Source organism: Canis aureus, chromosome 17 (assembly GCF_053574225.1).
Source record: "Canis aureus isolate CA01 chromosome 17, VMU_Caureus_v.1.0, whole genome shotgun sequence".
NCBI lineage: Eukaryota > Metazoa > Chordata > Mammalia > Carnivora > Canidae > Canis > Canis aureus.
Window position 1 is genome coordinate 8939074 of NC_135627.1, and position 57874 is coordinate 8996947.

General features: G+C 38.4%; 1 long non-coding RNA gene across 1 annotated transcript; it reads right to left on the reverse strand.

The window, feature by feature from the left end:
• Positions 1-19734: 19734 nt before the first annotated feature.
• On the reverse strand, positions 19735-56385 carry LOC144287752 (uncharacterized). Its single transcript, XR_013355515.1, has 3 exons — positions 53114-56385; positions 39843-40021; positions 19735-20051 (listed from the first exon to the last, which is right to left on the reverse strand). It is a non-coding gene; the product is annotated as an uncharacterized LOC144287752 (long non-coding RNA).
• Positions 56386-57874: the final 1489 nt, after the last annotated feature.

Genomic DNA, 57874 nt, shown 5'->3' on the forward strand with positions numbered 1-57874 from the left:
ATAGTATCTATATGGATGGGGTACAGCTAACATGTTATTTTGTGTCAAACAGGTCAGCAGTTAAAAGGCATTACCAAAACAGAGATTTATTGAATGCCCATTTTATGTGCTGGTTTTGGCCATTTTTTTATGGTAGGGGATGGTGAACAATAAATACAAATGTGGGAGGCCTCAAAGAGTGCCCTGCAACATCAAGAGACTAATAGGCTTTGCTGTTTGAAACCTGGGCACACAGTCTAGGGGTGTGGAAGCAACTTTAAGGTATATATATGTACTGTGGCTGACGGACACTGCAAATGAAGTGTGCCTTCTGAGTAGGTGTCACCTTCTGCCAGAAAAACAAACCATGTTGGGGGGGGGGGTATGAATTTTGGTCCACAAAATCAACTGTGCAAGAAATGGCACATATCTTTATTTTCTATCAATCAATTCAATTGCAATTATGAGCCCTACCTTCTTCCATGCTTAGAGGAAACTTCAGTCACTCCTGGGGACCCCCTGGCAGGTCTAGGGCTGTGCATGGGTCAGTGCCTCACTCAGGAATCCAGCTGAGAAGTGCCCTTCATTTCTACATGGTTCCCCAACAGACTTCAATAGCTTCTGTGCCTGCCTGGGGCAGCGGTAGAGAGGAAGCTATTTATGAGTTCTCTCTGCCAAGACACAGCAGGCAGATCTTCCTTTTAGGAGATATCCTCTAAGTGCTACTCAGGGGATCATGAAAGTTCCTGCTGCCCTTCTCACCCACCTACTTCAGAAACTTCTTGTAGTCTGGGGAAAATTCTTCTCTGGTCATATTTCTCCCAAGCCCCTCTGCTGATTTCTGTATGGCATTCCATCCCCCTAGGGACTTTGGCACTTAGAAACAAACAAACAAAATTCCCAAGAGTTTTGCAGACAGCTGCTTTCTACTCTGCTGAGGAATTTTTCTGGGACAAGAAACACAAAGGTAGACAAACCCTGTGCTAGGGTGTTAGAACCACAGAGGGACAGCAAATAAACTAATATTTAGCTACACATAGAAGAGAGATAGACCAGAGAAAAAGTCCAGATTAACAATATTCCAGAGGTACATAGGAAATCAGATTTCCTCATTACAGGCCCTTATCCCCGACACAAGTATCCAAGGTGGTATACAATGCAACATCCCCAATTTGCCTTCATATAGAGCCAAGGGAACTCCCCATGACCGTGAATATCTGATGGCCTTGAGTGTATACGTGGCCACATTAATTGGCAAGGTTATAATTACCCACCTTGTAGACAGGTCTTGCCAGGATTATGCCCCTCTCCAGTGGCTAGCTATGTGAACCTGGAGCTGATTGTGCCAACCACATGAATTGGCTTTTGTTCCCTATAGTTGAACTGAATAACCATACTTTTCCAGATAAGCATCTGCTGAGGGAAGCTGCATTAATTTCCTAGGCTGTCACAAGCTGAGTGGCTTTCAATGACAGAAATTTATTCTTCACAGTTCTGGAGGCCAAAAGTCTGAAATCAAGCTGTGAGCATCTCCCTCTGAAGGCTCTAGAAAAGAATTTTCCCCTGCTTCTTCCAGCTTCTTATGATTCTTGGCAATAATTGGTGTTTGTTGGTTTGTAGGTGCATCATTTCCAATCTCTGCCTCCATCGTACATGGTGTTCTCCCTGTGTGTCTAAATTTCCCTCTTCTTATAAGGGCATCAGTCATTTTGGATTTAGTGCCAACCCTAAGATCCATTTCCAAATAGAGTTACATTCACAAGATCCAGGTAGACATGAGTTTTGGGAGAACATTATTCAATCCAGTACAGGGGTTGGAAACTCAATGCAATAGGAAAGGTTGCCCTCCTTTGTTCTGAACTGTGTTGTCTAGCTTGCTCCCTGGGGCTGCAAGAGTCTAGGCGTGTTGTCACTGATTGTCAGCTGGCCCCAGACTAGCCTCTATTTCTCAAAAGCAGCCTTGAAGGTAAGCAATTCTCTACTGTTTCTTTTGGGAGAAACAGGGTTTAGGATTCTCAGACTGGGCTCTACCAGCCACTAAGACTCCTTCCAAGCCTTGCCTGATGTAGGGGAAAATTAGAAGCCCCCAAGAAGTGTGTATTACCAGCCACAACTCTGTCCCCTCCAGTGGCTGGGGGAAGGGATAAGGCTTGGATTCAGAAGCTCAAACTTTCAGTTATAAGTTCTAGGGATCTAGTGTATTATGTATCAGTTATAGTTGATAATACCATATTATATACTTGAAATTTGCTAAAAGAGTAAATCTGGTGTTCTCACCACACACATACAAACAAAGTAACTACATGAGATGATGGTCAGGTTAATTAACTTGATTGTAGTGATCCTTTTACAATGTATACATATATCAAATCATCATGCTGTGTACCTTTAAAAAATGCTTTACAACCTAAATATATACAATTCTTATTTAACAATCATCCCCCAATAAAGCTGGAAAAGAAAATAAATAAAAATTTTTAAAACTCAGAAAGAAGCTCATATCCATTCATGTCACAGAATGGGAGTCAAGGCTACAGGGCACCAGACCAGAGAAACAGCGGCTGCCTGAGGTTGCCTTCTTTAAGGCCCCAGGTCAGCCATAAAGCTTTGAGAAAACCCTGCCTTCCTTCTCTGTTACCTTGGACAGTGAGACTCAAACAACATGGATGGTCTGAGCTGACAGTGGGCAGGATGACCTTGAGACTGCAAAGGAAAACCAAAGACTAAATCCCAGTTTGGGTGGCCTCTGGAGGAAAGAACTCATTCAAAAGCTAGGAAGAATGGAAGGACAAAATTCATGATGCAAGGCACTTAAAGGAATTCACACTGTTGGAAGAGAAACCTGAATAAGAGCAGATGCCCCTTCTCCCTGTAGCATTGGCCTAGGAAGGATTGCTGAAAGGCAGCTAGTAGGAGGCCGAGGACCAGGCATGTATAGAGAAGCTGAGGGCGAGACACAGTACCCATAAGAACTTCTCTCAGTTTTATGTGGAGTCATTTCTCAAACTTAGAGGTTATTATGATCAACTAATTGGTAGTAGGGAAAATAATTTATTGATTTTGCCACATATATATTTTATCAAAATATGTGTGTCAGCTTACTCTACTGACACACTTTCCTAAGATGTGGCAAGAAGTAGTGACTCTGGTTTCTCTAGAACTGTCAGTCCTTCATATTTAACTAATATACTGAAGTAAGGAAAAACAACAGTGATGTGATTGTTTTTCATTGCAAAATACATTTTTCCCTTCTCTACTTCCAGATTCCTGGGGATTGATTCCTTCCTGTCCCGTGCTCTCCCCCAGTAAATCATAAATCTGTTAAGATTTGAATCTTCTGTCCAACTTTAGGATTTCTCTCCTCTCTGGGAGTCAGTCTTCTGGGACTCCAAATGTAATATTGACTGGTTCAACAATCCCTCGGTCATGTACAAAAAAATGGATAGAAATCTATTCACTAGATATGAAATCATGTCACAGTTTAATCCCTCCCTATTTCTGTGCCAGGTGCTTCACATGGTAAAGCTGGACCCAAGAGCCTCAACACAAATGAGATGTGATTTTTTGGTAAACCAGGCAAATCAAAAGATATGATAAAGAGTTCTCTCTCAACTCAACCAAGAATATTGATAAGGCAGCAGTTTTCTGCTAATGCTGCCCCAAAAGCATAACTTTGTTTAGATTCTCTATATGGGTCCAAAAGGAAATGCTGATGCAAATGAATATAATGTGTTTCTGTTAAAATCTGTAGTATAACTTCACAGGAAATGTAAGCTTCGTAACGTAATCAAGTAAAATTTATCGATATATCAACAAATATTTTATCATGCATTTCTGTGCCCTAAGCACTCTACTAGACCTGTTTATGGAACAAACCTAGAAAAATTATATCCCACCGTGTCCAAACCCTCAAGGAGTAAATTTTTTTAAGTTGCATGAAAAGATAACTAGCATAAAAGCAATGGAAGAAATCACAAAGGAAAAGATAGACTGAATTAACTGCATGAACATGCAAACCTTCTATTTCTCAAAATATAAGCTTATCAGATGATATAAAACAAAGTGAAATATTTATATAACTATGTTGCACCAAGGATAAGCTCCTTGATATACAATGAAGTTACATAATAAAATATACTAAGATCTAGTAGATAAATGGTCCATGATCGTGAGATTCGCAAATGAGAACATAGAGTGGCTCATACATATTTGAAAATATTCACCTTGGTAATTAATCAAAGAAATGAAAATTAAAACAGTGACCAAAAAAACAATTTATGAATTTAGCTGAGACATTTTTAACAATAATTGAGAAAATACAATCATCCTTGCCTGAATCTTTGAAGTTAGGAAAAGAAACAAATGACCTCTTCTATCCCCATGTATAGTTAAAAAACAGGAGGGAAAATCTGCATTAATAAGTAATGGAAGAGAAAATATCTGAGAAAAAAAAACTATTTTGTTAACTGAATAGAATTGGAGAATTGACAGTTTTTGGATGACATCAGATTGCAAGCTGAAAACCTGGTCCATCTATTGATGGAAATTAGGGAAAACTTTTGTCAGTGGGGAGCTGGGAAGAACACAGGGACAAGGAAAAAGCTTTGTGTCATAGGGTCATATTGAGCAAGATACTCAACTACATCCTTACTGTTGAAGTAAGTAAGTTTCACATGGCTCTCTTTTATGTTGGGCATAATGATAGGTTAAGAGATCATACCAAAATATAGTAAAGCAATTCTGCAGAGGGCCGGTACTAGGAGGTCTGGGCACCTGGTTCCCAGCTGATGTCACTTAACCTGGTAGATTTCAGGATATAGAAAGGAACAAATGGGCTGCATAGTCTTCAAAATCCCCCCCGATTGACTTCCTAAAAAATACCAAGGCATTCCATCTGTGGTGTTCCTTAGGTACAAACCCATATGCCTTCCCATCATCCTGGGGGTAAAGCTAACATTCCTTCTGAAAACTGTGGAGCATAACAAGGATCCATGTTTGACAAGAAAACCATTGCTTCTCTCTGAGGAGATAAGCTGAGGCATTACTGCAGGCAGGACCAAGAGTCTCCTTAAAGGATTATTATGAATCATAAAAATAAATGAGCATCCCAGAACCCAAAGTTCTACTCCCTTCTCCTGCTCACAACATTTCAGGCTAGAAAGCTTTCAGAGTGGGTATAAACATAATTCACCATGCTCAAAGAAAAATGTCAACAATGCACCCATATAACACCTTACTTAGAGCAATAAGAAGCATCCTCCTAAACAAGCTATGAAGTGAACACTCTAGTGTATGAAATTCTTGTTGGATTATTTTTTGCAGGTCAATTAAATGTTGGAAAGCGAGTACTCAAAATAGTAACTTTGGTTTTAGAATATGGATCTGTGGCCTTTCTTTCTAGTGATAATTAGTTTTAGGGTCATTATATCTTTCCGGGGCACTCTTAGTTCAAGATAAAAGCCTAATGCTATGCAAGGCTTTCTGTCTTCTAAAGGAGAAGAGAAGTTATCCAACCCACTCAAAAGGAGTATATGCTCTTTAAGAAACTAATTGAAAAGACACCAGAAAGCATTCTTTTTTAACACACATAAAATTTTTTTTTTACATTTCCATCTGGCAGGATTCCTTAGCCTATTTGAATACAACTACAGATTTATATTCATGCAGTTCATGCTGTTTAGTCCAAAACCTACAAAATCAAAGCCTGAGGAAAAGTCAATAAACACCACATATATCCATCATTGATTCCAGATTATTGTTTTCCAAGGGACTGAAGAGGATAAAGGGAGATTAAGATAGAATCAGCATATCTCAAATCCATATATTCCTCACGAAAAGTACTGACTCTCAAAAATCAGACTTGTAGTTTTTTTTAAACAAGCAGCTAGCATACCTTTAAACTGAAATGTCCAATAAACAAATGAGTCTGTAATCTGACAGGATAAAAACTATACTAACTTTTTAAATAGGATAAACTGCATTTCAGATAAACAATTTATTGAGAATGGAATCCCACCACTGAGTAATTCCTCAAAGACTCTACGACAAAACATTAGCTCCTCCTGAGTACATTAATAAATGACTTTTTTCATGAACAGTATCTCAGAGTTAGCACATTCAAAACAGAACTCCTTACCTCTTCATTTCTGCCTCCCAATATGCTTCTCCTTCATCTTTCAGATCGCAGGAAATAGTGCTATCACCCCCACAGTTGCTCAGGCCAAAAACCTGCTACCTTACCCCTTGCACTTTACATCCAACCCCTCAGCAAATCCTGTTGTCTCTACCCTCAAGAACCAAAAGCCAACTTTTTCTTATCATTTCTACCATCCTAGTCCAAGATACCAGCTCCTCCCACCTGGACCATGAAATAGTCTCATAGATTTTTCTGCCTCTACTTTTGTCCACCTTCAGACATAATGACCCAGAGTACCCAGAGCAACTCGTAAAAGCTCAAAAATTATATCACTCTTGAGCCCACCAAATTTTCTGTGGCTTTCTATTACTCACAGTAGAAAAACCAAACTCTTGACCACAGCCAACAACAACATCCATGACCCATTCACTGCCCATCTCTGTAACCTCATATCCAACCACTGGCATAATGTACTTGAACTACAATATTCTACTCCCAGCTATTCACATCCAGCTCACATCCTCACTTCATCCAAAGCTCCATTCAAATGCTCCTTAAAAAGACCTTTCCTGGCAACCCTCTCTAAAATATCCACCTGCAATCTCTACTCTGTTACTCTCTCTGCCATACCCTCCTTGCTTTGGATATCCTCATAGCCCTTATCACTATAACACATATTTGTTACCATCATTGTCTTAAGTGCAGGATCCTGTTTGTATTCATAGCTGTATTCCCAACCTTCCAAGATGTGCCCAAAACACAGTGTCTATTCAACAAATATTCATTGAAAATTCATGCCATTTAATGAGAACAATTATAAAAAGCGAGATAATTGCAAGCTTTACTGTTATCAGCTAAAATCCACATATAAGATGTACCTTGATCTAGAAAACATATAAAAATAAGCACCAAAAGACTAAAATGTTTATTTATCAATCTCATTACATTATGGTCACATATTACAATTTGTGTATAATGTAATTAATATAAACAATATCAATTGCATTATATTTTCAATATCCATAGTTATCTCTTTACTTTTTATAATATATTGTGCATGTGCTGGCTCATTTGAGCCAGAAAAATAAATGTTTGTTTTCACATTCACATAATGAAATATTTATCCTCCTTAGATTTGGTGTTTCAAATTCTGGGAATTTGTCTTAAGGCAACTATTCAAAACTTGAGCAAAAATGTAAGCATAATGAAAAAAATGTATAAATGATTTTAAAGAAAATCCAACAATATCTCAGAGGTTTTAATCTCCATCCTCAACCAGCTAAGATGTCCCAACAGGCTATCAGTTGTTTTAACTGGTCAGGGCAGTCCCCAAATTGCTAGATCAATCCCTAGTCATTCCACTGAACTCAAATCAAAATATCTATGTCTTTCTCCTTTCAAAATGTACATATGCAAGCACTTAACAGGAAACAAGAAAATGTTATACACTGAGTGCATGATGGAGGAGAATGCTAAAGGGCTTTTTTCTTTTTTTTTTCTTTTTTTTGCTATTAAAGGAAGAATACAAAAAGATATCAATGCCTATTCAAGATAGAAAGTGTCACAAATTTTGGAAACAGTTACTAATTGGTTATTACCCAGCTCTGACTGAAGACTAACACAAAAATATATCCAGAGCAAAGATATGCAAGTAGTTCAATGGAACAGAAGTGAGAATCCAGAAATAAACCTTTACATTTATGGTCAATTTATTCTTGACAAAGATTTCAACCCAACTTGTTGGGGGAAAGAATAGTCTTTTTAATGAATAATACTGGAACAATTATGTATCCACATGACACGAAATAAATTTAGGGCCTTAATTCATACCAACACATATATGATTTACACATTTACCATCTACTGATCTTCAACAAGGGTAACAAAACCTATACTGGTGAAAGAGCAGTCTCTTCAATAATGGGACTGGATAGCCACAGGCAGAAGAATGAAATTGGCCCCTCATCTTACACCATTTACAAAAATTAACTAAAGGTGGGTTAAAGACTTAAATATAATACCCAATACTGTAAAACTAGTTTAAAAATAGAGAAAAAACTTCCTGGCATTGGTCTGGGCAATGATCTTTTTGGATATGATCCCAAAAGCACAAGCAACAAATGCAAACATAGACAAGTGAGATTTCATCAAACTAAAAACGTTCTGCACAGCAAAGGAAACAACAGACAACCTACCTTATAGAATGGGAGAAAATATTTGCAAACCATACATCTGATAAAGAGTTAATATCCAAAATAAAAAAGAAACTCAAACAACGATAAGGAAAAAATTCCATTAAAAAAATGGGCAAAAGACCTGAATAGGCAGTTGTCAAAAGAAGACATACAAATGGACAACAGGTACATGAAAGGTGCTCAACATCACTAATCATCAGAAAAATACAAATCAAAATCACATTGAGATATCAACGTACACCTGTTAAATGTCTATTATCTAAAAGACAAAAGATAAGTGTTGGCAAGGACACAAAGAAAACTGTACTATTGTTGGTGGGAGTATATGGAAAAATACTAGTATTATGGAATAATAGTATTATGGAAAACAGTATAGAAATTCCTCACAAAAGTAGAAATAGAACTACCACATGATCCAGCAACCCAACTTCAGGTATATATTCAAAAGAAATAAAATCAGTAGAGATATATTCACTCCCATTTCATTGGAGTACTATTCACAATGGCCAAGGTATGGAAACAACCTAAGTATTTGTCAACAAATGAATTAATAAAAGACACAATTTTTAATCCAGTCTTAAAACTAAGGAAATTCTGCCATTTGGGTTAGCAAGGCTGAAGCTGGAGAATATTATGCTAAGTGAAATAAGCCAGACACAGAAAGACAAATAGTGCATGATTTCACTTATATGTGGAATCCAAAAAGTCAAACTCATAATATCAGAGATAGAACAGTCCTGGCCAGAGGCTGAGGAGAAAGGGAATTAGGGTAATATTGGTCAAAAAGCACAAAGTTTCAGTTATGCAGCATGAATAAGTTTGGACGCTATAATGTCCAGCATTGTGACAATTGTTAATAGTGTATGGTATACCAGAAATTTACTTAGAGAATAGATCTCAACACACACACACACACACACACACACACATACACACACACATATAAAAGTAACTCTGTGAGGTGACTTGAGTGGTAATTAGCTTGATTGTGGTGACCATTTCACAACGTGTATATGTATCAAATCATCACATGTACATCTTAAACATATGCACTTTTAAAGACTTTGTTTAGGGATCCCTGGGTGGCGCAGCGGTTTGGCGCCTGCCTTTGGCCCAGGGCGCGATCCTGGAGACCCGGGATCGAATCCCGCGTCGGGCTCCCAGTGCATGGAGCCTGCTTCTCCCTCTGCCTGTGTCTCTGCCTCTCTCTCTCTCTCTCTGTGACTATCATAAATAAATAAAAATTTAAAAAAAATTATTAAAAAAAATAATAATAAAATAAAAAAAATAAATAAATAAAGACTTTGTTTATTCATGAGAGACACAGAGAGAGAGGCAGACATAGGCAGAGGGAGAAGCAGGCTCCCTGATGAGAGACTTGATCCCAGGACCCCAGGATCATGACTGAGCCAAAGGCAGACCCTCAACCACTGAGCTACCCAGGTGCCCCAAATATATATGCATTTTTATTTGTCAGTTATACCTCAACAAAGCTGGGTAAATAAAAAATGATCACCAAAAAGGAAAAAGGAAAAAAAAAGATAACAAAAATGTTTTCTTTATGCCAGCTGCCGTAGTGCCTCATCTGACTCTTCAAACTCAACTTGGATGTTCCTATGATGTATTTAGTGAAGTAGGGTATAAACTAACCATCTGTTTGGTGCTAAGGACTAGGGCCATATCCAACAGAACCTCCTCCAGAGGACTTTGCCATATAGCTGCTGGCTGGCAGGATGAGGGTCGGAGTAACCTAGCCCTTGAAGACCCAAAGTGATGGAATATATGACAAGGAACCACTCTAATTGTTATGATAATTGTTAGTATGTCTCAGATATACTTTAGAGAACAGGATGTTGAGGGAGTATTCTAGACTGCATATCAGAGGAACCAACCCAGCTCAAGACTGAATGACTAAGTGATATGTGACATCCTAGTATTCAAGTCAGCACTAGCAAGAATATGAGTTCTGAATCAAAACAAACTGTATAGTCTCCATAAAATAGAGCAAGAGTAGGGACTGCTCCTAGAAACTTTCATGCCCTAAAGACAGTTAAGAGAATCTTTTTTTAATTGCTCTATCACTTTTTATCTAGAGACAAAGCAGAATGCTCTGATATGGACAACTTGACACCAGCATTTCAGTGCTTCTGTATTTGTGCAGTTATATAAAAATGAATATGACAAAATGTTAAAAGTACTATTTTTTTTACTCAATAATGTAAATAACAGGAACTGAACTCCACGCCATCCCTGACCCTATCCTTGATTCCCCAGCCCAAGGGACAGATTCAGTAATAGGATAAGGATCAGGGAAAGAGTAGTGATATCTGTTTTGCACATTACTTAGAATAATTTTTTAAGTGGAATATGTCATGAATTCTTTTAAGGAGGCTGAAAACATCTGCAAACGGCCATACCACAGTGTTACACAACCAACCATAGGACACGATCCACAGCGACTCTATCAGAGACTGAATCTCATAATTTCAGGACGTGATATCAAATCAATAATCACCTCATAACCTTTTTCCAGCTTCCTTCCTGAGCAAGGAATGAGATACTTGAATTTGGTGGAATGAATCAGCCCTGAAGACAACATCACCAGAGATGGATGCTTTGTGATTGGGTTAAACAATATCACCTGCCATAAGCTAAAAAGGCTTATCTGATAAAGCACAGGATTCTGATATTGAAAGATGATTAAGGAAATCAGCAGCACGTTAAATATTAAGCATTTCTTGGAACGTGATCACTGTGCTAGAGATTACCACTTCATAGGAAATGAATCTTAAAAGGACCTCAAGGTCTTTGGCTCCAAGACTCTGTTAAAGCATAAAAATGTATCTAAATGGGTTCCAGAGCTGATGCTAGAAGGAAACACAAATGCCTGAGGGTGCTTTACTTCTCAGACACCAAGTATTTTCTATCCTGCCTCCAATGCTTTTGCCCCCAAGACCATCAGATCTTAGGGAAATATGGTTAAATGCATCATCTTGGCAACCTTCAAATTAAGATACTCTTTTGACTTTGGTTATTGTTCCTATTTGAAAATTTTGCTCTCCCTCCTCCATAACATTATCAGACTCTTTGGCCTTCCATGATGCTACAACAGATGCTCTATTTATTCTTTAAATACTTATTGAATATCTACTACATGCCAAGTTCTGTTTTAGGCATTAGAGAGGCAAATTAGCAATTAGGAGGCCCTGTCACCACCTGTGAAATTATTAGAGCCATGACTTCACCAGTATTCTATTTTTCCTGCTTTAAGTCCATCTGTGTCTCCTCCATAACACTGGGGACCATCTTGTTGCCTGCCACTAGTACTCTATAACCCATATTCCTCTAGCCTGCAAGGATCTCACAGCCATAGCAACTGACTGCTTCTCCTCCTCAAACAATAATGGTCAAACTTGTCAGTTTCCATTTCAAAAATTTCCATTCTCAACTACCAACCAGTGAAGCCAGCCCCAGTCCTCCATGTGCAACTCCAACTTGCTGCCCACCTTCTCAGATGTGCTGAGTTCAACTTTTCTCCACTATGACCTCCACATAATCCATGATAGAATAATATTAGTTTAATGTACAATTAAAGCACATAAATTACATTATTTATAATTGACTCTAACAACACTAATGATATGACCATCCACTTGTGGTTCAATTAATAGAAAAATGCTTGCCTGTCGCTTTTACAATCATTCAAGCACTCTCTTTCTTCTTCTTCCTTCTCTTCTCCTCCTCCTTTTTCTCCTTTCCTCTTCTTCTCTTCCTCCTCTTCTTCTTTTTCCTCCTCCTCCTTCTTAGAGAAAATCCTGAAAGCCCATATTTTCTATAACAGTTTTTACACTACCTCTAGAATTTTTTTTGAAAACCAGTATTATTATGGCATAACACTCTCCAAAATACTTACATTTTGAAAATATATTTTATGTGTTCATATACCTGAAAGAAATTTCCATGTTTCTGATACTAATTTAAGTGCTTATTTTATTACTCCACTCTATACTATTGTAGACAGTTTCTTGTAACACTACCTAGTAAATGGTAATTGATATTTACTATTTCAAGCATGAAAGGTAAGACAAAGACATAAAGGTAGAAGAGGAGAGCTCTCTGCCTCTTCTACCACTTCTGTGGAAAATGATGACTTGGAAGATAGAAGAGACTCTCCAGAAGAAAAAGAAGATAAACTAGACAGTGAAGATTTCTCATCTTGATTTCAGTTGGCGTTGGATTGCTGGGTTTAGGGAGAAGGAAGTTAGGAGGAATTTTTTTTGACAAGTGAGAGGTTCTTTTATTTCCTTTTATTGGATTGAACACATGACCCAGAAAAGTTGAGTTAAGTCACAGATGACCTGCTAGAATGTGGCACCCTTGAGAAACCACTCCATAGCTCTACAACTCAACTGCTTTCACATGTGAAGTAAAGGAGTTGTGCTAGGAGGCTCTCTGATCTCCTCGAAATAGGACTGTTACTCATGGTTTCCTGCAAACCATACTACTTACCTGTATAATGACATAGTCAAAAAGGTCTGCCTATGTCATAATCCCCTCATCCCCAATTAACATCTACTGATATTCCAGGGGTTGGAAGATGTTCTGAGAGTTTCAGAATACTCTACCAGTGATAAGTAGTAACAAAAAGCAGTATGAAAAAACAAATTTGTTTCATTGCTAAACCTTGACACATATCTTATGAATCACCTAAGATATTATTGGGAGCTCTACTTAATGGGCAATAAATTACATTGCATTACCTCCTAGGTAACATCAACAATTAACAATTCAGAAAAACAACCAAATATTCAGAATCACAGATATCTGCAGAACAGCACATTATCATCATTTAGATTAATCCACATGCAAGTGGACACTGAGGACATTAAAGGTTACTTCAAGTTTTAATCTGATTATTACGTAGAGTCAAAAAGGCATCCAAGATAAAGAAGAGGGTGAGCAAGTGCTATAAATTGTAACCCTTACCTTAAAGTGCAAATTAGAGATACAAAGGGAGAGAATAAAATATTTATGTGGAGGATGTATGTGTTGAAGAGTTAAAGAAAATGGAACCAGTCTCATTCATGTAAGTATTCTTCAATTGAGAATTTAGTGAACACTCACCAAGTACAGACACAAACCCTCCACTCCCATTAGAAGAATGCCTGAAATATAGGTCTATACCTTTTGTGAGTTTATAGTCCAGTTGATGAGAAAATGAACTAGTTCTCAACCCACAATTAGGAAAATTACTAAATGCTAAACTCTTAGAGACTCATAAATTCATATAAATCGAGAGAGAGAGAGAGAGAGAGAAAGAGAGAGAGAAAGAGAGAGAGAAGTTGTCCATAGTCTGGAATTACTAGATTCCCTAAAGAACAATGGGGTAAGCCAAAGCATCAGTATTAGAATTCTGACTCCAATTGTGCCCTTGCCTCTTTAGTGTCCTGGGTTGCTTCTGTGACAGGAATGGACATCTTCAAGAAGCCTGGGCAATTTATATGTTGCAAATGAAATATATGAATATACGAGTACATGAACACTTTAAGTGCTTATGGAAGAATAATATAATTTTTGGTAATAGACATGTTGGTAACCAAAGGAGAAAAGGGTAGCAATTTTGCCATGAAGAATTCCAATTTAGGATGATTTTAGTCTAGCAATAACATCAGGCTCTTCCTACAGTTAAGAGACAGACTCAATTAGGAATGTGCCCTGTGGGCATTAGGTGCAATTGCCATCCTAAGGACAAACTGCATTCAATCAGCACAGAAAGAACTGCTGCTGTGCATCAAGCTTACAGCTCAATTCACTAACCCAGTAAAAGCTCCATAAGGAGCATCATCTAAAACACAGGCAGATTCCATTAACAGTTGGATCAGACACATAAAAAGTATTAAACTTTATAGCTATTTGTACTATGCAGAGTCTAAAAGAAGGAGAGTAGCATTTGCTTTAGAACCATCTTCCAACGATCCCCATCTAGGTCCATTCCCCTGAATAACCAAAGTGACCTCCTAACTGGCCCCCTCTTTCCCACTCTACATGCCCCCAAATCTTCACTCTTGTTGCTGCTAGACTAGTCTCTCCCAAGCAGCTGTAATTTTGCCTTACTCTGTCAAAAGCCTCCCATGATGCCCAGCCTATCCTATGGTGTCTAAATTCCTTCCCTCTGCATTTCCTGACTTGTTTTCCAAAGAATTTTAGTTTGAAGCTCATATTCTCTGCACAGATCTCCAAATTTTGATCTTTGTCATGGCCTGCTCTCTTTCTCAAGTTGGATGCTCTCCTCATCTTCCTCAATCCCTTTTGTGAAGATTTTAGAAATCTATGATTTCTTTCATGTTCCTCCCTTTGAGAGGTAGGACCCAATTTCTTTCCTCTTATATTTAGAATAGACTTAGTGGCTCACTTCTAACAAACAGAATGAAGTAGAGTGATGATATATCCTGGCACACCTGGATAGAAATGTACCTAAAATCAAGGAAGCTTGGATCTGTATCTGTCCTGTAGAATTTCATATCTCTATTATAGTGATACATATAACTTGTACAATTCTTTCCCTTATTAAGGGAAAAGGCTCCTTGAGGAACTGGCGCCAAATTTTTCCTCTTGTCACAGAAGGTAGGTGCATAAAAAAAGACAGGGTAAATATTTGTTGAGAGAATGAGTGGCAGGATTCTAATTTAAAGTTTCTTTCTTTACCTGAAAACCTGTCCATTTGTGCTTTTTGTTGTGATTTTAGTTATATGCAACCAAAGAAGCAATATATATAATTTTTGGTAATAGAGATGTTGGTAACGAAAGGATAAATATAAGAAATACTTAATTCTTTCACAACTTTTACAAAAGGAGAAAACTGCTTGGAGAGAAATAATTAGCATATTCAAATTTACCAAGCAGATTAGGTAAATAGAATTAAAATATCACCATTTGGATGTTAGTCCTTGTCCAAAGCCAGGTATGATCTTAGAGGCATGGAAATCAGGAGATGACCACATTCCTGACAAATAACAAAGTGCTCACCAATTTTTCTTCCAACTAGAAGCAGAAACTTTTCTCTTTCACATTGTTTGTGTGCTGATATCATCCCCTAGACCACTTCCACTCTCCTCACTGTGGCCTCCGATTTGCTTTGTACAATATTAACTAAGAATCACCAGTAACATATGAAAAGTGAATAACCATTTTTGATTGTTTGTATCTAAAATCCAGGCTTCCTGTCTCCTCTGAGTAATGGAAAATGTGAAAACTGATTATGAACTGAGCATAAAATGGTCAGAGCATTTGGCTTTTAAAAATGAAAGCACAAAAATCATTATGCTTTGTTGGAGCTCTCCAGACATAAGTGTATAAAGGGAAGGATTCTTCCTGCCAGCCCTCGTCTTTGCCACTGGTAGGAGGACATGCTGTCAGAGCCCATCTCTTTGCTTCTTTTGACATATTTCTAAAGTGTATTATCAACCAATGTTCAGCCATCAGGGAAGCTCAGATTCAGGCAGTAATAGCCTAAGTAGGCAAATCGTACCTATCTCTTATGCAACTAGATTTGATCCTTGATCTGACGCAACCACAATAAACCTATTGAGACATTTTGTACGGGGATAATTGTTTTTATAGTAAATCAGTACCCATTTACAGATTATTATATACTGTAAAACAAGGAATATGTAATTTATGTGTGGACTATTATGCATTCCTGACATGTAAGACATCCGTTCAGCTGCCTCCCCTTTCCCAAGCAACAGTGACAACAAAAAAAACAGTGAGTTCCTGAGTTTCAGTTGTTCCAAGCTTGCTTTCAAATGTTAAAATAACATTTTCTCAGTTCAAAAGTCTAACAAGATTTTTTTTTTAAAGTGTCATTTTCTTAGTTTCCAAACTTCATCCTAAAGTTTTTGACTACTACTATTCCTACTCCCTGCTCCAAAGTAGGGAGAGAATTTTAAGTGATTGGAAACCTTTTGAGGAGCATACTTCCCACTGCCAAGCATCAGACTATAGAGCACCTCTGCATTATTTTCTATACTAGATAAATGAAATAAAGATTTAGACAATAATTCAGAAAATTTAATCAATGTTAGTCATCCATATGGGTGATTCAAGACATTATAATTTTAGTCCTTGGTAGTAAGTTTTCAGCCTGGATTTTCAGATAAATAACTCTATATTTCTTTTTGTCAGTATGGACAAAGCTTTAAGGTGAAACTCTGCCTTTTGTTTTTTTAGTAAACACACCTGCCATTCAAATTGCCACTCTTAAAGCAGCATATTCTATCCAAACCAAACTAATGGACTCTATCTAATGCGCTGTTATTATTAATTTTCCTTATGGGTAGCAAAAATAGGCTCTCCCACATCCAGCTTCTTGGATATTTTAATCAATCTCACCTCAAGCCCTATCGAATTTTAACTAGTCAAAGAAAGTCAGTAACAGCACAGCCATAGATTAAAGCAATGCTCATAATACAACTTCCTGAAATGGAAATGTGAAGAGTTAGAACAGCAGAGAAATAATCACACAATGATTCAGATGGAAGTCCAGAGGAAGAGGAAAGTCACAGAGGAAAGACAAAGAAACTCAGTGTGCTAATACAACATGCCACACAGTGTTGTGTGGAAACACTGTAGGAAAGCAACTATGCAACTATGTGTACCTAATATATAGACTAACAGATATTGACCAGATGTGGTTCTCACAGGTTGGTTTTTTTTTTTTTTTTTAATCAAGCCTTTTTTTTTGGAAACAGTAAACCTAAAACATTTTCAGGATAAGAAAAACTCCAGCATCACATTGATCTGTAGATTGCCACACACACAGATCAGTCACTGTCAGAAGGGGACTATATATTTTGGGTTGCCTGGGATCATAACCTGCTGTCCTGAAAAATAAGGGTCATCTTTCATCCTCAGAAATTATCTGTTTAGAAAATAAATTATTTGATTACCTTAATTTATAGTAGGTTAATATTTAGAGGGAAAGAACAATAACATAATAAATACATGTATTTTCTTAAAACCATCTCATCTACCACCCCCATTCTGACATTCTTCAGGCTTGGTGAAAATAACCAGTAAATATACTATTTCTCAGAAGCCTTCATCTTGTCCCTTCTAATCCAGCTAAGACACACACACACACACACACACACACACACACACATTTTTTTGGTGCTACCTTTTTGGAGATGTACAAAGTATTCCTCAAACAAGATTTGGCTCATGTCTACCAATCAGTGTATCACTCTATCCAACACCAAAATCAGGACTCACTGGCTCATTTTGTTTTACTCATCCACTTCATTCTACCTCAGTAGAGGTAGATCCAATAAGGAAAAGTACATTATTTAGTTTTTATTCCATCAATCTGCTCAGAAATAGTTGAATATAGATAACAGTGACAAAATACATTGCCCACAGCCTGGTGTGCTTGGGAAGACTCTGGCTGTTGGCCAGCAGCTCCAGTACACTTGGGTTGCAGAAGCTTGGAGAATACCTCCATCCCAGGGGCTCACAATATCCTCACCCCCCACACACACAACACTTGAAAGGGACAAGATACTATCAAGTTACAAAGAAAATTTCTTGGCCTCATTTTTCTTATCTATTTTTAATTTCTTTTCTTTTTCTATAAACTCCCGTAAGCCTTCTTAAATTCTTCTGCCACAACGTCGGAAACACACAAACAACCAAAAATGGTTCTTGCCTGTATAGATCTCAAAATTTAGAAGAACAGAGCAAACAGAAACCATAGAGCCACAGCGCAGAACATGATTTAGTAACTGCCGTGAAATAGAGACAAGTGCTATTACAATTCAAAAGAAGGAAGAAATCAGGGGTAGCAATGCGGATGATAAAGGAAGAACTGGCATTGGATTATGCAAAGCACTGAAACTGTGTTTTGGGAGGTTGTATCATGAGATAAGTTAATGGCAGAGATATTGAGGAACAGGGACAGGCCGTTGGGTGGGAACAGCATAAATAAAGGTCTAGGGGTTGAAAAATGGAAAGTAGGATTGGTATAAAACTATAACTCAAACCAGCAGAGTGGCTAAGGGTTAGACTTCTCCCATCTAAAAAGCGTAGACTTCTGATAGGCCCTCAGACTAAGAAAGGGTAATGCATGCATCCATAGTCCTGGGGGTGGGGAAGGGTACCTACCTACCATTTTATTGAAAATATACATGATTACTAAATACTCATACAGAATGCAGGCATTGAATAGCCTACATTCATTCACACAATGGCTGCTTTCTGCTCAGAGAAAATCAGCCAGGAGCTCCAAAGAAACCCCTTTCCATCACAGATGCAAACTGTGAATGAGAATCAGAAGACGAGCAGCCCTGGATCCAGGCTCCTGTAGAATTCTGTGCTCATGCAGGCAACAGTGATCTAGGATCATACATCCCAGCTCAGGTCAGGGGCATCCGTGGATCTGATGCTTAGGAGAGTAGCAGAAGACGGATCATAGTATAGGGTCTTCCCAGCCTCAATGACAGCCCCATTTTCCCCACTCTAGGTTTCCATCTGTTTGACTGACACACAGAACTGTTCCTCTCTCTCCTCCCCAGGGAAGGAAAGGAGGAGAGAATGTAACATTGTAGAGTGAAAAGTGGTTTTATACACATTATTTTAATTTTCAGTGATGGAGAAAGAAGAAAAAGAACAGGAATTCTAAGTAGCAGAGAAAGGTTCAAGGTTAATTTGATTGGCAATATATGAAATGCCACTTAGCTCAGGCCATTTCAAATTGCCCCTCATTCTCTCCACAGTGAGTGAAATGATTCTTTCCAAAGACAGGGGCATCAACTGATAATGGCTGCTATTACATATTCATATACCACTTTACATTCTGTAGCTTACTTGGCAGGAATTCTTACAAGTCCCTCCTCACAGATGCCATGTCAGAGGTGAGGTGGGAACTGAGCGTGCTCTCGTGGGCTCTTTCAACAAACAGAGGAAGAGAAAGACAGGACGGCACATGGGGAAGGGAACCACACCTGGCATGCAGGTGCCCTGTGCCTCTCCTGCCTGCCCTCCCACCCCCACATATATTGGGAGATGCACTATCTAGAGACCTGGTGCTTCAGACATTATTGAGGACCATTTGCAGAACATACGGTTTTAACAACAAGGAGGATGTCTCAGTACTGGGAGGAAAACAAGAAATACATTTTGTGCCTTGAAGAATTCTCTTTCTACATTGGGGATAATTTTTTTTAAATAAATTTATTTTTTATTGGTGTTCAATTTGCCAACATACAGAATAACACCCAGTGCTCATCCCGTCAAGTGCCCCCTCAGTGCCCGTCACCCATTCACCCCCACCCCCTCGCCCTCCTCCCCTTCCACCACCCCTAGTTCGTTTCCCAGAGTTAGGAGTCTTTATGTTCTGTCTCCCTTTCTGATATTTCCCACACATTTCTTCTCCCTTCCCTTCTATTCCCTTTCACTATTATTTATATTCCCCAAATGAATGAGAACATATAATGTTTGTCCTTCTCCGACTGACTTACTTCACTCAGCATAATACCCTCCAGTTCCATCCACGTTGAAGCAAATGGTGGGTATTTGTCGTTTCTAATGGCTGAGTAATATTCCACTGTATACATAGACCACATCTTCTTTATCCATTCATCTTTCGATGGACACCGAGGCTCCTTCCACAGTTTGGCTATTGTGGACATTGCTGCTAGAAACGTCGGGGTGCAGGTGTCAATTGGGGATAATTTTATTATCCTCTAGGAAATAAGAAAAAAAATTCAGGGTTTTTTAATGATTAAAAAAAAGGGAAGTCATATCATGAGTTTCTACATACAGTTGAGATTCCCAGTTGCAATGGAAGCAACATACACTTCTCTGGAACCTGAGACCAGTGAAAGAGAGCTAAGTCAATTCCACAATTCCTGCCATCTGGGGGCAGGAGGCACAACATTGGCAACTTATCCCCAGACAGGCCCAGTTACCCCACACAGATACAACCCCAGACAGAGTTCCTAAATAAGCCCATAGAAAGCAGAAGCGTAAATATGGGTGGATCAGCGCACACCCATCCCACGTTGGAAAGAAACAAAGCATAGGGATTCTTTACACAGAATCTTTAGCTTCACATTTTTAAATCATATTATTTGTCTCTGTCTCTGTCTCAGTCTCTCTCTCTTTCCACCCCCTCCTCCTCAGTTATTTACTGACATGGCCAATTGCTGAATTGCTTTTCGTGATTAACTCTCTTCTTTCAAGGTCAGCGATTGCCCTTAGCGTGATGACAGTGCTGAAGGTTAACACACAATTCAGATAAACCCTGAAATGTTGACCCATCATAAGTTCAGTGTAATTAAAAGGTGTGCCTATGCCTGAGCCAACTGCTTGAAACATGTTTTCTAGAAACCTAATGTCTCCGAACTTACCCAGAACATCTGTTCGTGAATTTCTTTCACAGGCCTATTGTTCAGAGCAATTTTCATAAAGCACTAAAAATCTGCATGTAATTAATGACAGCAAATAAGCTTGAGCTTATTTTTTTAACTAACTTTAAATAATAATTCCTGACTTAAAATTAGGAGGAAAGGACTTTCTATTTACATATGGCCCAAGGATATAAGGTAGATTTCTAATACTTTAGGAGTAAATGACTGCCCTGTTGGTAGACTCTGTGTTTTGACACGCATTGGCATTTCTTAAAGGATTGCTCCTTACAGTTATTCTGACCACAACTGTTTTCCATGCAATTGATTTTTTCATTAGTAATGGGATTAGTGCTCCCAGATATATAACATAGAGAGAGAAAATAAGAGAAAAAGAGATAGTCCCACTGAAACTATTCTAGAAAAGCCTTCCCTCCCTGCCTCTAGGCATCATTCCAGGATGCCAGGATGCATTTTGGCCATGTTTGGGTCAGGAGGCACTCAGGGGCATTGCTTAAGGAACATGAGGCAAAATTCTTGATCCATCCAAGTTCAGCAGTAAATCAGTGTGAAATGGCTGAAAGTAAACAAGGAAACATGCTAAGAATGAGGAATGTGTCTGGATAAACTAAATTTATTTTGAAAAATACCTATCTAGGGGTTTGTAATTTCAAATATAGAAATACTTAAAATAACCATGTCATCCAGAATGGTAAGGCCAGAAATTAGTGACCAAATGGACCGAAATTTTGAGAGAAGAGCTCGCCCAGGTAGTGACTATGGCAACCCATCCTTCATCTATCAGATCCAGGGGCAAGGAAGGAAGCAAAATGACAGTTACCAAATCCATTCTGGAACCTCCCATACATGAGCTCAATTGCAAAAATAATGTTATCTTTCTGGCTATTCTCCACATTTTAAAATACTGTTACTCATCTATAAAACAAAGACCATCATACCTACCTATTGTGGTTGCTGTGAGAATTACATGAATAGAAAGAAAGCTTAGCACCATGCTGGACATACAGTGAGCTGTCAACAAATAAATATTGTTGCCATTTCACATGTTTCACTTTTCAGCATTTGACCAGGAATGGATTTTATTGGAAAAGATGTATGTTTGATCATAGTCCTCTTTTCCCATTCACCCTTTGTGCTGCATTCCTTCTCTGCTCCAGGCACTGGGCAGAGCAGAGGAACTGAAGTCCCAGGTGATCAGGATCTTGCCGATACATGATTCACCATGGCGATTGGGGTTCTGAGACTGCAGCCCAGTCAGGCAGTGCCAATTTACAACTCAGGACGCCTTGCCGGCCCAACCTTTGGACAAAAGTGAGTTATTCTGGCAAAAACTAAATAGACAAAACTTTTGTTTTAGTGACCTAAGTAAGGTCTTTCTCAAAAGGATCCAGGTGTACTCCAAGGGAGTATGATCCAAACAGGAATGTAATCAGTCCATTTGGAAGAACCTATAAGCATCTGAAAGTCAGGAAAATGAAAAATATAGACTCACATAATGGAAAGAGAGCCTCAGGCAAGACTAAGCCATTAGGACTGATGGTTATTCTGGTGCCAAAGACTCAGAGGATAAAAACCTCATCTCCCAGCCCTGTTCTGGGTTTAATCACATTGGTCCACACCCACATCCCTGTTCACACTGGTTCTACTCCCAGGCCACCCTGCAATACACATTTTGCTCAAATATTGATCCCTGCTGCCTCGCCAAGGCCTTCAAGCACTGTGCAAGTTCTAAAAGATGAGCAAGTGTTACCTTAGCCTTAGCTAATACTTTAAGTCTAAAAGAAAAAAAAATGCATGACTGTTTTGTGGTCTTTAATACTGATGATTTTTTTTCTGCCTTTAAAACATTCTTTTTGATATAATTCCCTAAAAGAGACCAATTTTATTCACAATAAAAATTTGCTATGTGCAATACCATTGTCTCCTTATAATTATTTACAACAGTTTGGAATAATTTTTGTTGCTTTTATCACAATGTTAGTCTTCTAAACTATCATTCTTACATTTTGAATATTACAAATTATTATTAGTACAAATTTTAAGTCCATTGAACCACTCATGGCTGACCACTGCATTGTATTAAAAATCTTGCACCTTCCCTTTACATTTACAATTATTTGCTTTGTCTTTTGAATGTATCCCATACCTTTGTAAATTTCATCCTTCATCTGCATTAGTACTAACTTTTCCACCTAGATTCTCCTTTTGTAACTACTCAAAAAAAGAAATCTGTAGTAATACCAAAGCAGGAGCTCTTAATGAAATGGAATATTACCAATAATGTGGATGAAAAAATGGAATTTAATAGTGAATTGTAGGACTTTTCTAAGTACCAGATAAAAAGGGAAGCACTTTACACATATTATCTCATTTAATCTTTAAGGCAATCTTATAAGGTGCTAGTGTCATTACACCCATTTTTACAGATGAGAAACTGAGGCTGAGAGACACTAAGCCCTTTGACAAATGTCACAAAACTAAGAAGAGACAAAACTGAGAGTCTCATCTGTCTAGCTACAGGACCTAGCTTTTTAAGCATTATACCACATGTGTAGGAAATTTTATGTGCACTTTTATGCATGTGCTTTCATGCAAAATAATTTTCATTGTTGAGGCAGCTAAAGGAAATCCCCACACAATGGAATAAAGGCTTTGGCACTTATCAGCCTCTTTAAACTTTCATTTTTTTCCTTCTAATGTACCCCTTGCTATTGCTTGGTTTCCATTCAATCACAGCTAGAATGTCATAAAAGAGGTAATAATACAAATGATACTGAAGGAACACATGCAGCCCTAGCCAAACTCCAAGGGGAAAACAGAACGACAGGAAAGCACAGTCAAAAGGCCCTCACCTTGTGGTGGCTGCTGCCTGCCCAGCACCCTGGCTTTGCAGCCATCAGCTGCACACAGCATAATGAAAATTTCCATCTCGAAGATGTTATTATGGGCCTCATAGAACAATCTGTGTAAGGTCATATTTGCATAAGTCAAGTGTTCCACAGTCTGTACAGCGTCTTTACCTAATGCAGGATTAAATCACTGGCATGGACCATAATTAACCCTCCAGATTGCCTTAAATGCCAGCCAGCTTTCACTTAGAGAAGTGGCCAGAACATAGAAGGAGTGAGGTATAGAACTGTAGTCAACACACACAAGCAGTCAGGGCTGAGAAGCCATTTAAGAAATACCCTTCTATGCACCAGTGTCCTTTCATTTAACAAGTTAGTACAAACAAGAGAAAAGTTAGTGTGTGTGAGTTGGCAACAGTGAGGACTTCAGAGGACCATGTGTGATATTGCCAGATTGTCATCAATGCAACACAGACATCCTTTAGGGCAGTGGCTTCCAAACTGAATTTCCAGAAGCCCTGGCTTGCTGCCTCACAGATGCTTTAGGAATGAGAGTAAAAGGCCCATTGACGGGGGTGACAGGTCTTCAATGCTTCCCTCAACCAGTGTGACTTCACTTCTATCTGTTAGGCATGCTGAGGTTTCGCACATGACTTGACTGGAAAGAGTATCTGATGCTAACACTGAAGTTGGAACACTAATTCAGGGCAACTTCTACCTTTCAACTACATGCAGATGGTACTGGTGAAAGATTAAGTATCCTGCCCAGTGAGTGAAGGCTGGATCGTGGAAAACCTAGGCCAGACACTAGGTATTTGTATTCCTGCTCCAGTGTTCAACTCACTACACCCTGTATCTTCATTCATGGCTTCTGTTCTTTCTACTCCTGCCCTGGGACAGACTTCCATGCTTAATCTTTTCCAATTTGGGTAACACACATACATGTGAGAGAAATACAAGTGGTTCCTTCATCAACCCTTTCAAAAAGTGGGCAGACCTATGAATCACATAAAGCACATGTTCTTTGGAACAGGCATACCTTTGGTGAACTATGTGTGCTTCCAAATCCCATGTTATACATCTGAGCACATGCATATTAATCTGTCTGGCCCTTATTCCTTCAGCAATTACATTGTGTGGTGCGCTAAGCTTTAACAAGCACCTGCACATATTTTGTCTCTATGGAGAAATTGGCCCTTTTGCAGAGAAGTGAGGAATTATTTATCCTACTGGGAATGTTGAAATGTACAATTAGATAGGGCTTTACAGATGATCTGATCCAACTCTTTCGGTCTACAAGTGAAAAAACTGAAATCCAGAGATATTAAACATTAAATCAAATGGTGGGTGTCGTTAGGCCAACACTGAAGACTAGATCACCTGATTCCTAGCACTCTTCACGCTATATATTTCAGGTGTGTGCAGTCATGCCTAGCGATTTCAATGGGCCTTAGTGTTCCTTAATATGTTGTGATCCCACTCATAGCTGAACATATTACCTGCCATACAGATATTTGATCGCTCAAAGCAAAGTTATTTGCTTCATTGTATGAGTACCTGTAAGGACCTGTAGGGTTCTTTCCTATAAATTACTATAAATCCTCATGCTTTCCTTCATAGTATCTACCATGATTTTGAGATACTCATTCACTCATTATTTAAATGCATTTATTTCTTTAATGCATTTCTTTCTTTTTCTTTCATGCCTTTCTCCCATATGAAAATATAAGTTCCATGAGAGCAATTGCTAGTTCTGTCTTGTTTTAACATTTTTTTCCAGACCCTAGCATAATGTCTAGAATACTGCAGAAGTTGAATGGGTGAATGAATGAATTTCACAATACCCTAAGAATATTTCTATTGCTATACTTATAATATAGTATTCAAGCTATGCATGCATGGTTTTAATAAACTAGGAACTTCTTGAGGGTAATGTTTATGTTTTGTTGTGTTGACAATACCTAACATGTCTTATCAGAACAAAGAAGGCTGTCAATAAATATTTGTCAGATAAAGAAATTTATTCATTTATCAATAAAATCTAACAATCTTGGGTGTATAATAGATACACAAACACACTTACTGATTGCTAAACTGGATGGTTGATTGGCTGATTGATTGATTGATAAAGCTCCATAAAAATCATATGTTTTCAGGGGGTGGCAACTTTAGGAGCCATCTTACTATCACAAAAAAACCTAGTGTTTTCATGAGAACCAACACATGTTTATTTGAAATATGATTCCCCTGAATTTTATTCTTCTATCTCACCTTTCTTCTCTACTAAAGTTAAAACAGAAATATATCCATTTTGTGTAATAAGTTTTTACTCCTATTCAGGACACTGTACAAAGGTAAATCATTCAAGAGCAGGTTAGAGCAGGCTTCCCCTATATACGTCACTTCAAGTTCATTGAATCATTACTTTGAAAACCAAAAAGGGGCCAAAGTTCAAGGTAACCACTTATGACTGTGAGCATCATGGCATGTAATAAAATAGTCATAGAGCTACTGTTTATTGGATTTGAGAAGGTCATTCTGAGTAGAGCTCAAGGCTAAGTGTCTAAGTATATCATGGGTAATGCCTTGGATTTGTCAGTACCTTTTAAGAACATCTTTGCAAAGCAGATGACAGCCATGGAAATCTGAACACACACATACACACATTCACATAGATCTTTTCCACTAACATTTTGGCTTTTCTTTTGAAATTTTACAACATCTATTCTACAAAATGCAAACATAACAGAGACCGTTTCTGAGCAGCTATTGAGGAATGAAGAAGCAACAGGAGTTGGTCTTTGATCTTTCCACCATATTCCAGGTGGAATTAAAAGAATATGCTCTATTTGGCAACTGGTTTGTATGTGGACACATAAGTGTGTGTGTGTGTGTGTGTATATATATATATATATACACACACAATATATACATATATATTGCATATATATGTACAATATATACATATATATAGCCATATATGTATATATATATATATTGCATCTGCTGTTAGCCCTGCACTCAGGGGAAACCAAGAATCGATTGGTAATTGAGATCTGCCAATGATTTCAAACATCTCATTTCATGTAATCATTTTACCCTCTTTTCTTCATTATAAACCTTGTTAAAATGTTATTTAAGCTGCTTTCTCTCTCTGTTTCTCCCCATCTATTGGTAAAGGAGTTTTAAAAGCATGAACTCATCAAGGGCAGGCACCAAGACATAATATAATAAAGGTTAAATAAAGGTCTACATACTACACAAACTGTCCTTCAAAGCCTGCATCATCAAAGGCTACCCATATTGTGGCTATGTGACCTACTAGATGGCTCCTACATGAAAAGTAAAATATCCAGCATGCTCAATACTCCATATATTTTGGGTTCAAGCAGGAATGTGCCATACGTGTATGGGCACATTCAGTGAACTGGTTTGGTGAGCCCATCAGAAGCTTATTTGGAAGAGACATTAAGGAGCCACCTCTTAGAGACCTCTTAGAGGAGGCAGGCAGAATGAGCATGATCCAAAGGAAAGCCTCAGCATCAGAGTATTCCCGGACTGAGTCCTGCAGAAAGAGGCACTGCTGGGAGAAAAAGAGGAATGAAAAAAGCTGTTTCACTAATCACACTGCTTAGGAAAATATTCCTCTTCCTCCTCACAGAAATGATGATGATGATGATGATGATGATGATGATGATGATGATGACAACGACAAAGGTGAAGGAGGAGTGAGCCAGAAGCCAGAGACAGCTATCATTCTCTACTTCACAATAAGATGTAATGTAGCTCCCATTACCTCAGGACTCCAATCTGTAAATATAGCAGACCCCAAAGTCTACCTTGTTAAAATGGAGAGGTCGCATTAGCATCTGGCAGCAATTGGCATGTTTATAAGCACATCTAGGGAATTTCTGAAATATTCAAAGTCCTATGTGAGCATCTCCAGACAAGTGAAGTTTGGGTCATGTTCATGTTAAAGTGCTCCCATTTGTACCTGGAACACAGGGAGGCCTGAGAAGTCTCAGGACATATATAACTCCCTTTGTAATACCTTAGAAACTTAAATGGCCATTAGATAATATATGAGTTGGGATCTATAATCCATATGATTAAGTGCAGACTACATTTTCACAAAATTTATTAGCTGTCTATTACATATGAGGACACTGTGCTAAGTGCTCTATGGAATTTAAAAGATTTTTAAAATATGGCACTTTTTGATACTGAACATGATATATTATTGATTGTATATTTGCATACAGTCGTATATAAGAACCCCACCTCCTCAACTTCTACTTTGATGTCTGGCAACTCTAGACCTTCAAGTCACTGCCATGAACCAAATAAGTCAGCTACAAAAGAAACTGTCAAAAAGCCCTTGTACTTTACTCTCAAGAGAAAGAAATGATGTTACCCTGAAGTGAAAACTGCAGGCTTAATACAGTGTAAAAATTTAGAGTCATTGATTTCAAGTTCAGCTTGAAATGGTAACCAATAGCGTAAGAAGGGACAACTGACAGCAGGGAGAACAACGTTGAAAAACTAAACACTACAGCAGTCCCATATTCTTGATTGAGGTTATGGGCTGAGGTACCTCCAGGACTCCAAGGGCACATGTGTGTCAAAACATGTCAACACAATGCGATGCAATGAGCACTGGATATTATATAAGACTGATGAATCACTAAACTCTACCTCTGAAATTAATAATACATTGTTAATCAATTGAATTTAAACTTAAAACAATTAATTAATTAAAAAACATATTGGAACAATGTTCCACATTCAACTAACACCCCCAAGTCATCACAAGTAGGTGAGTTGTATTCTAACTCTTTTGGTGACCTGGGTGACATATAGATACCCCACCTTTAAGATTCTCGTAATGTCTCTAACAATGTGTTCAATTAACTAGTTACAGGCTAAAACCCAGGATATCTCTCATGCAACTACAGAGACAGAGAAATGAAGACCTAGGACACCTGGCCTGACTTAAATGCCAAGTTAGAGATAAAACCAAATGAGAATCTGGGTTCTGACACCTGAGTGAGATATGAATGGCAGGAACAGAGCTTAGAACCTGAACAAAATTTTCATCTCCAGTCTCACATTCTGCAAGTGAAATAATTGAGATCTAGAAAGAGAAGTGACTTGTTCAAGGTCACAATTCAGTGAGCAAAATTGGGACAAGCACTCAGGTCTCAGGAATTCTAAAATTACATTCTTTTCATCAAAATATGCTGCATCTTTTCTAAGACAGTTTAATAGAACTTCCACCCCACAGGCTAGAAACTGTCATCCAGGCTCCCCCTCGCAATTGGCATACCATTTGAAGTAGCTGCTGTTCCTGCTTGCCTTCATCTAAGTAAAACCAGAGTAAGGAAGTTGGTTGGATTAACTCACTATAAGCAAATGTACAGCTTTCAATACCTGAAGTAGATTTTTTTTTCTGAAGTAGATATTTTAAGCAATTGCTGCCACATGTGTCTCAATTTGAGAGATTTAATGAGGAAAAATTACATTCTACCCACAACCTCTGGAAATAAGAGTCTTAAAGGAAATGGGGGACGAGATATACACATCTTCCTTTTCCAGCATTCAAATGTTTATTAAGAACCTACTATGTATCTGGGCTCTGCCTACAGTTCAAGTCTGCTAAGATCTTAAATGGAAATAGCTCAGAGTCTCAAAGGGTGACCCCCCAAGTCTTCTAACAGAGCCTGTGAAATTTAATAATTGGGAGGCTATCACCAAATCTCATTATTGCTGCTTTAAATGAAATAGATCACAGTTAATAAAGAGCCTGCAAATTAAAGTAACCCAGCAGTCTTAACTAGCAATTAAAATGACTTTTTTTTTCCTATCAAAGGTGAAACCATATGCTAGAGCAGATTTTGTCACGTACAAGATAAATGAGCAGTTTGGCTCAGCAGGGAATAATTCCCGTTCATATTGAAGGATCACTTTCAGTATCAAAATCTTGTTCTCTCAATGTCAGGATCCTGATACGGATTACCTGAAGACACGGGGGCTCAAGAGCCTTCCCTGTGAGGACCACAAGCACAAGTATGTATTCCCCTCATTTCTCCTCACACCCTCAGAGAAGTAAAGGAAGAAATGGAAGTCTGATATTAACTGGGTTGTGTTCTCAACCTAAATGCCAGCAGAAGCTTCACCTCTCACACTGCCACTTATGGGAGCACCCAACACTATTACAGAAGTACATAGGGAATGGGAAGCAGGCTGGAAGAGAAACGTGCCTGCCAACATCTAATCTAAATCGATGCCCATTTTATTCAGCCAAAAGCCAAAGACATAGCAGAAGACAAAAAGAAGAGGAAAAAGAAAAAAAATACAAAAATTATAGACGGACAGATGGATGGATGTATAGACAGATTTATATACACGTACACATAATAAGAAAGAGATGGATGGATGGCTGGACCAGTGAACTATCAGTATGAAAGAAGACACCCTTGTTAGACTACTACTTCATTCTGGTTGCTGAACATGGAGCTTCCTATGCATCATCTCATGTTGGCATCTGTAATATTATGGCTATTTTACCTATTTCACACATAAAGAAACTATCAACACAATAACATTGTCAGGGTTAGAATTAAAGTCTAGTTCTATGTAGCCACAAAACCTTTGGGTTTTCAACTACCCACATTGCTTCTCATTCAAGGTCATGCTGAAACTTGAAGACACTTGATTAGAAAAAGAATATAAGCCATATAGACTTATTCTGTGAGTGCATAATCATAAACCACACCATCAAATTTACACAATTATTTAACACATGCATTCTACTGAACACCAAGATAAAAAGGCAAGAGAACACAAGAGATTCATCACAAACCTCTCCCTACTTGATGGCAAGCAGGTGAGAAGCACATTTCTGTCCAATATTGTCTTTCACCACCTCTATCCTCCACACCCTCACAGTGCCTACACCCCACCTCCCCCATTTTTCATTCCAGCTGTTTTCACGCTTTGATGTACAGGCAAATTTCCCCAGGTTTTGTCAAAATGCAGATTCTGGTTCAGAAGATCTAGACTCTGAGACCCAGCAGGGCTAACAAGTTCCCAGGTGGTATCATTGCTTCTTGTCTGAGGACCACACTTCAGGTAATTAGCCTCCATTCTATACACCATTGTTAGAGAAAGTCAACATGTTAACTATAAAAGGATATTGAGCATTATTCTCTGGGCACTAACCATATTTAATACATGTAATAAGAAATGTGATGTGAATGGAGGTTCGAACTATCCATATATTTAAAGGAAGAGCATCTGTAAGCTGTGAATCTCTCCAACTATTTCCCAAATTACCCAGCTGCAGTTTTATATTAGTAAAACCAAGAAATGTACAGTAAAGAAAAGATGCCATCTTGATGCTATTTAAATATATATTTACTTCTTATTCTTGATCTTTCACCCATTTAATTTTCTCTGAGAGATAATTCAGGTCACTTTTAAATGGGTTTCAATGTTTCCAGAGCTGCAGCTCATTATAAAAATGTTCACAGCAGATAGAATCTTGCTTCAGCACAGCACTATTTTCACGCTGGCAGACACAGAAATCGGTATGCAGATATTGTACCATAAACATTAATTTAGTATTATGTGGAACATTGATTGATTAATAAATACATAAGCCAGGAAGCCTAATTTAACTCTTAATTCACTTTTTTTTATTTCACAGAGAGGGAAAAATTAATCTAGAAGTGTTGATTGATTGAGAGTTTTAGTCTCGTCTAGACAGCGATGGAAAATGACTATGAACCTGGGACTTTGCAAACTGCATCATTTGCAAAATAAACCCAATCAACAAATTTCATCACACAGTGATTGATGGTCAGAAAGGAAAGGCTGTAGTGACTATGGAGGAAAAGAATATGTAATCATCCAAGGAAGCAGCTCACCATACAGAGTGGATAAAGAACAAAGAATTAGCAAATATTTTCAGCTCAGAGGTGGACACAAATAAAAGAAAATACACTTGAAGTTTTTTTTTAATTAATGAGCATTAGAGCACTCCAGTAGACTAGCAAATTAGAATTAGTACATTGCATTCTTGAGAATGTACAGAAAGTAAACGTATTTTAGCTGTTGTGGTCCTATAGCAAAGACTGCATGATGTAAAGAACCAACTTACATTCTTGCTATGATTAAAAGGTCACATTTAGAACCAAATGTTCTATATCGAGATTTGAATAGTGCTGAATTTTTTCTAAAAGCAAAGGAAGCATGTTCATTGTTCTCTTTTTCTGAAGAGTAGCAATTAAGCTGAGCAAGGCAATTGCTTATAAATTAGACCTGCATCTCCTTCCTGTGATTCTGGTTTTCCTTTCCAGTTCCTATTTACACAATGACAATCAAGGTCAAGTTCCAAGCCCTAAGCCTCAGAAAGCTGACATCAGAATCATCAATACTGTTTGCATTTAGTGTTTTCATGGAAGGAAGTGAAAGGAAGGAAAGAAGGTAACATTTGAGGACCCTACTATAATAAGAACTGTTAAATATTCTACCAGAGATTCTGATCGAAGTTCTCACATCAACACTTTGGGGGTTTTGTTGTTGTTTTTTAAGATTTTATTTTTTTTTAATTTATTTTTTATTGGTGTTCAATTTACTAACATACAGAATAACCCCCAGTGCCCGTTACCCATTCACTCCCACCCCCCACCCTCCTCCCCTTCTACCACCCCTAGTTCGTTTCCCAGAGTTAGCAGTCTTTACGTTCTGTCTCCCTTTCTGATATTTCCCACACATTTCTTCTCCCTTCCCTTATATTCCCTTTCACTATTATTTATATTCCCCAAATGAATGAGAACATATAATGTTTGTCCTTCTCCGACTGACTTACTTCACTCAGCATAATACCCTCCAGTTCCATCCACATCGAAGCAAATGGTGGGTATTTGTCATTTCTAATAGCTGAGTAATATTCCATTGTATACATAAACCACATCTTCTTTATCCATTCATCTTTCGTTGGACACCGAGGCTCCTTCCACAGTTTGGCTATCGTGGCCATTGCTGCTAGAAACATCGGGGTGCAGGTGTCCCGGCGTTTCATTGCATTTGTATCTTTGGGGTAAATCCCCAACAGTGCAATTGCTGGGTCGTTGGGCAGGTATATTTTTAACTGTTTGAGGAACCTCCACACAGTTTTCCAGAGTGGCTGCACCAGTTCACATTCCCACCAACAGTGTATGAGGGTTCCCTTTTCTCCACATCCTCTCCAACATTTGTTGTTTCCTGCCTTGTTAATTTGCCCCATTCTCACTGGTGTGAGGTGGTATCTCATTGTGGTTTTGATTTGTATTTCCCTGATGGCAAGTGATGCAGAGCATTTTCTCATATGCATGTTGGCCATGTCTATGTCTTCCTCTGTGAGATTTCTGTTCATGTCTTTTGCCCATTTCATGATTGGATTGTTTGTTTCTTTGGTGTTGAGTTTAATAAGTTCTTTATAGATCTTGGAAACTAGCCCTTTATCTGATATGTCATTTGCAAATATCTTCTCCCATTCTGTAGGTTGTCTTTGAGTTTTGTTGACTGTATCCTTTGCTGTGCAAAAGCTTCTTATCTTGATGAAGTCCCAATAGTTCATTTTTGCTTTTGTTTCTTTTGCCTTCGTGGATGTATCTTGCAAGAAGTTACTGTGGCCGAGTTCAAAAAGGGTGTTGCCTGTGTTCTTCTCTAGGATTTTGATGGAATCTTGCCTCACATTTAGATCTTTCATCCATTTTGAGTTTATCTTTGTGTATGGTGCAAGAGAGTGGTCTAGTTTCATTCTTCTGCATGTGGATGTCCAATTTTCCCAGCACCATTTATTGAAGAGACTGTCTTTCTTCCAATGGATAGTCTTTCCTCCTTTATCGAATATTAGTTGCCCATAAAGTTCAGGGTCCACTTCTGGATTCTCTATTCTGTTCCACTGATCTATGTGTCTGTTTTTGTGCCAGTACCACACTGTCTTGATGACCACAGCTTTGTAGTACAACCTGAAATCTGGCATTGTGATGCCCCCAGATATGGTTTTCTTTTTTAAAATTCCCCTGGCTATTCGGGGTCTTTTCTGATTCCACACAAATCTTAAAATAATTTGTTCTAACTCTCTGAAGAAAGTCCATGGTATTTTGATAGGGATTGCATTAAACGTGTATATTGCCCTGGGTAACATTGACATTTTCACAATATTAATTCTGCCAATCCATGAGCATGGAATATTTTTCCATCTCTTTGTGTCTTCCTCAATTTCTTTCAGAAGTGTTCTATAGTTTTGAGGGTATAGATCCTTTACATCTTTGGTTAGGTTTATTCCTAGGTATCTCATGCTTTTGGGTGCAATTGTAAATGGGATTGACTCCTTAATTTCTCTTTCTTCAGTCTCATTGTTAGTGTATAGAAATGCCACTGACTTCTGGGCATTGATTTTGTATCCTGCTACGCTACCGAATTGCTGTATGAGTTCTAGCAATCTTGGGGTGGAGCCTTTGGGTTTTCTATGTAGAGTATCATGTCATCGGCGAATTCCTGATCAAAACTCTTCAGAGTGTAGGGATAGAGGGAACATTCCTCGACATCTTAAAAGCCATCTATGAAAAGCCCACAGCAAATATCATTCTCAATGGGGAAGCACTGGGAGCCTTTCCCCTAAGATCAAGAACAAGACAGGGATGTCCACTCTCACCACTGCTGTTCAACATAGTACTGGAAGTCCTAGCCTCAGCAATCAGACAACAAAAAGACATTAAAGGCATTCAAATTGGCAAAGAAGAAGTCAAACTCTCCCTCTTCGCCGATGACAAGATTTTATTTTTTTAAGATTTTATTTATTTATTCATGACAGACACAGAGAGAGAGAGAGAGAGTGAGAGAGAGAGTGAGAGAGAGAGAGAGAGGCAGAGACACAGGCAGAGGAAGAAGAAAGCTCCATGCAGGGAGCCCGATGCGGGACTCAATCCCGGGTCTCCAGGATCACACCCCGGGTGGAAGGCGGCGCTAAACCACTGAGCCACTGGGGCTGCCCAACACTTTGGTTTTTTAACCCCATTTTACAAATGCAGAAACAAGATCAGGGATGTTAGGAAAACTGGCCAACACTGCAACCATTTCTTTAAGTTGGATTCTCTGCATACTCTAAAGCACACAGTTTCTAGACTGTACATCAGAATGACATGCAGAGCTTGTTAAGACAGATTGTTGGGCCCTATGCTCAGAATTCCTGATTCAGTCAATGTATTTGTTTCCTATTGCTGCTATAACAAATTACCACAAATTTAGTGACTTTAAAACACAAGTTTGTTAGTCACAGATCTGTGAGCCAGCACAGCTCAACTAGTCCTCTGCTTAGAGTCTCAGGGGGGGCTGAAATCAAGGTGCTGGCAGGACTTCATTCTTTCTTGGAACCATGGGAAAGAATTTGCTTCATAGGTCATTCAGATTGTGGGCCAAATTCAATTCCTTGTAGTTGTAGGACTGAGGTCCACATAATCTTGCTGGCTGTCAGGCAAGGACCAAGCTTGCCTCTAGATGCTGCTTGCATTTCTTCTCAGGCTTTCCATGCAGCCCCCTCCAACAACACGAGTTCCTCTCACACTCAACCTCTCTGCCTTTCCCTTCTAATGAATCTCTCTGACTCCAGCCATAGAAAGCTCTCTACTCTTAAGGACTCACTGTGATTAGACTGTGCCCACTGAATAATCCAGGATAATCTCCCTAACTTAAAAGTTCATAAACCTCAATTGCATCCGCAAAGTTCCTCTTTATGTGATACACTCACAAGATCCACGGATTAGAGGGTGGATATTTTGGTGGTCCCTTCCACTTATTGTATCACTCCAGGCTAGGGTCCCAGAATTTCCATTTCTAATACATTTCTAGCTGATGCTGATACTGCTGGTCCAAGACTATGCTTTGAGAACCCCTGCCCTAGCTTCTTCTACTCCAAATGTGGCCCATAACATCCACATCATCTAGGAGCTTATTAGAAATGCAGAATCCAAAAAAAAATTAAAAAATTAAAAAAATTAAAAAATTAAAAAATTAAAAAAAAAAGAAATGCAGAATCCTGCACCTCATTCCAGACATCGTGGATAAGAAGTTACAGTTTAACAAGATTCCCAGGTAATTTATGCACACATGAAAGTTTGAGAAGCACTATTGGAGGACAATGAAAAACAGGGCAAAACATGGGAATAAAGTATATGTTTTATCTATTCCCAAAACATCTTGGAAAAATACAACTCCTCCCTTGTCCAGTTACTGCCTTTTATTTTTTCTGGACAGGAATGGAGGGAGGTATCTTACCTATGAAGTTATACTTGTAAAGAGATCCTGCACTTTCTGAGTGGCTTTAATTTGCTTCCCCCTACTCCCAATTTTAATTCAAAAGAGGAAAAAACATCTGCCTGTGAACTGAACCTGAGAAATGTTTGGCAGTCTAGAAAAATTGCAGGTTGGATTCGATTATTCATTGGGCAGCTTTGACAGGGACATCCATCCCTTGGTTATATCCAGGGTTTGATGGGAATAGATTTCAAGTGACGATCAGATGGGGTCCAGGAAGAAATACAGTACTGGCCGTCACCCATGACCAGAGACAATGTGAGAACTGATAAGCATGGTGTACTCTACTTTTACTTAGCCATTAATAGGATTTCTTCAGTCTTGGAAAAAGTTTCAGCAAAATCTCAGGGCCCCAGAGGAGAAGGAAATATCATTAACCCTTTTATTGAGGATGTTATTGGTTTTCTGTGAGTTACCATTAGAGGAAAGTGACTGTGGTTAGAATAAATTGAAGAAGACTCAGAGTGATACAGACAGCCTGGGACCAAACACTCAGCTAACTTCTATCTCCAGCTCAAAATGCCTGAATGTAATTACTGAAATTTAATCATTAGACAGCCAGAGAATAGTGGAATATGTTTCAAGATGTAGACATTAACTGAAAATTAATTATCTCAAACTCTCCTGCTTTTTCTTAATTTAAGGTGAGATGAAGAGAACAAAACAAAAATGGACAGATGTTTGGGAGTGAAAATAAGAATATATGAGTACAATGAAGTGCTCCAAAGTTAACTCCATTGGTATACCACAAACTGACAATCTCTCTCTCTCTCCCTCCATCCATCCCTCCCTTCTTCCTACTCTCTCTCTTTCTCCCTATCTCTCTCTCTCTCTCTCTCACACACACACACACACACACACACACACACACTATGCTGTTTCTTTTTAGTGTGCCAAGCTCCAGGTAATAAACACCCATATCATCTTCTTAAACTGTCCATTTATTCCAGAGTGAGCATAAAGAATCATGTAAATCATTTCTCATTCCCAGCTCATTCTATCTTTGCACATGCTCCTTTTTGATCAGATAAGGAGACTGTGGCAGCATTTCCAACGCAAAACCAATCCTCTAAAACATTGCTAAATTCTCTGTGGGAGCTCAATAATAAAAGTGTCAAGTATTGACAAAGGATGTCAGCAGCCCAGAAATGCTTAATGAGGTACCTGAAAATGTTTGCAAATTATACCAGTCAAGAGTCGATAAGGCAACAAGCCATTCAGGCAAGATATAGGACAAAAGCCGAAGAGATGATAACCACCCCAGAAATCTTGAAGGGAAAAAAAATTCCCACCTCCCTGATCAATGCCATACCCCCGCCCCCCGCACCTACATTTCTGGAAACTGTTTACCTCAAGAAGCATTTACAGAGAAAAAAGAAATCAGTTTCCTGAAACCTAAAGAGTGTTTACTTTTGAAAACCACCTGGGAAAATGGCTTTACTTTCAATCTTTCAGTGATATGCCAGTGTTGTTTTTTATCTGTGTTTAATAGGAGTAGTAGAAGAAATAGGAGAGAGTCCAGATCAAAAGTGGGATCTCTCTGGGGTCACTGGCAGAACACAAGATGACCCTCACTAGATTGGATTTCTGACCTGACAGGTAGTCTTCAAGGGTTGGAATACAGCCAATAAGACTCATGACTTTGCCCTGTATTTGAGTTTGGATAATATTTTAATTGTTTGACAAATGGTTAGTTTAATGTATCTCTTCTTTAGAGCATATGGCACAATATTTATATTTGTTTTTGGATATTGCTATTCAAAATGCTGCTACTTATCAGCAAGTGTCCTCTGGATCTTCATCTGTAGGCTTCACTGCAGTGAAGGTCAGCACTGCACTTTTCCATATACACACCATCATGTAAAGGATTTTCTAATCCCTATCATGACTGTTCCCCCATTCCTTCTAGTTTCCATCAATCTAATTGTTCTTCTTTCTCTTCCCCTTCATGTCCCAAGCAGTTCATTTCTCAAGTCATTAGCTAGGGCAGAGCAAGGTGAGAAACTACAAAGATGGGAATGAGACAGGACCTTGTTAGCCTGAAGTGAGCTGTGAGAGCCCCAACAGGGTCAGGAGAGTGCTTACCCAGGAGGGGTAAGGCAGTACTGCTGTGGGAGTGGGGTATGGGGAAGGAAACTGCAGTGGTGATAAAGATCCTTACATACTGAGGGATCAATTAGTACACTAATGTATTAAGGGCAAGGGGAGCCAGGTTTCTCACTGTCTGAGAAGGAGTTTACAAACACACAAAGGGAGAAAACTAAATGAATGCTACAGTGTGGGATTAAAAGTGGAAATATTCATATTAACTCATGTTTTCATATATAAAGATGGATTTTACAGTATAGATGCAAATGCATAGGGATGTGTGTGTGTGTGCTTGTGTGTGCATGTGTATGTGCATGTATGTATACATATACATTCCCTAGTTCCAACCACTGTGATAGCTCACAAGGAGTGAGATTATAGCAACAATGAGCCCACTCAGCACCCAGATCCTGACTTCTAAATACCATTTTCCAGGGGTGCCTAGGTGGCTCAGTCAGTTAAGCATCCAACTCTTGATTTCAGCTCAGGTCATGATCTCAAGGTCATGAGATCAAGCCTGGCATTAGGCTCCATGCTCAGCAGGGAATCTGTTTTGAGATTCTCTCTCTCCCACTCTCACTCCCTCTGCCCCACCCTTTGCTCGCACATGTGTGTGCTCTCTCTCTAAAATGAATAAATAAGTCTATAAATAAAATACCATTCTCTACTTAAAAAAAAATCCAGGGCTCGTTGAAGAAATGATTAATTCTAAGACAGGACCCAGGAAATTACAAAGTGACCCTGTGATATCTCATTAGACTAGCGAGCAATAGAGCACTCAAAGAATGCTGGGGCCAGATCAGAATATAAGGAAGCTTGCCTGAGCTATTTCCAGCCAAATCAGAGACAATCTGAGAATAAAAATAAATAATGACAATAAATTATAACTCTCCGAATAAAAGAGGAAACCTATGAGTTCATACTGATATAAAGTAAGAAAAAGAGAGAGAGAAAGAGAGAAAGTTTGGTAAGGAATGGATTATTTCCATGATTTTGAAGTACCTGCCTGAAGTACTTATTCTTTACAAAAGGCAAAATAGTTACTTGACAGTGGGGAAGGTTGGCAGATACAACATTAATCAACGGATCACTGCGAATATTATCAGTAATGGAACAAACACGAATCATTCACAGCCTTGTAAGATGCAATGAGAAGACAGCACCACTTCCGTGACCCTCTTCCCTGCAGTGTGTAGCCTGGATCAGAGTACAAGCAAGCAGGGGACAAGCTCACATAGAGGAACGTACTACAGAACAGTTGCCTTGCAGTCTTCAAAAGGGTCAAAGTTATCAAAGTCAAAGAAAGGGTGAAAACTGGCTCCAGAATGAAGGAGAGAACAGAGCTGAGGCAACTAAAGGCAATGTGGGATTCTGAAGTGGAAAGTTTTTCTCTAACAGGCATTATGGGGAAAACTGGAAAACTTAAATAAGGTCTAAAGATTTGGTGGTTTAAAAAAAGAGAGAGAGTGAGAGGAAAAGGTTCTTTGTGCTGTCCTTGCAACTTTTCTGGGAGTTTGGGGTTCTTTTCAAGTAACTAAAAATAATCTGTGAAAGAAAGTTAATAAAATCACTTGAATCTTAACAATTCTCTCCTTTGGGGATTTCATTCATTCTAAAGTCTGCACAATCTTCACCTACCTCATTTATGAGATGATTTTCTGCATGAGTGACCTGTTGGTACATGACAAACCATCCCAAAACATTGTGGCTCAAAACCACCATCTACTTAGGTCAGTATTCTGTGGGTCAGAAATTTCAGATAGGGTCAGCTGGGATTCTTCAGGGAGACAGGGCTGGGCTTACTCACGTGTTTGTAGTCAGCTTCCAGGCCTCCAGGTGCTCCTGCTTCATGGAGTTAGTGGGTGTCAGCTGAGACCACAAAGGTCAGCGGGCACCTGTTGGTCAGGACTTAGTCAGCTGGGCTGGGCCTGTTCCCATGGCTGCTCAGGGCTCCAAGAAGAACAAGACAGCAAGGATGATTTCTACCTGTTTGCAAGAAAAATAAGAATAAATATTTTGTAGGATTTTCATGGAGATTATACAAGATAATGCAGTGTTAGCCCTTAACACACAGTAGGCATTCAATAATCTTTTCATATTCTCTATCCCTTCCCGAGCTAAAATCTACTCCCCTCTTGGAATTTCTCTCTTGATGTGTTCTCAATGGTCCTGACTGTGGAAACACTGTGATCATTTTCAAACTGTCCTTTCCCTTTACTGATTCATATGCAGCCTGCCCACCTAGAGCAAAGGGCTTATATCACAGCCCTCTATAACTTTTTTTTTCATTTTTAAAAGGTTTTTATAATCAAACGCCGTTCATTCCACTTCTGCAACCTTATTCAGCACACTAGGGGATGAATATCTCACCTCTCCAGCCTTTTGCCAGAGCTGAACTTTTTCCTGCATCCCCTGCTTTGGGCCTGTCAGCATCCACAGCCAGGTGGGTCAGATTGTACACCTGAGAGTTCCTCCTCAGTGTGCCCAAACACTTGACTCAGATGATTCACCTCAAAGCTTTGGCCTGGTGATATAACACAGGGCTCTAGGTAACTGGACTACTTAGATTCAAATGTCATCTCCAGCACTTACCAATTATATGGGCATATACAAGGTCCTTAATTTCTCTTAGTTTCCTCATCTATAAAATGGAAGTGATGACCACAGTGCTGCCTTATGAGGTGTTGGAGGATTAAATGAGAAAACCTACAGAAAGCACTTAGTCTCTGTCAGGTACCTGTCAAGGGCTGGAATATGGGTTAGCCATGCCTATTACCCCCTTGAGCTGATCCTTCCTTTACTCACTGTCTCTACTTGCTGTTCCCTTGATTCAAGCTCTTACCACCAGCTAGAGCAAGCATCATTACCATCTAACTGAAACCCAGCCAGGCATGGCCTCCTCAAAACCATCCTCCCCTACCCACACCAGAGAAACCAGTGCAAGGGGGAAAGGCCCAGATAACTTTTCCCTACTAAAAGCCTCACCGATAGCTATCTTCCCAAACTATTTGGGATTAAGAATCAGCGTATTTTCCATCCAAATATCAATTAACAGAACATATCTTTGTAAAACACAATAAAAATTGATTACAGGAAATTTTTCATGTAAAAAACAAAAGCACAAAGTATAAGCCCAAGATTTCTATTAGATTTAACAGGCATAAATACTCCCTCAAATTGCTTTGGAAGTTTTAAACACACTTATTCCCAATTTCACTATCTCTCTTTGGGCTCATGACAAATAGTTGCTTTCTCCCTTCAGAAGTACTACTATCAGGTGCTCTACACAATGGAGACTCTGGTTAGTTTCCTATTGAATTACCCCCAACTCTTAAAAATATATATTTTTAAATGTATACATATACATATATATTTAAACTTATATAGATTTTTTTTAATTTATATATATAATTACTTGGGGTTCCCCCGACATGCAACATTTCTATATCTATTCTTTCCCACATGTGATTCCCCTTCCCATCTTTATGACTAGAAAACTCCTAAACATCTTTTGTGATTCTATTCAGGTGTCATGTGATCTAACATCTTCCATATGTGCTGTTGGTATTGAGGCTCTGTCGCTGGCAATGTGGCCAATTGCTACCACTATCCTGACTGACATGCTTCTTGACTGTCAGCAGTCAGGTTGCTATGGTCCCACTCGGCCTTAATAGCCATTGATTGCTAAGTCCTGCTACCTCCGCCAAAGCTACTGCAGTACTAGTGCTTATACTTTAAAGGAAAACTTGCCCTGAGCGACTAAAGCCATTTGAGAACTTTTAGTGAATCCTGCTTACTCCATTTGTCTATCCTTTCTCCTAGGATAGCTGGGGCAATAAACTTGAAGACTGATCCAGAAAATATTTAAAGGACACCAGCCTGTATATCAAAAGCTTTGCCAAATGTCTACTCTGTACCTGACATCCAGGTGGATGCAGTAAATATAGAAGTAAAAGCATAGTCCCTTCAGAAAAGTAATGCTTAGAGCAGTTCAAGAAGCACTATAATCACAGAATGTACAAGTGGTTACAGTAATTCAAGGAACAGCATGTAAGTGGTGATATAGATTTTAGTGCTGGGTCTGTATGAGCCTCATTTCTGCACGTCATCTGCACAGAGACACTAACAACCTTATCTCTCTTTTCAAGGATGTTTGTACAGTGAACAGACTTGGAAGACAGAAATAATGTCTCCTTCTAGAACAGAGGGAAGAAATGTTTGTTGTGCAGTATAACAAAAATAGTGTCTCCCTCCTGGGCAAAAATTGGGCAGGTTTTCTGGCATCCCATTTATTGTAAAGAGGTTTCCTAAGGTCAAGTGTCATCGACTTGAAGCAAACCCAGTACATATGCAGCATCCAGGATCATGTGCTGCCCCATGGTGCTTGGGGGGCAAAGGTAGCTGACATGAGCATGAAGTACATGCTGCTTGCTCTCTGGGGAATAATAAAGTCCTTGGTCTCTTACCCAGGAGTGCCTTGCCGTCTATCAGATTTGTGAAACTATGACGGACTAACGTGTTATCTTGAAAGTAGGATAAAATCTAAGAACCTTCAGAGTTCTTGACATTTAGATGGGATCAGGGAATTATTTGAGGGTCCTAACACTCACTTGGGCTAAAATATGTAGGTTTTGTATAAGTTAGCCTCAAAGGCATCCTAGAATACAAAGTGAAGACCATATGGAAGGGTGAGAGAGTATAACCACATAGCGCATTTAGGAAGATTCAAGTAGAACAGGTTGGCCAGATCACCATCAAGGGTTTTACATAGAATCATGAAATAAATCAGTGTATTCAATTTGGCCTTAAGGTCCATTTTGAAATAAAATGTTTGATAATATTAACCATAGTCTTTGAATTAGCTTATATAGTACTTCGCAACCAAACTGATGAAGAAAAACTCTTCTGTGTCATGTTAATTGCTGTGCCAATAAAAATAGACATTCCTTACACAGCTTAGATTCTTTTTTTTTAAGATTTTATTTATTTATTTGAGAGAGAAAGCACAAGCAGTGGGAGCAGAAGAGGGAAAGGGAGAAGCAGACTCCCTGTTGAGCAGAAAGCCCAAAATGGAGCTTGATCTTGGACCCTTTAACCAACAAAACCACCCAGGCTCCCCCTGAGTTTAGTTACTTTTTTTTAAGATTTTATTTATTCATTCATGAGAGACACAGAGAGAGAGGCCAAGACTTAAGCAGAGGGAGAAGCAGGCTCTCTGCAGGGAGCCTGATGCAGGACTCAGTCCCAGGACCCCAGGATCATGACCTGAGCAGACACTCAACCACTGAGCCATGCAGGTGCCCCCTGAGTTTAGTTTCTTAACTGTGAGCAAAGTTCAATAGGTTTTGGTATTTTGTTTTTTGTTTTTTCACTGAAGCCCTTCTCAATATTTCAATATGGTAAAAAAATATTTTGAGTCACCAAAAGGGGAAGTTAGCATACAGGGTAGGCCAAATTAATCTGATCAGATATCCTTTGTTTGAGGAACTCTGATTAACATTTCCCAGAATCATTGTTCTGCTCCTCCCGATATGAGTAATGTTTGTATAATCCGTTTAAAAATCACTATGGCATTATAAGCAAACAAATGAAATGATAATTGAATAAAATTTAATCTGGCTGGATTTGCTTTCAAATGTGTCTATGGGATTAGGATTCTGTGGTCCTAAACCTTCATAACCTAAAAAGTGAAATTCCATTAAGGCTTATGTACATCTGTTCTCTGTTCCAATGGCCTATAAATTAATAAATCATCTATTAATTACACAGGGACATTTAAGTATTTCAGTCACACATCTTCATCTCTAGTTGAGTAAACTATTCCAAGATCAAGTCACACACACACACACACACACTATATATATATATATATATATATATATATATATATATATATATACACATATAGTGATATCACAATATATATATTTGAGATCTACCCTATATAATTCAGACATTCTTTACTTTGCCAAAAGAATGTACTTGGAGTTGTATTATACTCCAGGTCACTGAAAATAGAGCATAGCATACTTGGATTTTTTCAATGTGGAAAGATATACAATATATATCACACTATGTGTATTATATAGGAATGCATATGTAACATATATATATATATATATATATACACATTTCAGAAACACCTAAGCAGATCCTTTCAACCTAAAGCTAAAAGGATTAGGAAACCAAGTAAGACAAAATGATAACCCTTTGGTTATTGACCACTTTATAGCTGAAACAATGGTTTAACCATTGTTACAAGCACACACTACAATATAAATGTCAGTATCATTTCCTTAAAGTTCTAGGGGAAATTGCTACTTTTCACATTGAAAAGCTCCCTTGGCCAAAATCATTTGGAAGATTTTTCATCATCTATTGAAAGGCAAAGATCCAACATGTTGGCTCTCTGCTGCCTGTAAATTCACCCTTGAATCACCCCTAGCATGGAGCTATCATATAGAAGGTGGTCAATCAATTTTTATTAAATAAATAAATGAACTTTGCACCCTTTAGTTGATACACCTGATATTATACAACTTTAAGTACATTTGCTTATTCCTACGAAACTCTCTACCACCACTCCATTTCATTCAAATGTATTAAAAAGTTCATTAGAAAAACAGAGACATGTGAGCACCTGGGTGGCTCAGTGGGTTAAGTGTCTACCTTTGGCTCAGGTCATGATCCCAGGATCCTGGGATTGAGTCCAGTATCAGGCTCCCTGTTCACAGGGAGTCTACTTCTCCCTCTCTCTCTGCCTCTCCCGTCTGCTTGTGCTCTTTCTCTCTCTCAAATAAATAAAATCTAGAAAGAAAGAAGAAAGAAGAAAGAAAGAAAGAAAGAAAGAAAGAAAGAAAGAAAGAAAGAAGAAAGAAAGAAAAAAGAAAGAAAGAAAGAAAGAAAGAAAGAAAGAAAGAAAGAAAGAAAAGAAAAGAAAAGAAAAGAAAAGAAAAGAAAAGAAAAGAAAAGAAAGAAAGACATGCAAAAGAAATGTTTAAATAGTTTATCAGGGGGACCCCTGGATGGCTCAGCAGTTGGCTGCCTGCCTTTGGCTCAGGTCATGATCCTGGGATCTGGGATTGAGTCCCGCATCGGGCTCCCTGCAGGGAGCCTGCTACTCCCTCTGCCTGTGTCTCTGCCTCTCTGTCTCTCAGTCTGTGTCTCTCATGAATAAATAAATAAATCTTTACAAAAATAGTTTATCAAGTACAATAGTTAAATTACTAAAATCCTGAGGATTACCTAAAAAAATAGTTAAACCAAACAATATAGTGAACATAGATAACATTTTGCTTATATAGTTTATACTTTTAAGTTGAAATGTAAATATGCTTGTCACTGTAGTTTTTCTTTAATGAAGTCATTAATAGAGTTTTACAGGGATGCCTGAGTTACTCAGTGGTTGAGCATCTGCTTTTGGCTCAGGGTGTGATCCTGGGGTCCTGGGATTGAGTCCCACATCATGTTCCCTGTAGGGAGCCTGCTTCTCCCTCTGCCTATGTCTCTGCCCCTCTCTCTGTGTGTCTTTAATGAATAAATAAATAAAATCTTTTTTTAAAAAAATGGAGTTTTACAATGTTCATTTATTTTAATTTTTTATCTTTTTATGGTAAATAACATTTATGTCATATAACCCTCTGGATTTTATGAAGTTTGGGGGTTTGGGGTATTTTTTAAGATTTTATTTATTTATCTTAAGAGAGAGAGATCATGAGCAGGTGGAGGGCGAGGGGAAGAAGGACAGCAAACTCCACACTGAGCATGGAGCCCAACATGGGACTCAACCCCACAACCCTGCAACCATGACCTGAGCCCAAATCAAGAGTCAGATGCCCAACTGCCTGAGCCACCCAGGTGCCCTAATCCTCTGGATTTTAACAAAGTAATATTTTGTTATTTTAAATGTCATGCCAAGAAGTTAGAAATTTATGCTGAAATCAATAAAAGATTTTAAACCACATAGGTGACTTTTCTGTCTCTAACCCCAAATGACTTTCATGTCTCTCTGGTTCTTCATTTGTGTGAGTGTTAGTTTTGGTATAGCCAGGATACTCCTCAGTGGTAAAGCCCTCTTCACTAGTGTGCTTGTATGAGGACTCATTGCCACACATATCCCTAAATCATTTGTGCTTATTAGGTTCGTATCCATCCTACAGAAAGATGAAAATCAACAATTTCCAACCTCAATGAATTTAGGATCTATATGGGGAGACAGTCATATACAAAATTAACTGTTCTAGATTCTGAGTAAGATGCGGAATAAGAGGATCCTAAGCTTACTTTGTCCCACAGATACAACTAGATAACACTCACATCAGTATAAATAATCCAGAGAACAACACAAACACTGGCAGAACAAACTCTCCACAGCTAAATGTAGAGAAGAGGCCACATCCAAGGGTAGGAAGGGTGGAGGCATTGTTGGGAGCTAAATGGCCCCACAGGACTGTCTGAGGGAGGGAGAGATGCCAGGGTGGGGAAGAGAAAGAAACAGACATCCAGACACCCCAGGCACAAACCCCAAAACATTTAGCTTTGAAAACCAGAGGGGCCAGAACTTCAAGAGTTCTTACAATCAGCAGGACTTAACACCAGGAACTTTAAAAATCAGTACAACAAAGAGCCCTACAGAGATACAGCATAGAGGCAGCAATTTGAAAAATGCCTGGGGTAGAAGAATGGAGATTTGCTTGCTAATCTCAGAGCATGTGCTGGAGGGGCAGGGATTTGGTTATATGATTTCTCCAGGCACAAAGGAGCTGGTGGGAGCCATTTCCCTTCCCTACCCCCCAGCATTACACACAGACACCAGCAGGAACTAGTCAGCACTTATACTTGCTACCTAATTTGACAATAGCACACCAATGCCCACATTCTCCTACAGACATGCCTCTCCAGCTAGGCCTCTGATCCAGGTCCCCTCCCACGGCAGACCCACGCAAACTTTCCTAACACCACACATCCTACCCCCACATAGCTTCTGTAGATCTACCCCCTCCAACCTGACCTGCCTCAGCCCCTAGCAGTTTCCCTCCCACCAGCCCAGACCTTGCTGGCACCATAGGCCCCAGCCCAGGTTTCTGTACAGACCTGCCCCTTCCAATATGCATTTGTCCAAAACCTATCCAAAAAACAGGCCCCAAGCCTGAAAGTGTGTAAGTAGTCCCAACAGGGGCCAGCACAACTCCAAAGTGACTCCTATACCAGGAGGAAGAAAAGATAACCACACACATAGGTCTGACTGAGGCCCCACCAATGGGCTGAGGGCAGACATCTGGTATGACTGCAGACCCTGCCTCCCAGTGAAAGTTTCTCAGGGAGCAACAGAGGGAAAGTACCTTGCAGTTCAGTGCTACTACACGTCTGGTAAACACCTGGTCTGACTCAACTCAAACCCAACATGGCCCCAGACTGGCCCATTAATGACATCAGCAAAGAGAGCCATTACAGAGGACTGGGCTGAAGATGAAAGCAGCTCAGCCCCAATAGTAGGGTACGTGCAATACACATAGGAGACAGCCCTGAAGCACCAGATTCTGGGCAACAGAGGACATTGCACTGCAGGGCACAAGAGGACCTCTTCTTCATAAGACCGTTACTTTAAAGAGCAGGAGGCAACTGATTTTTTCTAACACAGAGAAACAGACACAGAGACCTAGATAAAATGAGAAGACAGAGGAATATGTCCCAGATGAAAGAACAGGACAAAATCACAGCAAGAGACGTAAAAAAAAAAAAAAAAAAAAAAAAAAAAAAAAAAAAAACAGAAATAAATAATATTCCAGAAAATTTTAAATAAGTCATAAAGATACTCACTAGACTTGAAAAAAGAATGGAGGACCTTCACCAAGACAGTGTTGTACTGGCACAAAAACAGACACATAGATCAATGGAACAGAATAGAGAATCCAGAAGTGGACCCTCAACTTTATGGTCAACTAATATTTGATAAAGGAGGAAAGACTATCCACTGGAAGAAAGACAGTCTCTTCAATAAATGGTGCTAGGAAAATTGGACAACCACATGCAGAAGAATGAAACTAGACCACTCTCTTTCACCATACACAAAGATGAACTCAAAATGGATGAAAGATCTAAATGTGAGACAAGATTCCATCAAAATCCTAGAGGAGAACACAGGCCACACCCTTTTTGAACTTGGCCACAGTAACTTCTTGCAAGATACATCCACGAAGGCAAAAGAAACAAAAGCAAAAATGAACTATTGGGACTTCATCAAGATAAGAAGCTTTTGCACAGCAAAGGATACAATCAACAAAACTAAAAGACAACCTACAGAATGGGAGAAGATATTTACAAATGACATATCAGATACAGGGCTAGTATCCAAGATCTATACAGAACTTATTAAACTCAACACCAAAGAAACAAACAATCCAATCATGAAATGGGCAAAAGACATGAACAGAAATCTCATAGAGGAAGACATAGACATGGCCAACACGCACATGAGAAAATGCTCTGCATCGCTTGCCATCAGGGAAATACAAATCAAAACCACAATGAGATACCACCTCACACCAGTGAGAATGGGGAAAATTAACAAGGCAGGAAACAACAAATGTTGGAGAGGATGTGGAGAAAAGGGAACCCTCTTGCACTGTTGGTGGGAATGTGAACTGGTGCAGCCACTCTGGAAAACTGTGTGGAGGCTCCTCAAAGAGTTAAAAATAGACCTGCCCTACGACCCAGCAATTGCACTGTTGGGGATTTACCCCAAAGATACAGATGCAATGAAATGCCAGGACACCTGCACCCCGATGTTTATAGCAGCAATGTCCACAATAGCCAAACTGTGGAAGGAGCCTCGGTGTCCATCAAAAGATGAATGGATAAAGAAGATGTGGTTTATGTATACAATGGAATATTACTCAGCCATTAGAAATGACAAATACCCACCATTTGCTTCAACATGGATGGAACCGGAGGGTATTATGCTGAGTGAAATGAGTCAATCGGAGAAGGACAAACAGTGTATGTTCTCATTCATTTGGGGAATATAAATAATAGTGAAAGGGAATAGAAGGGAAGGGAGAAGAAATGGGTAGGAAATATCAGAAAGGGAGACAGAACATGAAGACTCCTAACTCTGGGAAACGAACTAGGGGTGGTGGAAGGGGAGGAGGGTGGGGGGTGGGGGTGAATGGGTGATGGGCACTGAGGGGGGCACTTGATGGGATGAGCACAGGGTGTTATTCTGTATGTTGGCAAATTGAACACCAATAAAAAATAAATTTATTATTAAAAAATAATAATAATAATAAATAAATAAATAAATAAATAAATAAACCACTGGGAAAAAAAAAGAATGGAGGACATCAGTGAGACCCCAACAAAGAGATAGAAAACATAAAAAAGAACCAATCAGAGATAAAAAATTTCATAAATGAAATTAAAAATACACTAGATGGAATAAATAATAGACTAGAAGCAGAAGAGCAGATCAATGACCTGGAGAACAGAATAATGGAAAATAATCAAGCTGAACAAGAAAGAAAAATAAGAGGAAAAAATAAAAATCCTTAGGGAACTCCGTGACAACGATAAGCATAATAACATTCACACTGTAGCAATCCCAGAAGAAAAGAGAGGAGGAAAATTTATTTGAAGAAATAACAGCTGAAAACTTCCTAAATCTGAAGAAAGAAACTGAAATCCAGATCTAAGAAGCACAGAAAGCCCCCAACAAAGTCAACCCAAGGAGGACCACACCAAGACACATTGTAATAATAATGGAAAAAATTAGTGATAAGGAGAGAATTTTAAAAGCAGCAAAACAAAAGAAAACAGTTACATATAAGGGAAACCCTGTAAGGCTATCAGCTGATTTTTCAGTATAAACTTGGCAGGCCAGAAGGCATGATACATTCAAAGTACTGCCAGGGGACGGGGAGACAGAAAAACAACAATAGCAAAAACAAAAACAGAAATCTTACAATCAAAAATCAGGGACATCTAGGTGGCTCAGTGGTTGAACGTCTGCCTTTGGCTCAGGTCGTGTTCCTGGGGTCCTGAGATAGAGTTCCACATCAGGCTCCCCACAGGGAGCCTGCCTCTCCCTCTGCCTACATCTCTGCACTTCTCTCTGTGTGTCTCTCATGAATACATAAAATATTAAAAAGAAAGAACACCCTATTCTACAAGGCTATCATTGAGAATAGAGAGATAAAGAATTTCCCAGACAAAATTAAAGGTATTCATGATCACTGAACCAGCCTTACATGAAATGTTAAAGGAGACTGACTGAAAAGGAGAGGCCATAAGTAATAGTAAGAAAAGTAGGAAGAACAAAAGCAGCAAAAATAAGCATATCTATAAAAATTAGTCAAGGGATTCACAAAGTAAAAGGATATAAAGCATGATACCACATAGCTAAAATGTGAGGAAGAGAGAAGTAAAGAATGGGCTCAAACTTAAGCAATCATCAACGTAATATGGACCCCAATATGCATAAGCTGTTAGATACAAATGTAATAGTAACTACAAATCAAAAGCTAGTAAGTACATATGCAAAAATTAGAAAGGAATCCAAGTATATCACTAAAAAAGGCTAGCAAACCATGAGAGAAAACAGCAAGAGAAGAGAGGAACAGAGAACTACAAAAACAACCATAAAGCAAGTAACAAAATGGCAATAAGTACATCCCTGTCAGCAATTACTTTCAAAAAAAGGCTACTATCAATGTAAATGAACTAAATGCTCCAATCAAAAGACCTATGGTGACTGAATGGTTTAAAAACCAAGATCCATCTATATGCTGCCTACAAGGGACTCATTTCACACCTAAAGACATTGCAGATTGAAAGTGAAGGGATGGAAGAGCATTTATCATGCAAATGGAGTGAAAAGAAAGCCAGCATAGGAATACTTACATTAGACAAAATAGACTTTAAAACAGACTATAACAAAAGACAAAGAAGGACACTATATAATCAAAAAGGGAACAATCGAATAAGAAGATATAATAATTGTAAATATTTATGCATCATCATGGGAGCACCCAAATATATAAAGCAGCTAATAACAAACATAAAGAAAGTAATTGATATTAATATGAAAATAGTAGGCGATTTTAACACCCCATTTACATCAATAGGTAGATCAACCAAACAAAAAATCAATAAGGAAATAGTGGCTTTAAATGGCATATTGGATGAGACAGATCTAACAGAAATATTCAGAACATTTCATCCTAATACAGCAGAATACACATTCTTTTCAAGGGCACATGAACATTCTTCAGAATAAATCACATATTAGGCCACAAAACAAGTCTTGACAAATTCAAAAAAACTGAAGCCAGAACCTCCATCTTTTCTGAGTACAAAACTATAAAACTAGAATTTAATTACCAAGGAAAAAAATCTAGAAAGAACACAAATACATGAAGGTTAAAAACATGCTACTAAACAATGAATGGGTCAAACAAGAAATCAAAGAGTAAATAAAAAAATACAAGGAGACAAATGAAAATGAAAATATACCAGTCCAAGATCTTTGGAATGCAGCAAAAGCTGTTTTAAAAGAAAGTTTATAGCAATACAGGCTTACCTCAGGAAGTAAGAAAAATCTTAAACAATATAACCTTACACCTAAAGAAGCTCGATAAAGAAAAAAAAAAAAAAAAAAAAAGTAGAAAGAGGAAAATTTTAAAAATCAGAGCAGGAATAAACAAAATAGAAACTAAAAAAATAATAGAAAAGATCAATGAAACCAGAACTAATTCTTTGAAAAGATCAACAAAGTTGAAAAACCTTTAGTTAGACTCATAATAAAAGAGAGAGAAAGGACTCAAACAAAATCAGAAACAAGAGAGGAGAAATAACTATCACCACAGAAATACAAAGGATTATAAGAGAATATTATAAAAAATATGCCAACAAATTGGACAGCTCAAAGAAATGGATAAATTCCATTTCAAACATATAGCCTCCCAAAACTGAATCAGGAAGAAATAGAAAATTTGAACAGATCAGCAATGAAATTGAATTAGTCATCAAAAAAATTCCTAAGAAACAAAAGTCCAGAACCAGACAGCTTCACAGGTGAATTCTATCAAACATTTAAAAAAGAGTTAATACCTATTCTTCTAAAACTATTCCAAAAAAAAAAAAAACACACAAGAAGGAAAGTTTCCCAATTCATTCTGTGAGGTCAGCATTTACCCTGATACTAAAATCACATAAAGAACCTACAAAAAGAAAGAAAAAGAAAGAAAGAAAGGAAAGAAAGAAAGAAAGAAAGAAAGAAAGAAAGAAAGAAAGAAAGAGAAAGAAAGAAGAAAGAAAGAAAGAAAGAAAGAAAGAAAGAAAGAAAGAAAGAAAGAACCAATATGTCTGATAAATATAGGTATAAAAATCCTCAATAAAATATTAGCAAACTAAATTCAACAATACATTTAAAAACTTATTCACTATGATCAAGTGGGTTTTGTTCCTGGGATGCAAGGATGATTCAGTATATGCAAATCAATGTGATACATCACAAGAGAAAGGATAAAACCTTATGATCATTCAATAGATGCATAAAAGGCATTTGACAAAGTACAACATCCATTCATAGTAAAAACCCTCAACAAAGCTGATCTAGGGGGAACATACCTCAACATAACAGAGGCCATATATGAAAAACCCACAGCTAACATCATACTGAATGGTGCAAAACTAATAGCTTTTCCATTAAAATCAGGAATAAGACAAGGATGTCCATTCTCATCACTTTTATTTAACACTGTAGTATAAGTCCTAGGTACAGCAGACAAGAAAAATAAATAAAAGGTATTCAAATTAGTAAAGAAAAAGTAAAACTTTCACAATTTGCAGGTGACATGATACTACATATAGGAAACCCTAAAGACTCCACCAAAGAACAACTGGAACTGAATTCAGTAAGGTTGTAGGATATGAAAGGAACATACAGAAATCCATCACATTTTTATACACTAATAATAAAGTTGCAGAAAAAGAAATTAATAAAACAGTCCCATTTACAATTGCACCAAAAATAAAGAATACCTAGGAATAAACTTAACCAAGTTGGTGAAAGACTTGTACCTGAGAACTCTGTGAGGGACACCTAGGTGGCTCAGCGGTTGAGCGCCTGCCTTCAGCCCAGGGCATGATCCTGGAGACCTGAGATTGAGTCCCACTTCGGGCTCCCTGCATGGAGCCTGCTTCTCCCTCTGCCTGTGTCTCTGCCTCTCTCTGTGTCTCTCATGAATAAATAAATAAAATATTTTTTTAAAAAAGATCTCTGAGAAATGAAAGAAATTGAAGATGACACAAACAAATGGAAAGACATCCATGCTCATGGATGGAAAGAAAAAATATTATTAAAATGTCCATACTTCCGAAAGCAATCTACAGATTTAATGCAATGCCTATCAAAATACCAACAGAATGGAATTTATTTAGTCATCCATTCATTGAGTCTTTATTGATTCATTCAGCAACATTTATGGTCATATTATGACCCAGGTCCTGCAGAAGATACCACAGATACAAAAACTAATAAAATATTGTATAATGCTTCTTATTTTTACCCTTGGGTTACCTCTGCCCGACCTTTGTCGAGGCCCTATAGCTCTTCAACAACAATAAAGGATTATCGTCTACAGTTTTCTCTAGAATCTCCAGCCAACAGACCGTTGTTCAACCTTCTAATGTACAAATTTGTTTAAGTAACTTCCTTCTTCGAAAGCTTTTAGTTGCACCCCCTAACCTATGGAGTAAATTATAATTCCTTAAGTGACAATAATTTAAGAATCTTGCTATCTTCGTCCCAATATATCTTTCCAGTCCTAAAACACTAATAGGTGAGGAATGATTTACATTACTCCAACATTTCCATATATTTTATGTCATATATGTTACCCTAGTCTTTTCACATACATTATCTTCATAATAACACTGGAGATTCACAGAGCACTGCCTTGTGCTTCCCCAGAACATTTCATTTTCCTTCTGGGCACACCAAAGACAGAATGTGAACAGATTTCTAGGCCTGGTCCCTAAAAGATCTCCCACACTCTGTTCCTCTTCCTTCACTTCTGCAGTAAATTTGGGAACTAAATAGTAAGGACAATGGCATCCCAAGATGGAATCCCTAACAGTTATCCTGCAGTAGAGCTTCTAACCCCACACTACCTCACTACCACGCCCCAAAACTAAATCGGACTAGGATGTTAGGAAACATTCCATTTTTATTGTTTAAGTCACTGAGATTTCTGAGTTTATTTGTTGTTACAGCATCAACTATTTTATTCTGAGAATACAGGGAGACATTAATTTGATATCCTTTTAGAAATAAGAAAACTAAGATTCCAAAAGGCAAGTGACAATCCAAATTCATAGAGTTAATAAGTAGGATTATAAATTCAGGTCTCTATTTTCTGTGATGGCTTATTTCATACATCAACTTCATTGGGCTATGGAATGCCCAGATAGCTAGTAATGCATTATTTCTAGGTGTGTCTGTAATAGTGTTTCTGGAAGAGATTAGCATTTGAATCAATAGACTAAGTAAAGATTATCTTCACCAATGCAAGTGGGCACCATCCAATTCCTTAAGGGCCTGAGTAGAGCAAAAAGGCAGAGGAAGAGGGAACTTGCTCTCTCCTACTCTCTCCTGAGAGATTGTTACTCTCTCCTGCCCTTGGACATCAACTCAATCCACAGGGTTGGGTTTACATTACCTTGCATATAAGTCACCCAATAATCATGTTGAATGAATAAATGTGATGGTTTAACTGTTTAATCTATCACCAGTACATACCTAGACTTACAGCAAATGTCAGTGAAAGTCACTTCTGATAATAACACAGAAGGGTAATATATGCAAAGGCTCTTCTGGACAATATGTCCACTTTGATCTCCTTTTTAAATACAGGACATTAGTTCTGATTTTTAAAGTGTACTCTGAAATCCTCTGATCTTCTCTAATGAGCCACTTGATTATATAAGGCTGTGCCTCGTGTTTCAGAAATGAATTGGCACCGTCTGTGTTAGCCAGAGCTGGGTTTAGGAAATCTGAATAGTGAAGCAGACTATTAACAACCAGCTATTCCTCTGTTACTTTTGTTGCCACAAACCAATTTACTTCAGCAATTTTTACCTACTAAAAAAAAATTACACAAATTAGAGCATGTCTTTAAAAATAATTTGCTTCTAAATAAACCTTAGATGCAATTAGAATTATGATACTTATTATGAAGAGCTGTGTCTCCTTCCATTTGGTGCTAGTGACAAAGGTTAAAAATGCCCTCCTATAAAATACCACATAATTAAACAAAGCAATTGTGTAATTACCCACTACACAACTGGATAAATTCCAAGCTTCATAATTATTTTAACCTATAGATGATCTACTTGTACAAAAAAAAAATCCAAAGGATTGAAGAATAGAATTTCTCTTCAGTACTCTCTCTCATTTGTTAAGCTTCTCTTTTAAACAATAAAAATAACAAATAGCAAACAGTTTCTGCTCCTTGTATCTCCCTCCTCATGTAACCATGCATAGATATGGGCATAGAATGTCGAGATTTCTCTTGAGAATATTTAAAACCTAGCACTGGAAATGAGACATATGGTGGTAGGTGGCATACTGAAAACTCAACACCTACCAATCAATAGGTGTAAGAATAATGCATCAGGAGAAGTTGAAGGAACTCATTATGATAATCTGATAGAGACAAACCTGTAAAACACAAATCCCTGTTTCCTAGGATCAAATTACACCACTACATAGGCAAGTTCCCACCAGGCCAACTTCCTGTGTTGTGTTTCTAAAAGTTTCGATCTAAACTGCACACCATCCCTTCATCTTTTCAAAGTGCCAAGGGGCAGACTCTCTCACCAAGCTTCAGATAAATGTCCAGCTACCTAGAGTCCACCCCCACTTTCCCTGTCACACTAAGATGAAGGACATCGCCTATGGGTAATCCTACTGAAGGAATCCATTCTGCACAATCCAATACACTCTGAGATGACAAAGGGGAAAAAAACTGTTTTAAAACCATCCTTCAGAATTTCCAGGTCACTGGATCATTTTAAAATCACAGTGATGACCAAACACTTTCATCAAATATCCATGATACACCGTAGGCATTTTGCAAAGTACTAATCCTAATGCCTTAGCCAAATGTCACCATGGAGTAGGTACCCTTATTAATTATTTAGTCATTTTATTTTGAAAGTGGTATTCTTGCTTTAGGATCAGACCACTTCCCCACAGTACACTGAGCAAATGTCCCCAGGTTCCAGGAGGCTGGGTGGAATTTCCCTAAGCAAAAAGTCTAAAAACGGATGATATCTGATGAAGTTGCATTCAGATCTCACTATAAGAGCTTGATAATAACTTTTCTGGAAGGCCATTTTTACCTTTTTACCTTCTGGAAAAGTGCACAACAGGGACGCCTGGGTGGCCCAGGAGGCTAAGCGTCTGACTCTTGATTTTGGCTCAGGTCATGATCTCAGGGTCCTGAAATCAAGCCCCATGTCAGGCTCTGCACTCAGTGGAGAGTCTGCTTGAGGATACTCTCTCCCTCTGCCCCTCTCTGACATGTTCTCTGTCTCTCTCAAATAAATAAATAAATCTTAAAATTAAAAAAAAGGGCACCACAGAACATGTTAACCAATGAGTCATAGGACCCAAGTTCAATATTCTTTGAAAACTCATCTCCCAGTCTGAGCATTGAGACTGAGGAAGAAAAAGGGTCACTAAATGACTACAGTGGTCCAGGCAAAGCAGCCTGTATTTGCCCCTGAGACTCTCCTTTCTGAGTTTCCATATGAAAATAGATGTCTAAGCTATCTGATCTCCTCATATATTGAACACCCAGGGTAAGTTTCAACTGGAAAACAACTTCAAGCAATATAAGGAGGGCATACACTTATTCATCATTTCTTATGCTAGACACCTTGCCTGGTGTCTTATAAAAATTATCATTTTAAATCCATATGACAGGACTTTTTTTTCCCATTAGAACTCTGAGGTTCTAAGAACTTAAGTGACTTTGTCAAGGTCACCTAATAGAAAGTAATATAACTGAGCATTTGTCTTTCTACTACAGCATATTACTTCCATGGATTTTAAGTTCAAAATGTTGAGTTTATGTTTCTTAACCTCTAAACCTTATTTTTTCCCTATAAAATTATAACATTCCCAAAATCACACAGCTGATAATTGACAAGGTTTCCTTCTGGCATACCACATTAAAAGAAAATGAACATTTGGTCTTCCTCTGCTGATCCCCTTTTTCCTCTGGTCTCCTTTTCAAAACCAGGATCATCTTGAAAGCATTTTTTCCTCTCAGTGACATACATCCTGTACGTCAAATGGATCTGGTAATTCTACCTTCAAAATCATACTCAAACCCATCACTTGTCTGCATCTCCATCTCCACCTCTAGAAATAGTTTCCATCCTCTCCAGCCGAGTATAAATGCTCTCCCTCATCGATCCAATCCTTCCAACAGAGCCAGGATCCTTTGGAAACATAAATGAGGCCAATATGTTATCTCAGCACTTAAAACTCTTCAATGATTCCTAAGTTTCATTTAGGATTATCCTTGGTCATTTCTCCCCTTCTTCCTCCCACATTCCTTACTCATTCTTTCTGTTCTTCACATGTATCAAGCCATTTTCTTTTTCTCTTCCAATAAAATATTTTACTTTATTTTTTTAAGATTTTATTTATTTATTCATGAGAGACAGAGAGAGAGAGAGATAGAGGTAGAGACACAGGCAGAAGGAGAAGCAGGCTCCATGCAGGGAGCCCAAAGTGGGACTTGATCCCAGGTCTCCAGCATCACACCC